The sequence below is a fragment of the Hibiscus syriacus genome, unplaced genomic scaffold (assembly GCF_006381635.1).
Source record: "Hibiscus syriacus cultivar Baekdansim isolate YM2019G1 unplaced genomic scaffold, ASM638163v2 tig00110864_pilon, whole genome shotgun sequence".
Lineage (NCBI taxonomy): Eukaryota > Viridiplantae > Streptophyta > Magnoliopsida > Malvales > Malvaceae > Hibiscus > Hibiscus syriacus.
This window is the reverse complement of record NW_024062893.1, coordinates 2,066,050-2,138,138: the sequence shown is the minus strand read 5'-3', so window position 1 is coordinate 2,138,138 and position 72,089 is coordinate 2,066,050. Positions and strand designations below refer to the sequence as shown.

The window sequence follows — 72,089 nt, the reverse complement described above, 5'->3', positions numbered from 1 at the left end:
AATTATGTAATTCACCTCCCTCTGGCTTCCACCAAGTTTCCACAACTAGGGGTGTAAAAAGATGACTCGATCTGTAAAACAGACTGAAACTAACTCGAGTCAAAACTGTTTTTGACCTGAACTGTAGCGATCCAAAACTGACTTGAGTCGGAACTGGTGTTGACCTGAACCTGAGTTGGACTGGAAATTGTGGATTTGAACCCGACCTGAGAACGACCTAAACCCGAATTGAACCGAGAATATGATACCCGTGCCCGAACTGCATCCGTCTGATATGAACCCGAACCCGAGATTGACCTGGTAAATAACTGGTATTACCCAGCCTGTTTTCAACCTGACCTGTAATTGACTCAACCTATAAATGATCTGACATGTTGTTGAATTGATATGATATTTACCTAACTTATAAGTAATAAGTTACAATTAATATAATTATATAATTATGTTATTTTAAATTTATAATAAACTTTTGATAATTAAATTAATATGATTACTTTTTGAAATTTAGTTTTTATATTAATTATAATTTGTATATTATAAATTTGGTTTTATATTAATTCCAATTCTTTATATTATTTATAATTCTTATATTATAAATTTTATTTATAATCATTAAATTAAATTTAGATATTTTCTTATTGAACATGATTTTATTAGATTATATAAATTGAGTTAAAATGTGAAAATTGATTAATAATTTAAGTATAACTTAACTTAAAATTTTAAAATAAATATATATTAGTTGAAATGATGAACTTATTCAAGATTTGAAACTTGAATAACATAACAAATACTAAAACAAAAAATTTATAAATGAATAAGTTAATTTTATCACACTTGAATACTACATAAATAATACTATATAGTATATATAGTATATATATATATATATATATATATATAATATAGTATATAAATATAAACTATAGTTTATATATACAGTATATACTATATAAATAGTTTATATAGTTCACTAATAAACTATATGTATAGTTCATATGTAAACTATAGTTCATATGTAAATATCAACTATAGTTTATATGTAAACTATAATTCATATATAAACTATATAGTTTAACTCTAGTTTATATATAGTTCATATGTAAATTATAGTTCATATATAAACTATATAGTTTATATAGATTATATATAAATATAAACTATAGTATATAGTTTATATATAAACTATAGTTTATATAGTTTTTATATTTAGTTCATATGTAAATTATACTATACAATATATATAGTTTATATATATAATATATAGTATATAAATATCAACTATAGTATGTAGTATATAAATATAAACTATAGTTTATATATATATATATAATATATTATATAAATAGTTTATATAATTCACTAATAAACTATATATATAGTTCATATGTAAACTATATAGTTTACATAGTTTATATATATAGTTCATATGTAAACTATATAGTTTACATAGTTTATATATATAGTTTATATGTAAACTATATAGTATATATAGTTTACATATAGTATAAGTTAGTATATATTGTTTATATATAGTTTAAATACTACTATCTATAAACTATATAGTTTATATATAATTCCATAAATTAACCCTAAACCTTAACCATATATACTATATGTATATATATAAACTATATAGTTTATATTAATAAACTATATATTTTATGCATAGTATATATAATTTATAATTATACATATTATATAAATATAAATTGTATAGTTTATATGTAATTCATATATAATTTATATATAAACTATATAATTTATATTAATAAACTATGTAGTTTATATATAGTTCAATAGTTCATATATAAACTATAAAGTATTATAGTTTATACATATTGTAAACACCCATTTTCGTCCAGGGCTTATTTAGTATATATATATATATTAATATAGTATAGTTTTTGAAAATATTTTTGAAAAAAAATATAATATATAGTTTTTAGAAAATGATTTTTTATAATATATACTTTAAAAAAACAATTTTTGAAAAAAATATATATAGTTTTGAAAACAATTTTTGAATATATATATAAATTATATAGTTTTGAAAATAATTTTTGAAAATATATATATTATATAGTTTTGAATATATATATATTATATAGTTTTGAAAACAAATTTTTGAAAACATATATAATATATAGTTTTGAAAAACATTTTTGAAAACATTTTGAAAAAGTTCTGAAAAATATATATAATATATAATTTAGAAAACATTTTCGAAAATATATATAATATATGATTTTGAAAACATTTTTAAATATATATAATATGTAATTTTCATTTTCATTTTATTTATTTCTTTTTCATTTCTTTTGTTATTTTTTCTTTTTTAGGGTCCACTAAGTCCAAACAATCCAATGAAGCCTAACCGAGCCATGCCAGCCTGACCCAGCAAAGCAAGCCCAGTTTGGAGGAAAATGGGCCTGAACTAGCCCAACATATTAGGGTTTATGAAACCTAAGCATTAGCATTGCATAGTAGTCAAACCCCAAAAGGTTACAAACATCCTAAAACGCACCGACTGAGATTCTCGGCGTTCGAATAGGGGCATCCCAAGACCGCACCATCCCGAGTTTTCAGCAACAACATCAGCCATCTTGATTTAATCGGGAAACGGGGGCAAACAAACCTCGAAGCAAACGAAGTACAACCCCGACTGGGGACTATAAATGTTTCACCGGGGAGGCTAAAAAAGGGAACGACAACGATCTGAAAGAAACCGAACAATAAGAGCCCAAGAAAAAATCAAGCAGCAAAATACCAAAGTGCAAAATACCATAAAATACCAACACAGAAACCGAGCCAAAGCAAAAGCAAAAGCAAAAATAAAGAAAAATAGTCCAAATCAAGAGTAAAAAAAACAAAGCTCGAAGCTTTGTTACATCACGACCATTCGGAGGCACATAGGAGTATCGTCGGAGAGACAAAGGCATCGGAAAATGAAATGTTCCCCCCCAAAAAAGGTAAAAATTAGAACGTTTCTTCGTAGATCTACGCCGGTGTAGTACCTTTTTGGGCAATCGTGTTTCAGATTGGTATTGAGGGAGTCGAGATGAACGTTTTGGGGAATTTTTTTTCCCGGTCTCCAAAGCAGCAGAGAGCCGCGGTCGATGGACACCGGACAGTGGCGAGCCATCGGGGTTGGATGAGGAGAGGGGAGAGTATTTGGGAGGTTGAGAGTTTTTTTTGGGTTTTGGTTGAAAATGTTATTTTTTTAGTTTTAGGGGTATTTATAACTGAGGGACTAGGTTGTAATTAGGATATTCTTAAATTATTTACATAGTCCCTATACTTTTGATGCGTAATTCATTTTGGTCACTTGTTGCAATTTTGTCTCTGAATTTTCAATTAATTCAATTTAATCCATCATTATATTTATTATATTTTACTATTTAGTCCCCCTAACCTTTTGTTTTTTGGTAGCTCATTTTAAGTATTAATTAGATCCCTAAATTTCAATTTAGCTCAATTTGATCCTTTAATTTTTTTTATCTATCTATTTATTTATTTTTCAATTTTGTATTTTTATTAACATTTTTTCCTTTCTCTTAACATTTTTCCCATTTTCTTTATTCTTTCAAAATTTAACGTTTTTTTCATCTTTCATTTTTTTAATTTTAATATTTTTCTTATTTTATTTTTATATTTTTTCTCTCTTTTCTTTTTTGCTTTTAACATTGTTCTATTTAACTTTTTATTATTATTATTATTATATATATATATATATATATATATATATATTTCACCATTTAATATTTATTTTGACTTTTTAGGGACAACTTTAACCAATCAAAGGTGAGTAATTTGAATCGAATCTTTAAATTTAAATTTTATTTTTTGCAATTAAGGCAACCGATAAATTAAAATGGTACCGAAATGGCAGTTCAAGGGTGCTAATCCATTCTTGATTGTAACCGACTCCCGAATCTGACATATTTATGGTAAAAATGCAGATTAGGTAAGATGGTGTCCGATCAACCTAAATATTTTTTAAATGATCGGTGGTGACTCTAACATGTTCTATTTTAGTTGAAGCCCCATTCCGGGCCCACCCGAAAGACGGTTGCGACAGATTGGCGACTTTGCTGGAGACAAGTAAGTGAGTCAGGTCAGAATTAATTTTTGGTTGTCTTTTTAAGCGAAAATAATAAGTTTAAATTTTAATTTATTTATTCTATACTTATTGTTTATCTTTGATTATTTTTCAAATAAATAGTTGTACTAACGTTTTTCAATGATTTCAGATTTAAAAAAAATCATCTCTAGCTTTATTCCCGAGCTCCAAACCTTTTCTTAAGTGGAGGTGAAAGTGTCGCCTTCATGGAAATTTATTCTCCGTATAGGCCTAGCAAGTAACCTTCGAGATTCATATACCTTATGTCTTCGTGTGAATTTATTCTTCGTATAGACATAATGGAATGTGTCCTCTCGAGTTTAACTTGGTCCACATAAGCTTGTAATGGGCTTAGGACAAAGGGTCTGACAAGTCCAAGAGGGCACCAACAACGAGAACACAGGTACCTTCTTTAGAACTTAAATTGGGAGACTATAGAGAATTAAAGCCTACCCCAAAACTTCGTTTCAAAGCCTAGGTTGTTTTAAGAATATTTCTTGCTTTATTTTGTTCAGAGCATGTGAACTAGAAGTTTATGTGGTTAGGGCTTGTTCAAGATCAACATGCGAGATAGAGATCATGTCCGGGTAGGAATAATAAGTATGTGGGGTAGGACTCTTTTTCATTATTATTCTGATTATTATTTTTTTCCTTTTTATTTTATTTTATTTTTATCATTTACATCATTCAAAAGAGGTGTTGATCCACAAAAATGTGTTCGTTAAATATAAATAATTTTCATTAATGGACAAAGGGGTTGTAATGCAAGAGGTGAAAAACACAGAGTTCCGGCTATGGTCAGAAAAGACTCAAGAGGATCGAGCAGACAAATTAGAAAAAAGAACAAAATGAAGTCTGTTGAGAAAGGGGTATCAAGAAAATATCCTCTGAATACTGGAAAAGTGAAGATTGAAGGACAAGATGAAAAAGAGACCCTGAAAGAACAACTAAAGGTTGTCCAAAGACGTTTGTTAGACAACCAGCACCAGAACAAAAGTCTAAAGACCAAGGTAGCTGATCTGGAGAAGTCTCTTTAAAAATAGCAATAACAGGATGGCAAAACCATAGCTGAGTTTGAGGCCATTGTGGACGGGTTCAAGAAACAAGCAAGTGAGCTTAAGATAGTTCCCTTCGATGGAGGTTTCTAATGGTGTTTTCGTTGGGAGCAGGCTCAGTAGAGAGTGAAAGCCAGAGATGTAATCATTCGAGACTTCTTGGAACAATTAAAAAAATAGCTTGATACTTGTACGATTTAGCCAGAGAAGTCAGAGTGGTTCGACAGAGTATTCAACCGGTGACAGACGAAGGCAGAAGACTAGTCAACCTGTTAGAAACTATTCGGGATCTAAAAGACTTAGTCAGAATGTACCTTTAAGATGTTTTTGTCTCTTAAGAAATGACACTTTTGTCCCAATAAAGATTATTTATAATAACATACGTGTTTTTGGATCAATGCCTCGAACATTTCATGCATCATGCATTTATAAATATTTTTGCATTTTGTTATTTTTTTCTTGAAAATAACAGAAAATGTCTCATCAAAAGGAACAAACACTGGACATACCACCCCAAGCATTGGACACACATTATCCTCATAACACCCATTCAAAGAAGAAGAAAATGGAAGCAAAGATAGCTCAACTCGAATAGAACATGCCAAGATTACAAAAAGAGCTAGAAGAGAAAATAAGGCACAATAACCAAAACATTTTGGACTCGATCCCCAAAAGCAAAGAGTCTTTGGTTGATCAAATTATTGCCAAGTTATCTGGTCTGAATCAGGAAAGTGCACCTGGGGCAGGGACATCTGAAGGGGTAACTATGCCACCTACTTCGCAAATGGTTGTTCCACCTGGAATCTTACCAGGACTTCAAGGGGACTCATCCTCTGCAAAAACAAAGGCCTCATCTGCTATAAAAGTACAGACTTCTATATCCAACCATGAGAATAATCAAGTGATTATCATATACCGTATTTTGATAAAGAAGATAAGAAAAAGAATATGGAATAAAAAAATCAAGCTGCTAGAACACCAAATGTAGGTGGTTAAGGGGGGCCATGATTACTATGGAGTCGATGCCTTGGAACTAAGCCTAGTCCTAGATTTGGTGCTTCCACCAAAATTCAAAGTCCCCAAGTTTGAGAAATTTGATGGGAACAGTTGCCCTTCAGCTCAAATTACCATGTTCTGTCGGAAGATGACATTATATGTAGGAAATGGTCAACTCTTGATTCATTGCTTCCAGGAAAGTCTGTCTGGTTCAGCCATTCGGTGGTACAATCAGCTGAACCGATTGTTGGTGCTAATTTGTCACTTTTAATTCGCTGACAAATTTGGAATTCATTAACTAATTGTTGGACATCTTTTCGCATACTAGCCCAATAAAAATTTCCACTCAACTGCTGAAATATACGGTTGACTCCTACATGCCCTCCTACAGTTGAACTATGAAACTCCCTCAGTAACATCGAATGTAAAGCCGTTTCCTTGGAACCATAATTCATCCTTGGATCAAGATTATCCCTTCATGGTCAAAGTATCTAGGATCAACATCAACGCTCTCTGTTACTCATCTTCTAATTTCACTTATCTACGGGTCTTGTCTATTCGCTGCCCTTATATCCTCTATGACATCAAATAAGGGTCGAGATAAAGCCAAGAACCTTGCTGTAGACACTCATTTTTGTCTGGTTCTCATTTTTTTATTATTATTATTATTATTACTATTTTATTACATTTTGAAGGCTTCACCGAAACCCAATTAGTGACCCAGCACCCCAACATAAATACAAGGCAACCTAGTAGTACAAGACTCGACCCAAGAGGGTTAAATAAACCGACCCAAATTGGCCTAATCAGTAACCCTAAATATTAGAGTTTCATTTATAGCAATAGTAGTTGCCGCTAGTGGTTATTCGACTCCCCACCAGCTCGTGCGCTTCACCGACCATCTCCCCGCGCGCGTCAGCTGCCGCTGAGCCATCCTGACCTACCGTCGTTAGTAATCCGACCTAACAGTGACCAGACCTGCATCAAACAGTCATCAAGTCAGAGAAATAGTGAACCAAATCAAAACCCCAAATTAAAAAATGCCCTATATCTTAAAAATCAGAGATTTCTCCTAAAATCAGAGAAAAATCGAACCCTACTCACTAGACTTTATCATCTCACCCAAAAGAAAAGATTAAATCACACACACAACAACCATTTTGAGGGGGATTTGAAGAGAGAGAAAAAACAGAGGAAATCTTAGAGCAACCAAAAAGAGAAAAATCGAGAGATAAAATAAAACTGAAAAATAAAGAAAAAACCCTTACCTTTGGTACATCAACCACCATCATCGCCTCACCAGTGCTTTAATACCCGTTATCGAAGGTAAATTTCTTACCTTGGGGTGATTTTCGTTTTTAGTTTTGAGGTGATCGGTTAGTTTTGTTTTGGGGTGTTTGAAGGGTTGTGCTTTAGGGGATTTAGACTTGATTTTTGGGTTGAGGCCAAGGAGGGGAAACGTTTGGGGAAGTTTGGGTCCCTCCTGCCACCGTGGGCCACCATAAGCCGCCGTGAAAAGCCACCAAGACGGCGGCCCCTAAGCTTCTCTGATAGGATTTTTGAGAGAGTTTTTAAATTCTCTCTTCATTTGGTTTAAGGAACTGGGCAAATGAGAGGAGTTGGCCAAATTTTGGCCTTGGGTTTGCTATATATACCTTGGGTGAAACGACACCATTTCGATGGGGAGGGTGTCAACATGTTTTGATAAATGGGTAAATAACAACATAGGTCCTACAGCTTTGTAATCTTCTTCCTTGTTTCTTATTTTTTAGGGGATAATTACATTTTAGGTCCCTCAGTCTTTTGTAATGTTTGTAATCTGGTCGTTGTAATAAAAATTCATCATTCCATTTTTAACTCTTATTTTATTTTTGTTGTAATTTAGTCCTTATTTGCTTTTAAATATTTTTGTTGTAATTTAGTCCTTATTTGCTTTTAAATATTTTTGTGTTTATATTTGTTCATGAGCCATCCTACTTTAGTTTATTTATACACATGCAATATATTTTATTTTTTGTTCATTTTAGTCACTAGTTATTGTGTAAAGGAAATGCATGTTATATTTATGTTTGTAATCCCTGTACTTTGGCTATGTATGCATTTTGGCCACTGATTTTAACTTTGTGTTAACTTTGCTTTTATTTCCCGTTTAGTCCTTACTGGGTTGACCACATTAAGTTTTAATTCCTGTAATTATTACATAATAGGGTATACAATTTATATTTCATTATGTTTTAGTCCTTGATGTTGCTATATGTGAAATTTGATATTTTTGTTATTAGCTCTCATTTTTTTCATGTTTATATTTTAGTCACGTATTTAGGTGCACATTGGTATTATTGATTCCATCTTTTTTATATATATTTCATTTTGATTTATAAAATATTTAATTGGAAATTTTCATTATGAGGGAAATCTATGAAAATATCTACCAAATAAAAGGGAAGGTATATTTTCGAGGATTTTTCGCATAAATGTTTTTTATTCAATAATTTTCTTTATTTTATGGTTATTTATTTTGATTTTTTTTACCTCTTTTCATTTTTTTTGTTTTATTTTAGTTTATTTTATTTTTTGTAAAAAAATGTGAAATAACATCTTTTGTGAGGGAAATTTATGGGAACGTCTCCTAATTGCAAAGGAAGTGCATTCTCGAAGATTGTTCATACAAAAGGGCATTCGTTATCCGAAAGTTAACACTTTTTGAATAAAGTCAAATGAATAAAAGGATCGTAATTTAAATATATTTTTGAGTTTGTAATTCCCAATATTTAAACAACATATAATCGTTTAGGTACCAAAATTTGGGCATTGTGGGGGTGCTCATCCTTCCCCACACGTAATCGACTCCCGAACTCTTAAAAACAAATCTTTGGTAAAACACATATCATATTTTTTTGTCGTTTAAGGTTTCCAACCTACCTAACTTAAAGGTTGGTGGCGACTCCAAAATCAAATTATTTTCAAAATTGAATTTCATCACCTTTCCACAAATTAAATAAAATTTTTAAAGTCTAATGGACTTCCACTGGGTGACATTAACAAAATAAATAACTGTAATTTAATAAAATCTATCTAACTTACTTTGTATATAGGAGACACCTAAATAAATTCCCCTCACAAAAGACATTATTTCACATTTTTTACAAAAAAAAAACTAAAATGAAACAAAATAAAAAAGAAAAGAGGTAAAAAATTCAAAATAAATAACCGTAAAGTAAAGAAAACTATTGAATAAAAAACATTTATGCGAAAAATCCTCGAAAATATACCTTCCCTTTTATTTGGTAGATATTTTCATAGATTTCCCTCATAATGAAAATTTCCAATTAAATATTTTATAAATCAAAATGAAATATATATATAAAAAAGATGGAATCAATAATACCAATGTGCACCTAAATACGTGACTAAAATATAAACATGAAAAAAATGAGAGCCAATAACAAAAATATCAAATTTCACATATAACATCACCAAGGACTAAAACAGAATGAAATATAAATTACAGACCCTATTATGTAATAATTACCAGAATTAAAACTTAATGTGGTCAAAACATCAAGGACTAAACGGGAAATAAAAGCAAAGTCAACACAAAGTTAAAATCAGTGGCCAAAATGCATACATAGCCAAAGTACATGGATTACAAACATAAATAGAACATGCATTTCCTTTACACAGTAACTAGTGACTAAAATAAATAAACAAGAAAATATATTGCATGTGTGTAAATAAACTAAAGTAGGATGGCCCATGCACAAATATAAACACAAAAATATTTGAAAGGAAATAAGGTCTAAATTACAACAAAAATAAAATATGAGTTAAAAATGGAATGATGAAATTTTTATTATAATGATCAGATTACAAACATTACAAAATATTGAGGGACCTAAAATGTAATTGTCCCCTAACAAATGAGAAACACGGAGGAAGATTACGAAGCTACGGGGACCTATGCTGCTATTTACCCATTTATCAAAACACGCAGACACCCTCCCCTTCGAAACAGTGTCGTTTCACCCGAGATATATATATATATATATTGCTTGAATAATGGTTGAGAATTTTTTTTATTTATATAAGATAGAGTAAAATTTATTTTCTGAATTATGGTATTTGTTGTGATATTCAATAGAATTTGTGCGAATTACACCGTGATTCTTTTTCATACATATGACAAAAAAATATGATTTTAAATAAATATTATTATTTACATTTGACCACATTTAAAAGTCACCGTGTTATCTTAATAAAATTATATGAATAAGTTTAATTCTTTTGGTAAAAGGGTATTTGAGTTTCTCGTACTTTTTGAAAAAAATTAATGTGGTCCTCGTTATTTTTTTTGTAATTAATGTGACCCTCAAACTTAGAAAATATATCTAATGTAACCCTTTGACTAATAATTTTCGTCGTTGGCCATTAAGATATTGATGTGACACTTCATAATGTTAATGTGACAATTCACAGTGGTAGGTGATATGGTTGATGATGTAGTAAATGGGCTAAATTGATCTTTTAGTCAAGAGTTTGAGGGTTAAATTGATTTTTTTCTCTAAAAGCTAATGGCCTTATTTGATTTTTTAAGTAAAAATATTTCTAATTTAAAATAAAAAATTATTCAAAAAAGTAAATATAAAATAAATTAGTAAAAATTAAAAGTATATCATTATTTTTACGTCTAATTTAACCTAATTTTTATTTATATAAACTTAAACTAGTTCATCCTATATAAATTTTATTTTTATATATTTACATCTAATTATCTTAAAATCTAAACATGAAACCCTAGCCGCTCTTCCGTACTACTTTTTTTTTCTTTACGTTTGTGTCGTTTTTTTATTGATCATATCAATTTTTTCTTCTTTGATTTTGTTTATTTGGAGGCAGTACCTGTTTTGATGCTGGTTGCTGACCGTCAGTTCTCTTTTCTCTTTATTCTTTTTTAGTTTTTTTAATAAGAATAATTATGTCTTTATGACATGTATTTCGTTTTTTTCCTCAGTCGTCTGGCTGTTCTTTTGTTTATGTTTTCTCAGGGTTTGATTTGACGATGTCACGACTGATTGAGATGATGCTTATTTGAGATCTTGTTGATCTTTCCTTCTATTGACCTTTGGATTGAATTTAGATGTACGATTTTGCGCTCATGGATAGTTTCTCACGACTCTCAGTTCTTATTTGCGGTTCTCGGTGGTCTTTCAATAGCTTAATTTCCTTTTGTGATTCATTTGCCAGTGCAATCAAATTTATTCGTATTTATTTTTGTTCGAGTCTTTTGGTTAAGTTTTTAACCTTTTCCATCTTTGATCCTTATATGATCTAAAGTGGCTAGTATCAATGTTATAGGAAAATGTTCAAATTATATATTTAGTTTACAATGATAGAGGTAAACTCTTATTGTAGTTTTAGATATTTTCACTTTTTTAATAATACTAGTAACTTCTATTAAAAAAAACCTCTAAAAGTCTTTCTATTTCATTTCACTAAATTTTTATAAAATTAAATAAATACTATAAAATCTTATAAAAATTAAAATTTTAAAACTACAGAATTAAAATATATGTATAAATTGTCATAAAATATATAATTAAAAATATTCAAAAATTAGTTATACAATTAATAGTGTTTTAGTGAATATAACATGACAAGGGCCTCACACACCGTTGTGTCATTTTTTTAATTTTTCAAGGAATATAAAATTTGTCTCTATAAAATGAAAAAAAAAACTCACATTAAAATTGACATGTACGAACATAACAATACGATTATACTGCTAAAAAAATAAAAAAATCCACATTAGATTTTGTCTTTAAATTGAATGAATCATTTAACAATAACATTTCCAATTAATATATATGTTTTAAAAAAATTAGTAATTTAATTTTTATTTTTAATATTTATATATTTTTTTCATATCTGTATAGTTTAAATTTCAAATTTCAAATAAATTTTCCAAAAAAAAAAATTAAATAGCCCATGAACTTTCAGAAAAAATAAATAAATTTGACCCTCGAACTCGACAAAAAATTAATAATTTAGCCCATCAACTATATCATCAACCACGTCACTTGCCACCGTGAATTACCACATTAACACTATGAAGGGTCAATTCAGTACCTTAACAATCAATGACGTAAATTGTTAGTCAAAAGACCACATTAGTTGTAAAAAAATGATAAGGGTCGTATTGATTTTTTTTAAAATATGAAGGTCTCACGTACCATTTTGTCATTTTTATGTACGTGAATACCTTAAATTGAATAATATAAACTTGTTCTTTTACATAATCCAATTTTAATTTTTTTTAAACAAAACCTATATTTGATTTGATTTAACGCATTACTTTGACAAAATTTTTCAAATAAGGCATCTAAAAAAATTTCTTAAGATAATACACCCAAAAATCATTTGATGAAATGAGGTAAATGCTACAATAATATTAAAAAAAATACACTTATGAAACTCCTTTACTAGTAGCTCTATTTTGCCTTGTCAAAACATCACACTTATGGTTTCGATAACCCCTTGTTAGTTTTGAAACTCTTAGTCTCGCATGAAGTGCAGTGCGTCTTTGGTGTGTCGCCCAAAGCACTATGTGTCTTCGATTATTTACCGTAGCATTCATCCCATTTCAAAAAATAACTTTTGGGCGGCCTATTTTACGATTTTTTTCTAGTCCCATTATCTAAAAAAGTTCACCCATTACTTTATTATTAAAATTGAATTTTTATTAATAAAAATAACGGGAGAAATCAAAATTATAACGCATTCAAAAAGAAACTTATGAACAACAATCACAAAAAAACTCATACATAAAATAAAAATATTAAATTTAAAGATACGAAGAAAAAATGAAATAATCCATTAAGAATGACGTCCAACATCAAAAGAACCCCGTAACTTTCATAAAACTCATTGTCTATATTGAACGAGACGTTTTACGTAGTGATAAAGGAGTGGTAAGCGAACCAAACAATTTGGTAAATTATTTCGCTACACAATTTAGATTATATCAGTAAACAACCTTTTACCAAATAGGGGATTTGATAGTACGTGACTACCGACAAACCTGTCGTGAGGATCTTTGTGCGAGTACCATAATGACCTTAGAAGTATATGAAAAACGTACCTAAAGCCACATGAACAGAGAAAAAGTGTGTTACAAGAATAGAGAAAAACGTGCCAAAAAAACAAAGAAAAATTATGTCACAAGAGCAGAAGACACAATATAAAAAAGAACAAGAAAAATAATAATCACCAACAACCGATAATCAATATTAAAATTAATATTTCTGTCACTTAAACAAAAACCATAAAAAAAGAAAAGGACGATATAAAAATACGAGAAACATTTACTTTATTATTTATATATTACTGAAATGTTAAAAGTATTTTTATATTCAAATCCATATTATTAAATAAAATTTAGAAATATTATTATAATCAAATTTGGGTGGAAAATAACGAGAGTAATAGAAAAATGGATAGAATGTGTAAAAAGATGTAGATCGTTGAGGAAGAGATAAAAACTGTTGACGTATAATGGATAAGGGATGATTGACGATGATTTAAATTATAAAAAAAATAATTAACTAAATAGTTTGTACGAATGAAAATTCACTAAGAAGTTATATTGTTGAAGTATGTTGTAAGTTTTATGGTATGACGGTTTTAATATATAATTAAAAAAAGATGTTATCAATTTTATTAATTTTTTAATAAAATCAGTAAAAGAAATTTATCAAAAATATTATTATTTCTCTCCCAAGGGACAAGTTTTGTTCCCTCTCTTTTTTTCTGGACTAAACGAGGGTTTTCTTTTAGATATGTTTACTGAGTATATATATATATATATATGAAAAGAGTATATGACATCCTTCTTCTGACATATTTTACATTGGTGACGACATTTAATATGATGATGATATGATATTATTTTATTATAAATATATAAAAATTATTATTAATTTTTTATTAATTTAAGATAAATATAAAGTAATAATTGTTCATAGATAATTCTTTATCATTTAATATTGATTGTACAAACTTGTGGTATTCTTGATGTTTGAACTCGATATCTTAAGAAATAACAACAAACTATTTACCATCAAGATCGTTGGTTCGTGTATCATTATTAATTTTTTAATATAAATAATTAAAATATAACTAAAAGTTAGAATATAATTAACTAACTAAAAACTAAAACAGAAATGTACTAATAGATGAGCGACTAAGAATACAGTTTACCCTAAATTATTAATACATACATATGTATTAACTGTTGCAAAGAAGAAGAAGAATAGGAAAAACTACAAGCGTATTGAAGAGGAAAAGAACACAAAGGAATGAGATCCTGGAATTCATCCGCTGTTCTGTTGTTCTTTTCCTTGCCTTTCTTCCTTCTTCTCTCACCCTCGGCTTCTTCAATTGATCATCAAAAGTAATATCCAATTTCCTCCCTTCTGTGTTTTAATTATTATTCTGTATACAATATATAACATATAACTTAATCTGATCTAATTTGACCTTTAAACCCTAGTTTTTGTTTACTTTATGCAGTGAAAGAATCGGACACAGAATTTTTATGAGCTTCAAAGAAATTTCGAAAGAAAGTAATGATACTTTCGATTGCTGTCCCTTTGGTCCGTGTGTTCCTTGCCTTTACTCTGAGAAGGTTCTCTTTCTTTCCAGTTTTTTTTTCTTTCTTTTATCTCATTTTCATTTTTGTCAATTTGTTAACCAATTTTTTGGATTCCATGGCTTCGGTATAAAAGGCTGTAGATTTAGCATTAGTATGAATATATGCCAAAATATTAATTTCTGTTTTGTTTTCTGGGAGTTGGCTTTCTTAAGTTACTTAAAATGGATACTAATTTTCAGTGAAAAAGGTAATAAATGTACCGTTTTTAATCTCTATATTTGCTCTTCCTTTACATTCATGTGAAAGGATGGATTAGATCAGGCATTTTAAAGGTTCTGTTGCAAAGTTTGTGCTACACCCTGCAATCCGCAGATCCTGTCTTGTTTTTGTATTTTTCCATATCATATTTGTGTTTAAGATGTTTAGTTTGTATAAACTTTAATATGCTAATAGTTTGTATTATTATACATTTTGAAACATTTGTGTATTCATGTCATGTTTGTATTATTAATCATGATGGTGTTATAACTCTTCTATGTGTATTCATATCATGTTTGTATTGCTAGGCAGACTTGCTACTAATCAGTGATCTTTTCAATTTTTCTTGTTATTATCTTCTCAAATCTGAAAATAGCTGTTTTATTTCAATTGCATGGTTGCCCCTTAGGATCACAGCCTTTTTAGTTGCTATTAACCTTCGAACTTTTTTCGGTATGCATCTTTTGCCTTGTTTGTTTGGAATATAGCCCTCTGTAATCTTTGTGGCTTATATCTTTATGTTTTTCTTCCTTCATTTGTAAATTGTTTGAGGGTTTCATTAGGGTACTACTTTATCTTCAGAGCGACAAAAAATACCGATGTTGTGAGACCGGATATCGTATCCCTTTCAAATGTGTTGAAACTGATGATGGTTCAAAGGCTGAAAATAAACAAAAAACCTAAAAGGATAGGTCTAATCTTGAAATCTCAGCAATCGGTGAGAATTCAAGAAAACGTAGAAGCTTACTCGATGATTCATCCACATCGGAGAGTAGGGCACAAGCCTACATCATCTATAGAAGCTGTATACCTGTATTTAATGAAGAGAAGTTATCAGTACTCTGTTTTGAGGTATGTAGATTTTGGTCATCATTATCTTTCAATTTTGATTTCTGTAATTCATTGATCAGAAAAGCATCATCTTCTTTATCCTCCTAACACGAATCAGGTTGCATACTTATAGTGTTTATTCTTGAGTTTTGAAATATATGCAACCATTCTGAAACTATATTTGAATTGGATAGCTGACTGCTATGTATCTCTGGCTCTTCATTTTTTAAGTACTCATATCTGGCACCAGTGTCCAACACATGTCTAGATATGGGTATGAGCTATGACCCTTTAATGATCCTCTAATTCTTGTAAAAACTTATAAAGATAGAACATACCCGTATAGGACATCTGCACATATCTAGCACTCACACTCAAGTCTGAGTAACATGGGGTGACTGTCTTTCCTTTTTTGCTTTAGATCTCTTGTTTGTGGCTTTTTGGATCTCAATCTTCTATACACCAACAATATGTGAATTGATTGGCTGCATAAAACATTTGAAACTCAAACTATTTCTCATGAAATAGTAACTCATACCAGGGTTGATCACACTTCTGCATTCTTTTCCATTCCAGCTAGCCCTTTATTAATCTACAACTCTTGGAGGCCATGTATTCTTAGTTTGGTTAAGTAATATCCAAGTTATATTTGTTGTGACCGATTTCTAATTTAGAAATTATAAAACAGCCGAGACAGGATATTTCTCTTGGTGACTATATGTGCAAACAGAAAAACAGGCATAAACGTTTTTGGTTAAGTTAAATCCAGTTATATTTGTTGTGGCTAATGCCTAATTTAGAAGATATAGAACGGCAGAGCCAGACATTTCCTTTGGCGATTATGTGTGCATACCAATAGGGTGCATACTGTTGCGTTATCCACTAAGAAACTAAGTCTATGAGACTTCAAATTCACTGATTGATCGACTCTTAAAAGGAAAATTGGCTTCGATAATTAGAGACGAAGTAGCTTGACTTGGATGATTATATGTCTTTGCTTATGCATAATACTCGGAACTAATTTGTGCAGGGAATTAATTTTGGCTTACTGCTCATTAGTGGTTCAGTTGTATTCTTAAGAAGAAAGCGGGCCATTACCATGCCTGGAGTTTCTACAGGGAGGATCCAATCTAACTCTAGGTTTTAATTTACAAGCCCTTTAATATGAAACCGACTTTGTTGATTATTGAGGCTTTGAAGTAATTTAGCATAAAACAACGTCTACAGGTAAAGCTTTATTTGCTCTTTTTTTTCATTATTTTTTTTTAATTTTTTAAAATCTCGATGTTGCAGTGAAAATTGTTGAAAGTAATTTTCCTTAAATGAATGGCGTAATTGATTTTCCTGCAACCTTTAACTGAAAGCTTACACGTTTTTGTAGTCTCTAGTTGGTAAGCAATGTCACCTGGACTCTTTGATCTCGTGTTCTTGGGAAAGTAGCTGCATTTAACACTTACATCTCTGCACATATATGAACATAGATAGGGAATTGTGATCATATCTTCCACATATATGAAAAAAAGCTTTGAGAAAATAAGTTAGCATATCCATGTCTGAGTTGCTATCGTTTGTTGTCATTTGTCTGCTGTTTGTTTTTTCTTATGTTTCCCAGACACCAGATTTGGATTTTAGATGCAGATGCTTCATACGCTTGTATACAAAATAGTCCCCTCTAATTGTGCCAAAAAGCCAAGTAAGCCCTCGTTTGAGTCATGTATAAAATAAACTCTCATTTCAATAATCACGATCAACTCAGTCCTTTTAATCGCCTTAAACGTTGCGATTTAGCACCAGTTTAGGATTGTTGATGCCACAATTTAAAAAATATTGAAAATTGGTGATATATTTTGAAAGGAATCATGTTACTATTTTTGGGGTAATTCTACCTATCACCACTTAATTATTACCTTTTTTATTTTGACTACCGATCTTTCAATTTTGTCAATTAGATTATCTAAATGTTTAATCATTGTCAGACTATGGGTTAATATTTAACGGAAGAATTGATATAACAGTTAACAAAATCAAAGAAGGTTAAAGCACCCTTTACAATGCTAAAAAATTTGGTACACAAAATTGGATGTTGGTAATATATATTTGATTAATAACTAATAATTAAAAATGAATAATGCCTAAAAAAGTCGAATAAGTAAATTATTTTACATATTAGGATTAAATTACCCAAAAAAGAACTCACATTGACCAAAATGATAACTAATACGAGTAAAATGACTAAATTAAATGAAATTAGAAATTAATTAGGTTAAAATAATAATCAAACCAGAAAAATGATGCAATTATAATAAATAAAAAAAGCAGAAGGAACACACGAGTTATTTACCTAAAGTTCCAAAACACGTGGATCCGGACCTTGGATCTGGGCCAGGTGTAAGCAAACATTAGGTTGGGTATCTAAAACGGTATCGTTTGAGAGGGTTTAAATATCATATTTTTATCCTTTTTCACTTTTCTTATTTACTTGTATGTTTCTTTCTCTAAAGAAAATTCGCTCTCCTTTCTCACTAAGAAGTAAGCCATCCACCGTCGAATGCCACTTATCAATCACCACCGTCGAGCGCCATTCGCGGTTACCGATGGTGGCTAAAGCTCTAAATTATAACGGTTGCTTCGTTTAGATGCCCAGAGTCCAAATTTAACCTCTATTTTATCAAAAATATGTCCGGATAAGTGTAGACGTAGCTTGAGAACGTTCGGCTTCTTTTGGTTTTTCCTTCTTCTCAATCTCAGTCGATAGATTTTTTTTATTCTTCTAATTGCATGGCGAATAACCTAGTGTTAGTGCCCCTGCCTCGCCTACGCATCGCTGTCAGGTAACATGCATGCAAGCAGCATATGAAATCACCAAGCAGTCAATACGTTTTTTTTAAATCGCCGTGAAGACGTGACAAATTCCTAAAATTACTGTAGCAATCATCATATTTTATTCAAATAATTATTTCTTCACAATATTTAAACAATTTTACCATTGAGACTTTGATAGTTGTGATAGAATATGACATTTCCCAACATAAAAATCTGATTACCCCATTTACCTAATTCTTGTTTTATGTAGCTGTACATCCATCTTCAATACTGTCAACCGTGAAATTCGGTTTAACTTTAAATTAAAAAAAAAATAACGAGAACCAAAAACTATATTTTTTACAGCTTTTCTCCAAGTTTAGACTACCAAAAACGACCAATCAAATGTTTGAGTTTTTATTTTGGTGTTGCCTTAGACCTCATGCTAGCTCTCCGAGCAACATCCCATGCCTTTGGTGGAACATACTTACCGAACTGTGAAGCAAAAAATGACTCATAACCTGGAGAATCAAAGGCAAACCCACTGTGTTTCGATACTTCCTTTGGCAACTGAGATATTTCTCTGCTTCTTGCCTCTTCTGGTGTAAGCTGTTGCTTTGATTCCTGTACTTCCGATGGACCTGTACTGTGGATATCGTCCTTGTGCATTTCTTGAACGATCTGATAATCATAGGGGAAGAACCATCTTTGCACACTGGAAAAAGTTTTTTCTTAGAAAAAAAATTTAATATACTAATATTAAAGTATCAGAGAAAATATATTAAGTTGATGTACTTGCAGTCTTCTCATGCTTACCTAAGGTAAAGGAAATCTACCAGAAGTGCAGCAACAGGAACAAGTAGAAGAGTGACGTAGAAATAGGATGTACCCATTAATATATAAATGACCCAATACATGTTATCCTGCAGTAGCCAACAGAATCAAGAAGCTGGCTGCACTTCTTGAACCGAAATGGAGAAAGAAAGAAAGAAAACGAAACCTGATTTCTGACTTACGTTGCGGTCCAATGGAGTCGTAATTCCAGAATATAAGAAAATAAACAGAAACCACACCACTATGCTTCCTCCAACAATAATGCAATGCCATCTCGTGATTGAATTGCACATCATGAGAAGACGTAAATTAACCGTTACTACTATACATGTGTAGGCCATCGTGCTGACATCCCAAAGACCAAACATTTTACCAGATGGATCTAGACTTGTAGAACAGGTAGCAGATATGAAGTAGAAGAAGACTAGAGATTGATATACGGCAAAAAAGGCCCATACTGCAACAACTCTCCACTTGAAAAACATATGTCTTACGCCCTCCTTGTATAATTCGGGGTACTTCTTTGAAAGGGATGGACTGATATCCTGGATAACAAGCAAGGTATTTACATAAATCAAGCATAAAACAGACTGAACAGGATTCCATCGGAAGAAAATTGTAAGGCATGGAGTACCTTATCGAAAAGCCCAACAAAAATCACCGGTAGTGCGGTGAATATGACATTATACAATGACTGGAACCAATCATCATAGAATCTTTGGCCAGAAAATCCGGTATTGAAGGTGAACCAAAATTGAGTCAAAGAGAATGCAAGATTCTTGTAAAAGAAATACATCACAACCTGCAAAACAAGAAGCCATGAGTATGATCAACCATAAATTTTAGAAATACTTCGGACAGAAAAAAGGCAAACCTCGTACGAGCAAAATATAATATGAGGACTCATACATAATGTTGACCAAAAATGTTAAGATGTCCTTGAAGTAAGAAAAAAGTCAAACCTTGCATAATCTAATATAAGCCCAACGTCCATGCACGAGAAGCAAATCTTCAAGGAAGCGAAACTGGGCAATTGAAAAATCGCTAGCCATAACTGCTTGCATCCCCTCAAGCCCGCTGATTCCGATACCAATATGAGCAGCTTGAATCATGCTAACATCATTTGCACCATCACCAATACTAAGTGTTATTTTACTCGCACCTCTCTTCACCAAACTCGTTACCTGCAAACAAAAAAAGTAATTTCGTATGTACCCTCTTCTCTTTCAAATATAATTTTTTTACATTGGAAAACTGATTCTGACTATACATTCTTAAGAACTTCGGCACTCAAAGAAAGCTCGCAAAAATACAGGGAGAAATAGGTTTAGCAAAGGGGTCCTCAACACACCAATCACTATCAAAACATGGTTTAGTTTGATAAGTTTTGAAAAATACATGTAATGACACCAACCTCGAGATCTGTCAACATTGCAAACTTTGACCAAAATAAATACACCCAACCAATTATCATTTAGATAAATTCCTAGTCTTTTAAATTATCATTTATGTACAGCATGTCCTTTTTTTTTGTACAAACCTTTTATTCACACACTGTACTGAAAGCAAAACTAATAAGTTTCAATACAGCTGCCAACAAGAACCTACCTGTGCTTTCTGTAAAGGGGAGACTCGGCAGCAAACAACCGAAGCACAATTCAAGCTCAAAGTGAGGAGCATTACCCTTAAACTTGGGTCTAAAGCATTTAAATTATCATTTATGTACAGCATGTCCTTTTTTTTTGTACAAACCTTTTATTCACACACTGTACTGAAAGCAAAATTAATAAGTTTCAATACAGCTGCCAACAAGAACCTACCTGTGCTTTCTGTAAAGGGGAGACTCGGCAGCAAACAACCGAAACACAATTCAAGCTCAAAGTGAGGAGCATTACCCTTAAACTTGGGTCTAAAGCATACATCAGACACTTTCCATCTATAACAAGCCCTAGTTTTGCTCCAGAGGGTGAGCAAAAATATTGCAGCGCCTCATCAAGGCACTGCTTCAATTGCTTTCTAACTTCCTCCTTGATAAAGCGTGCGGTTTCGACTTGGTCACACTGATAATAGACATTCAATTATGATTAATCATGAATGCAATGAACAGTTTGTATAATAGTAAATTTAAATTACAGGCATCTAAAAACAGTACTAAAATGCTTACCCTTTCTTCAACTTCTCTAATCGCATCTGTTTCAGAGCTAATAACGAATTGTTTCATCTCATTGTTTAGTAAGTTGCAAGCTGTAGAGTTAATGAATTCATAAAGATAATGAATTTATCATGAAAAGCACGAGGAACAGACACAGTTTCCAAGAAAGTTTCACCTAAAGCAGAATCCCTATTAATTACTTACCATAGGCTATATTTATTGCAGTTTCCATCTTGTCACCCGTTAGCACCCAAATCTTAATCCCAGCTCTACAAAGAGTCTGAATGCAACTCGGCACTCCTTCTTGAAGCTTGTCTTCTATCGCAGTTGCACCAATTAAAATGAGATCCTTCTCTATGAGTTCAGCCACCTGCATAAGTTTTTAAAATGTGCATAATTAAATAATCATCTGCCTAAGTTTCGAAAATGTGCACAATTAAATGATCAATTAAAATACCTTCATAAAGAAAGGACTTTCAAATTTCAAATAACCCTAATAATCATCTGCCTAAGTTTCGAAAATGTGCACAATTAAATAATCAATTAAAATACCTTCACAAATAAAGGACTTTCAAATTTCAAATAACCCTAAAGCTGTGATGCTTTCAATATTTCTTTTGTGAGAAAAATATATTATAGATTTGTTCAGATTTGATGTGTTTAGCCAAGTCAGAATTTGGTCATTTGAATGTGCCAGTTCGACCTTCATGCAAGTATGAAATTCCAATTGATTCAGAAGATATCAAATTCTTTTTCAGTTTGCATTTCTAATATATTATTAGGCTCTAAATATCAGGTGCTTGGTACAACTGCAAGTTGTTATAGGGCAGATAAGGAAAGCTAGAATCCAGGTAGACAATCACGTTTTTTGGGCTTTTATAGTAAGTTTTATTCGTATTTCTTTCTCCAAAGGGGGAGAGACGCAATTCAAATCAAGTAGATCATGCAAAATATAAGCTGACAACAACAGCAAAGCATGTCTACGTAGCATACTATGTGCAACAGATTGACACTAAAATTTCATAAAACATCCTTACAACTAGGGATGGGCATGGGTCGGGTTTCGGCCAACCAGACCCGAAAAATATATACCCTCCACCCGACCCGACTTTTTGAGATAAAATCTGAACCCGATCCGACCCGACCCGAAATAATAAAAAATATTATTTTTATTAAATAAAAACGGTGATTTAATTGAAAAAAATAATATATAGAGGGGTATTATTGTAATTATCCCTAAATATATAAGGTAAAATTATTTGTTTTTCGGGTCGGGTCGGATATTTTTCAACCTAAACCGAATCCGACCCAAATATAACATTTAAAAAAATCTAACCCGACCCGATCCCAAAATTAAAAAAACTAACCCGATCAGGTCGGTCAGAACCCGTCGAGTTCGGGTCCTATGTCCATCCCTACTTACAACAGCATTTTTTTTTATAAAAGTAGGATGTCCCATTAAAAACCCTCTCATACTTCTCGGCTAACCGCAAGGTAGCCAATAAGTAGCAGGAGGAAAAGTACTCTTTACAACAGCATTATTCAGACAAAAGCCAATAGCATCGAAGTATGTCCAAAAGTAGAGCATAATGTGAGCAACAGATTAACAATAAAATCTAATTAAACAAAAACATTATTACAACACTATTCCCTAGAATATTTTCTATTGCAGTAAATAAAGAAGGAAGATTATCTCAGTTTGGGGAGTTCAGTTCAGGGGGTTGGATTTGGAACGTTCAGTTGAGGAGAGAGTTGAATGACTGGGAATTTGAGCAATGGGCAAATTTGATGGTTGTTATCTCTGATTTCTCTATTTCTGCTGATGCCACTGATGGACTGTTTTGGAAGGGGAAGGGGGAAGGGGTTTTCACTGTGAAATCATGTGTCAACCTATCTTATTCGGGTTCTCCCGATTCAGAGGAAGCTAAATTTTGGAAGTATAATGTTTGGAGGGGTCGGTTGCCTCCAAGAGTTGAGACTTTTCTTTGGCAAGTTATATTAAAGAAGTTGGCGGTCAAGACAGCTTTGGTTAAGAGAGGTGTTCGGGGCATAAATGATACTTTGTGTTCTTTCTGTAATCTTGAAGAAGAGTCTTCATCGCATTTATTTTTTTCCTGTTCGTTTGTTTGGCCAATTTGGATGAAATTCTTGGGATATTGGAATTTTCAGTCGGTTTTTCATGCAGATGCTAAAAGATTCCTATTGGCTTGGAATGACTTGAAGACCAACTCTCTTATCTGGCCATTTATTCCTGGAGCTGTTCTATGGACAATTTGGAAGACCAGGAATTTTATTGTGTTTGAAGGAGGGAAGCTTGACCGAGCAGAGATTTTCTTTCTAGCTAGGTGCAGGCTTGCTTCATGGTTTCTAGCTAAGGAAACTCAAGTTACTATTTCCAAGGATGATATTATTGCTGACCCGTCCATAGTGGATTCCTACTCATCCCATTCTTATCGGGTTTCAACCGTGTTTCCTTGGTCCCCTCCTCCAAAAGGTTTTGTTAAACTTAATGTGGATGCGGCTACCTCGAGTGATTGGAAGAGGAGTGGCTTAGGTGGTATTTTGAAAGACATGTCTAGTTCGATTCTTGGCTCCTTCAAAGAGCCGGCTGGTCCGGGGCCCCCAACTTTAATGGAATTGAAGGCTATCCTAAAGGGTTTAGATTTTTTTGAATCTATTCGTCATAGGGTTAAAGATAGATTGATTATTGAGAGTGATAGTCAGGTGGCAGTTGGCTGGATTAAGGATGTGGTCTCTTGTCCTGTTGTTTATGTTCAAATAGTTAAAGACATTATTCAAAAGCTTAGTGTTTTTGAAGGTTTTATTAGTTGGGTTAGTAGGACAGCCAATATAGAGGCGGATGTCCTAGCTAAGGCGGGTATTGGTTGAATTATGCTCTGTTAAGGGCTGTTTCTTTTTGGTTTTATATCTCTTGAGGGAGATGGTTTGTATTACTTTGTTATATTTGAGTTTATTGAATCCTAGGGCACTCCTTTCCTCCTTGTGTGGATTAAGGAACTATTTTTAAGTTCCGTTAACCACCAAGGGGGTTTATTGAGGCCTTTTATTCCTATCAAAAAAAAAAAACATTCATGAAAATATCAAATTTCTATAAACAAAACAAGCTAACCATCACATGAGAAAACATACCTCATCCAACTTTTTTTCACGATCTCGTAGAGATGACTTAGCTTTGATGAATTTCTCATTCCAGCCTTCATAGAAGCCAGGAGCTAGATCTCTATAGGCCAGGCAAAGGGTACGTAATCCAGCAGAGCCAAATTGTTCCAAGTGATCCCTGGTCACTTTGTTTAAGTCATCATTTCCAATCCCCAATCTCTCAAAGATAACAGTATCAGCTCCCTGTGAAAGGCATTGTTCTAGCCCAGTGTCATTTTCTATGTCAGAAAAAAACACATAATACATGTTTCTAAAGACGCCTTACCTTACAGTATAGAACCAGCCTGCCATCTGGATAACGGCATACAACAGACTGGCGCTTCCGTGTACTATTTAAAGCAAAAATGAGTAGATATTAATTCCAAGAAAGAACTATAAATGAAGGGATGGAGCGAAGGATGTTAACAAACCTGTTGAACTCGAGAACATTTAAAATCTCATAAGACACATCTTCGGTTTTGCCCATCCTCTCCACATGAGATTCTCGGACATATATCATCGTAGGTGTACGTCTGCAAAGAAAGAAGCACAAATAAAGCTGTAAAGCCATGCAGCAAGAGTAATACTCAACTATCTTGCATTAAAAAGAGAAACATGTTGGAAGCTCCATGGAAAATCGAAAAATGGGAGAAAGAGGAGAAGAAATGGTTGTGGTTTACTATCGGATAGCATAGCTTTCCAAAAGACTAGTGAAAATCATGAGCAGAAAAATTCTCTGGAAGGGTCTCTGTTCAGTAGGGAACAACTAGAGTATCTACACAAGTTTTCCCAACCACCACAGTTTCGGATGAATTCTTCAATTCCCAACTCATCTAATAAGCCTTCTTGCTCCTTTGCCCAATCAAGTGTTGATTCTTCAATTTTTTTTCAATGTCAAGCCTAATAAAACAAGCCTTTGGATCGTTGATTCTGGACCTAGTGGTCACTGGTCACATGATCAGTAATTCTTTTCTTTTCTCAACTACCACACCTTATGCAGGAAACAAAAAAATCAAAGTGGCAAATGGATTGTTCTTGGCAATAGCCGGGAAAGGAACTGTCAAATTTCACCTTCCTTGATGTTATTTGATGTTTTACATGTGTCAAAACTATGACAAACTAGCTTGTAATCTCATATTTGTCAAGAAATTATCCCGGTCCTCAAATTTCATGCTATATTTTACTCCTCTATGTGTAAATATCAGGACATTGTCTCAGGGAGGAAATTTGGAAGTGCTTAAGAATCTGGTGGAATTTAATTTCTTGATGATGACCATCTAAGTTAATTACTCAATGTTTGAACTCTGTTTCTAGTTTTGATAAGGTTATGATTTGGCACTATAGGCTTTGACACCCTAATTTTTAATAATTAAGACATTTGTTACCTGACTTGTTTAAGAATAAAAGTCCTTCATATACACCCAGCTCGAGGGGGAGTGTGCCAGTGTGGAACCAAAATATATTTCTACTAAACAACTTTGATGGACTCAAGTCCAAGTAGGGTTAAAAACAAAAAACAATCAAAATAAGTTATACTAAATGAGAGAGAGAGAAATGGGTGAGAGAAAAGTAGAGAGAGAAAAGTTGAAAGGCAAGATAGATTCCGGGGAGGTTTGGAAGGTGTTTGTTGACAATTTCAGTAGTAGAGTATCTAGACGTGTGCTAAGGGAAATTTTTTCGGCTCAGGGAGCAGTGGAAAGAGTTTTTATCCCAAAAGAAACTAGAAATCTCAAATATAGATTTTCGACTTTTGCATTTGTTCAGTTTGAGCGGGAATCTGGTTTAAAGTGAGCTATAGATATGTTAAATGGATCATTAATAGATGGGAGGAGGATTTCAGTTGGAGTTGCAAAATACAATGATGTTCGTCCAAGGATAGCAGGGAAGATCAGTCCAGTAATTCCGGCCCCAGATTCAACTGCAGCAGGACCTTCAAAGTTGAAAGCGACGGATTTTACCAGCAAGAATATTAGGGATGAAAGATCGTATAAAGATGCTTTACTGTCTGTAAGTATAAGAAATAATGCAATGGGGGTATTCGGAGTTTCATTCTGAAGGGAGTCACAAGGAGAAAGCAAGGAAGATTGTTCTAGAAATGCATATTCCGTCTGAGAGCTCGAGTTGGGTCAAAAGTTCTTTAACGGGGATTGTTAAACTTTCCTTGGATTTTAAGTCAGTAAAGGAGTTCTTTGATAATGAAGGTTATGAAGTTCAAATTGTTGGCTGGGGTTATGCCAGGAATTCTTACGTTATCTCTTTCAAATCCCACGAAGATATGATGGAGGAATGGACAAAGAAGAAAGATGTGATAAGCTTGTGGTTTGAAAGATTGACTCCTTTACTGAATGAGGATGGAGTTCCTATGGCTTTTTGCCAGGTTGAGATATTCGGGATTCCTCTGTTATGCTGGAACGAATCCTTCTTAGAACGAATAGCTGGGAGATGGGGAAATATGGTGGAAATTCATGACTCCACCAAGAACAGGGAAGATCTTACTTTTGCGAGGATTCTTATGAGAGTTGTTAGCCCGTTTGATGTGCCATAATTTATTACTCTTGGATCCTATGGGAGATTGTTCAGAGTTAATATCAAGATTGGATCGGTTTATGAAGATTCAAAACCTTTTTTCAAAATTTCTCCGGTGGTTAGAGCAGTTGGAGGAAACTGCGGTGCACTGAGGTTTGAGGACGAGAAAGATAGGGATATGTCAGAATTTGAGGAAAGTTCAGTCAAATCAGCAGAGAAATGCAGACAAAAGGTTGACTTTTGGATAGATGACGGAGCTTTTTCTGGCTCAGCAGAAACTGATGGGGGAACACATTCTCCAAGATTTACCAAACATGGGAAGAGTATTAGAAAAGGATTGTCAGGTTCACAGAACGTTGGGAATAACAGAGGAGGAGAGTTTGCAGGTTTGGGTATCACGAATTCAAATATTTCGGCTAAGGGATCACAGGCCCAACCGGATGAATATAAGCTGTCTGGACTGGATTTTTATAAAATAATTCCTTCTGGGCCAGCTTACACTTAACAAGTTTGGTAAACTGGTTAAAAATACAAGAATAGTAGTGATATGAAATAGTTAAAAGGGTCCAGTAAGAATTCTGATTCATTTGGCAGTGAAGACAGCGAGGCTACAGAAACTAAGTCTTTGATGTTAGTTTCTAATTCAGAGTTATTAAAAGGCCATTCTAGAGGTCGTTCGTTGTCAGTGCACAGAAGCTCGCCTTCTTCCAAGAGTGTGCCTTTAGAGAAGAGGAGAATGCCATGCTATAGTAGAGTTTATAGAAGAAGTAGGGAGAGGAATTACTGGCATGGGAATGAACAGGATGGAAATATTGTCAACGAGGTTGTTTCAGACTCAAAGATGGTTAAAGATCAGTTTTGCTCATCTGTTCAGTATACTTCTAATACAGCAGAGCTTAATTTACTAGATTGTGAAGATCCAAATTCAATACTGGAACCTGGTGGTGGAGGTTTAGATGGAGAGTCTATAGGATGTGATTTGGATAAACAATCTTTTCTCCCCAATTCCCGCTTGTCCAGTAGAAGAGTTTAAAGATTATTGGTTAGGGAAGCTATAGATCAAGTCATTATTTCTACAGCAGCTTCTTCAGTCTTCTCAGACCTCTTAGATGAACCAGTCGCTACATGGCAAGTTAGTCAGATTTTGGGGGTTTCCTTCAAGCAGGGGAAGGAAGCTTTTTTGGAAAAAATAATTAACCTAGAGAAAGGCTGTAATATGGCTAATTGAGGAGTCACATTGGGGTTTTGAGATTTTCTTTTATTATTCATGAAGGAAAACTTAGCCATAATTACATGGAATTTAAGGGGTTTGGGTAAAAAGGAAAAACAGAGAGCGGTGCAGAGATTAGTTGCAAACTCTCATCCTTCTTTCCTTTGGCTACAATAAACCAAAGCAGAGAAGATACAAAGGTCTTTTCTAAGAAGAAACGGGTTAAATGATTTTCAAGGGGTTGTTGAATCGCCAGCGATTGGTTCTTCAGGGGGGTTATTATGTTGCTGGGATGATAAAGTATTTGAGAGGGAAGATCATTGCATAAACAGAAGATTCATTGCGGTTACAGGAAAATTTTGATTTAATCAGTTCAGAAGCGTTCTCATTAATGTGTATGAGCCTTCCGTGGAGGAGGAAAAAGAAAGTTTCTTTGAAGAACTTAGTGTATTCAATTCTAGACAGAATCTGCCGGTTTGTGTTGGAGGGGATTTCAATGTTTACTTGTGTGAAGATGAGAAGATGGGTAGAGCTCAGAATAGATTCTCAATGAGGATTTTCTCTCATTTTATTCAGTCTGCATGATTAATTAATCCGCCTATAGAGGGGGAGGTTCACTTGGAATAATAACCAAGATGATCCCACTTTTGTTAGATTGGACAGATTCTTGATGGATGGACAATTCTTGGCTTTTTTTCCTGAGATTATTCAGTCTCTTATTCCTAAGTCCATCTCATATCACAATGTCGTAATGTTACAAAACGGAGGATTTAATTGGGGAAATAAGTCTTTTAGACTCTTCAATTATGTGATGGAGGAAGATGGTTTCGAGGAAATAGTATGTCAAACAATTACAGATTGCAAGAAGCGCAGGAGAAAATCGGGAATTCTTAGTATTTTGAAGAACTCTAAATTAGCCATAAAACAGTGGGCAGGGAAGAAAAACAAGTTTTCAGGAGCTGCAATTTCTGATTTAGAAAACAAAATTCAAAAGCTTGAGGTGGCAGCACAGCAAAGGCATGATAGTTCGATTCAGGAGATAGTTGATGAGTTAAATGCGTGTAGAATAGAATTGTGGAGACTTCGTAGAATTGAGGAGCAGATTTGGCATCAAAATTCTAGACAAAGGTGGGTGAATGATGGAGATCGAAACACAAGATACTTTCATACTTGTGCATCGGTGAGGAGAAAACAAAATGCATTGACTGTTTTAAAAGTGAATGGGTATTTTACACGAGACCCAGATGTTATTAAAGCTGCTGTAAAAGATTACTTTTTAAAATTTTCAATGAGAGGTCTACACTGGAGGTTGAAGATATAGGGTTGACTTTTCCTAGAATCTCCTTCGAACAAAGTGGTCTTTTAGAGAAGGATTTTTCCGAGGAAGTGTGGGAGACTTTAAAGTCTTGTGATAGTAACAAAGCTCCGGGACCGGACGGATTGAATTTGGGTTTCTTCAAAAGGTTTTGGCTTGTGCTAAAGGATAACATTATGGATTTTTTTTCACAAATTCTCTCTGGGGAAAGAATGGGAGCATGGTATTAACCATACCTTTATCACCCTTATTCCTAAAGGAACTAACAATGAGAGCCTTGATGATTTTAGACCCATAAGCTTAGTGGGAGGAGTTTACAAAATTTTAACCAAGTGTCTTTCAAGGAGGCTTAGAAGTTGTATAGGAGATATCATAAGCCCGACTCAATTTGTTTTCATACCCGGTCGACAGATTTTGGATTGCTCTCTAATTACAAATGAGGGTATAGATTATTGGAGAAAGAAAGGGCTAAAGGGCTGTGTATTTAAAGTTGATTTCAAGAAGGCTTACGATAATGTTGATTGGCCTATTTTGTTCAAGGTAATGGAAAAAATGGGATTCGGCTCTACTTGGATCAGTTGGATTAGGAGATGTGTTACTACAGCTTCGATTTCGGTGTTGGTTAATGGGGTTCCAACGGAGGAGTTTCCAATTGCAAAGGGGCTAAGACAGGGTTATTCACTCTCTCCCTTATTATTTAATCTAGTAAGGGAATTGCTGAATTTACTAATCCTAAGGGCGGTTTCAGAGGGATTATTTTCTGGTTTGACAGTTGTTAAGGAGGAAGGGTCTTTCAATCTTATATACTTACAATTTGCCGATGATTTAATTATTTTTTGAGGAGCTTCGAAGATGCAGATTATGACTGTGAAGAGAGTGTTTAGAGTGTTTGAGGTTATGTCAGGGCAGCAGCTAAACCTCAAGAAGAGCAGACTGTTCGGAGTAAATATATCTCTAGAGGAGGTTCAAACTTGGGCAGATTCCATTGGTTGTGCAGTGGGTAGTTTTCCCTCTAATTATCTAGGCCTGCCTCTAGGTGCAATAAAGAATTCCTCAGTTATTTGGGAACCGGTAGTGCAGAATTTTCACTCAATTAGCAGGTTGGAAGGCAACGACTTTATCACTAGCTGAAAGAATGGTTTTGATTAAATATGTCTTATGCTCACTGTCCACGTATTTTTTGTCAATGTTTAAGATTCCAGCTTCAATTCTTAAGGCTCTTATTTCTATTATGTCTAATTTTCTATAGGGAGGTGGCAATGGTAAAAAGAAAATTCACTGGGTTAAATGGGCTGAAGTATGTAAACCTAAGAATGAGGGAGGGTTGGGAGTACGTAATCTGAATTACATGAACAGAGCTTTGCTAGGGAAATGGTCCTGGAGATTTGCAAACGAGAGAAATTATGTTTGGAAGAGATTTATTTGTTCTAAATACAGTTTTGATTTTTCTAGGTTATTGTTTGACAGTAAACTTCCAGCTTGTACTTCTTGGCAGTGGAGATCAGTGGTTAATAACTATTTCAAGCAAGACCATTTAGTTCTATTTTTCGTTCCTTATGTATCTTTCAAGTTGGCAATGGTAAACACATTCAATTTTGGCAGGACGTTTGGGCAACAGATTATCCGTTACAGGTCCTTTTTCCAAGATTGTTTTTGATTGCTACTAATAAATCGGGAAAACTATGTGAGTTTGGAGATTTTCATCCATCGGGGTTGGATTTGGGATGTTCAAGTTAGAAGAAATTTAAATGATTGGGAGATGGAACAATGGTGTAACTTGATGAACACTATTTCTTTTGTTTCTCTGTCTAAGGAATTCACTGATGGCTTGATTTTGAAAGGCAGTGGGGATGGTATGTTTATAGTCAATTCTTGTGTTAAGAAGTGTGTTACTGGTTCTGAAGAGGTTCAATTCTGGATGAAGATTGTTTGGAGAGGATTACTACCACCAAGAGTTGAAAAATTATTGTAGCAAATTGTGCAGCAAAAGCTTGCTGTTAAAACAGAATTGGCAAGAAGAGGAGTTCAAGGAATTGATGATGTTTTATGTCCTCTTTATAAAAAGGTTGAAGAGTCTTCCTCGCACTTATTCTTTTCTTGTTCGGTAGTGTGGGCATTATGGAATTAATTTTTACAATTGTGGAGTTTTAGTTATGTTCTTCATGAAGATGCTAAAACTTTCCTCTTAGGCTGGGAAGAGTTGAAGCCAAATTCTGCTATATGGTCATTCATTCCTGGGGTTGTTATTTGGACCATTTGGAAAACCAGAAATTTTATTGTTTTTGAAGGGGGGAAGTTGGACCAGATTGAATTATTCTATTTAGCAAGAGTCAAGCTTGCATCTTGGTTCCTAGCTAAGTATAAGGATATCTCTATTCCTAAAGACTTGTTAATTTTGGACCCTTCAATAAGGGATTCTCATTCGTCCTACAAGTTCCTGAAGTCTTCTATTATTCCCTGGTGTCCTCCTCCTATAGGCTTCATTAAATTGAATTTGGATGCTGCCACTAGTAGTGATTGGAAGAAAAGCGGGTTGGGAGGCATTTTAAGGGATCATTCTGGTGCAATCTTAGGAACTTTTCAGGAGTCAGAGGGTTCGGGTCCTTCAACATTGAAGGAACTCAAAACTATTCAAAGGGGCTTGCTTTCTTCTCATCTATTCAAGGGAAGGAAAAATTTCGATTAATTGTTGAGAGTAACAGCAGGGTTGCAGTGGACTGGATTATCAAAGCTGATTCTTGTCCAGCAGTGTATGCTTTTATTGTTAAAGATATAGTTATAAAACTTAGATTTTGTGGGGGAATTGTTAGATGGGTTGCAAGGGCAGCTAATATGGATGCTGATGCCTTAACAAAGGCTGGTATAGGCTGAATTTTATGTATTTTGATCTTTCGATTGGCTACTTGTAAGGGTTATTGGGTTATCTTTCTCTAGGTTGTAATTCCTACTTTATTTAATAAAGTTCTAAGGCACTCTTTTCCATCTTCCACTGATTAAGGAGTTTACACATAAACTCTATTAATCAAGAAGGTGGTTTTTAATGAGGCCTTCAAATCTTATAAAAAAAAGTCCAAGTAGGGTTTGCACAACATATACACCCAGCTTGAGGGGGAGTGGAAAACTGTCGTGATTAAAAGATACCTAGTTGAACTTTGCATGCTGATTTTTATTTTTTTCATCAAGCAATTCGAACAGAACTTAGTTTCTCTCTAAAGTTAGAATTCTAACTTTTCTATCTTCTTAGAATATTTACATGATTGTTACCAATGGATGTCACTTTTGTTGCAACAACCTTGCTTCAATTCTAATCTTGGGGGGGGGGGGGATTATAGTGAGGAAGATTTCAATTGCTAAATGAAAAGGTGTTAGAAATGTTGTCAAATATCCCGTGTCTAAATTTTTGTCCTACAAAGCTTTGCCTTTAACACTCTCAGCCTTTTTTTTCATGTCTTAATAGTGTGGATACCCAAAAATATGAAAGATGCTTTAAAGGTTCCTGAATGGAAGTAGGCTGTTTTAGAGATGCATGCTCTTGAAAAACAGGAACATAGCAAGAAGTGGAATTACCTAGAGGAAAAAGATGTGGGCTGTAAGTAGGTGTTCACAACCAAATTCAGACCACATGGGTCTTTAGACACATACAAAACTCTGGTAGCTAAAGGGTACACTGAAACACAAGATAAACTATCTTGATACATTTGCTCTAGTAGCTAAGTTAAGTTCTTTAATCCATTGTTGTTTATCTTGATTGGTCTTTACAGCAGCTAGATTTGAAAAACGTTTTCTTAAACGGGAAACTTGAAGAAGTTTATATGGATTCACTTCAAGATTTTGAAGAAAATTTTGGAACTCAAGTATGTAAGATCAGAAAATCTTTTATGTTTTAAAGAAGTCTTCTCAAGCGTAGTTTGAATGGTTCACTCCATTTGAAAAAAAAGAGATTACTCCCAAGGACAAGCTAATCAGTAATCACACAATGTTCTACCGACACTCGCAAAGAGATAGAATAACAGTTCTTAACGTTTATGTTGACGATGTCATTACATGAGATGATGTGGATGAAATAAGGCAACTGAAGGAGCATCTAGCATTAGAGTTTGAGATCAAAGACTTGGGACATTCAAAATGCTTCATTGGAATAGAAGTTTCTCGATTAAAGAAGGGTCTTATGGCCTCTCAAAATAATGTGATTGATCTTTTACAGGAGACCAGGATGAGAGGTTGTCGACCAACTGACAGGCCAGTTGATCCAAGCATAAAATTTGGAAATAAAGAAGGAAGATCAGTTGATAAAGGGCAGTAGTTGGTAAGTTAATCTACTTATCACATACAAGGCCAAACAAGCAATGTTATGAATTCTGAGATACTTGAAGAGTTCACCTGGAAAGGGCTTATACCTCAAGAAATCTGAACGGAACTGAAGTTTATACTAATGCAGACTTGGTAGGCTCATTAACAGATAGAATATCTACTTCACGGTATGTAGATTTGTTTGGGGAAACCTTGAGACTTGGTGAAGCAAAAAAAAAGTGTTGCAGCAAGTAGTAGAGGTTTAGATCAATGGCTCAAGGAATTTGTGCGTGGTTAAAAAGAAGGAAGAGCTAAGGAAACCGGTAACTTCACCGATGAAGTTGCCCTGTGATAGCAAACGTGCATGCCAATTGTTCCTTCAAAACAACATACAAAGGGCTCTTTATGGCAAGTTTTGATTTTCTTGTATGCAAGTTGGGTTATTGATTGTTTGATAGATATGCACCAACTTGAGGGAGGGTGTCAAAATATTTGATAAACTCCCATGTATTTTGGGATAATTTTTAAGCTAGTTAGATAGATAATCTTAGAATAATCAATTGAGATTTTTTAGAAAGATTTGTTTTTATCTTTTAGTTTTTTTTTATTAAGCTAAGGTGATTATAAAGTAATATATGTTCTAAATACTCTCAACCATTTGACAATGAACGCTCAATCACCCTGCTGCAATTGTTGGTGCTTGAACCCGAGACCTCTAGGGAATTTGGTTCGTGCTTGTCTTTTAGTTGCTTACTAGAATAAGGGAACTATTTTCCCAATTATTTTATGAGTCTTTTTCTATTTAAACTCAGTTATTTACCTAATAAAAAACAAAACAATTTTATTGAATATAGCCTTTAAAACTTTCATCCCACAATAATGAAAATAAATTGCAGCTAGTAGCAATGAATTGCCCATGTCTGAACACCCAATATAAAAAACTAGAGGGTCGCAATATCCACATATTTCAGTTGTAACTGGAAAACACGCCACCCAATATCTAAAATAGATATAAATAAAAAGAATAACAGCAACTCGAAATCAAACTGAATCTAAATTATTTATAGTAACTCCATTTTAAACAAGCAAAAGAAAAACATCCTCGCTTCTTTATGAGACCAAGGGCACCACTAACCTGTAAAAGAAGAAGCCAAAGTTTTTTGCAGCCAAAACCAAAGCAGCCTCATCTGGGGATGCAGCTTGATATTTGATTTTCTCAGGTGACTCGTTACCTTCCGGAAGCACAGTGTGACATATGGCAAGGCATCTAAAAAAATTCTGCAAAAAAAGGAACGAGTAAGCCTTAAAGTGCTGCAGTATATAGAACACTTCATTGTTCCTAGGTATAGGTAGTATCCAGCGACAGAATACTACTAGGTTTGAAATCCACACAGATAGATCCTAGTGGAGTGAGTGAAAGAAGGTTAAATGTCGATCATGTTTCTCTGCATTCCTTCTAAACTAAGTGCATTACAAATGATTAAAGCAGGAATATGAAAAGAAATCTGAAAAAAAAACTAAAACAAAACCAATCATACTGATAAGGGACCCAATATTACAAATTAGGCTCAGTAACTCTCTTATCAGTACAAGTTTTGCCTATTCTATTACTAGATCTAAAACACCTTAAAGATAACTGCCAAATACATGGATAGGAAAATATATCCATCCAACAACACTGTATATGGATACATATGAACTACAAACTGTCACAAGAAAGAATTTAGTTGACAACCTAAAAGGAGTAGGGGAAAATGAAGTTCCCAAAAACCATGGAGAGATTCAGCTTTAGTTGGCAATCCAAAAGCAAGACAGCCAGGTGGTCAAGCAAAATTGACAGTAGATATTACATTTTACATTCTTAATTATGGATACATCTATTTTTCCGTTTGACCTTAAAACCTTGCAATGTCAGAACTTGATTTATAATTACTAAGTGCAACAATTATGCTAATCTATTTATGACAGACCGAGATGCCACTTAAAGAAACCACTAACTTGATGAGAGTGGGAAAAGAGATGACTAATAACCACAAAAACCACCACCAGAGAATGGTCCATAAGTGAAAATCAACCTATGATTCTTATGTATACTCTTTCTCCTCATTTAATGATATTCTTGCACTAGAATCAGAGCATTCATTTGCAATGGTCGCTTATGCAAGCTGTAAAACAGTACACAACATTTCACAGTAAAGTTGGTCCCCAGCATCAAAGCAAGAAAAGATCAATTCATATAATAGTTCTCTTATTCCTTCCCCTTCAAACAATACTATAAAAGAAACTCGCAATGAGATGGTAAGCACTAAAAGCCATTTACTAATGAACATTTTGTACTAAATACCAAATTCTATTGCCAAAGAGGCAAAGACCATAAGCTACCTTGCAAGCATCATGATTAGCTCAATTCATATAATAGTTTTCTTATTCGAGAATGGTAAGTACTAAAAGCCATTTACTAACAAATATCATACTAAATACCAAATTCTATTGCCAAATAGGCAAAGACCATAGTGAGCTACCTTACAAGCATCTTGATTAGGTTCATTTCTCCAAGCTCCTCGTATAAGCCTCTCATCATCAAAATTTAAACCCTTTTCCCTAACAGAACCAGTTGATGTTTGCACCTAAAAGATGTTACAAGAACAAGTACTTCATTCCCATGGGACATAGGATAATTTGCTCAAAAAAGTAAAATATTTTTTTCTTCATAGAGATAAATGAAAGGGAATACCTCTTGAAACTTTATGCCTTTTCGTTCAGCAATGACCCTCTCAATTTCGGTCATACCTGTTCCATAAATTTTACCTCCGATTGAACACTTGAAGAACTCCATTAAATTTCTTGTCAAAGTTCCAGTTTTATCAGAAAATATGTATTCCACCTGATGATACCAGCAATTCAAAATGATTTAGAGCTCAATATATAGAGTACAAATATAGGCTGAATCTCATTCAAGTTGGCTAAAATTGCATATACTTACCTGCCCAAGTTCCTCGTTCAAATTAGAAGTCCTAGCTGAAGCCGGTGTGTTGGTTTCAGCATGGTACATATTTAAGTCCTTGTTGATAAACTGAGAGGACTGAATAAACTTGATTGTCTGCAATTGCATGTAAAATCCAGTAAGGCATTTTTGTGCATTGTCAAAGCAATAAATTGAGTAAACAATAAAAAGAAAAGGCCAACCTCAATAGAAACGTATAGAGATATAGGAATAATTGTTGAGTATAAAGTAAGTAGGGTCAACATGGTCAAAATAATAACCTATAAAACCAGAAAACAGAATAGAGTTAAGCTTTTTATATATCTAAGAGAGAGAACATGATAAAATAGCCAAAAACTAGCAACCATATAGTACCATAAATCTTCTATTAGGGTTGAATTGATCTTCCACATTTTCAAGGAGACCTAAGTAGAAGTACTTCCGGTCAATGAATATTCCACTGAAATATTTCAAGCAGAGAACATTATTATAAAAATACGGCAGAACTATAAAATCCCACAACATTACAAATGTAACGTTATTGCAGACTAGCTATTTCACAAACCTGCCTATTGCTCCAAGCAGACACATAGAGAAAAGAGTACAAAAGAGAGCGAGTATAAGTTTGTCAAGTTTCCTCTCTAATGTACTTCTTTTTGAAGGAACGTTCACGGAATTCATCATAACCTGCAAACTCATCCCAGGTGACCACAAAATACACAAGGAAAGATAAATCACAGATTTATTTCTGCCTTGGAGTGCATAAATATGTCCAAAATCTTCGAAGTCCAATCAATTACCAAATAACAACATAGTTGCTAAACTGCTAAGTATCAAAGGTTGCAAATATAGTGCAAAAGCTTTTTCAAATTTACACTATGTTAGTATTAACAGTAGTAAAGAAAAAACGCAAAAGAAAGGAAAGGGAAGCTAAGTAAAAGAGAAGGTGGAGGAAAGGAAAGAAAAGAAAAGGATTACATATTTATATATTGTTTGCATAGTTACATCTTAATGTTTTTTTTTTTACTTTTCTTTCCGTAGCTTCTACCCCAAACTTGGGTAGGTAAAAGTAAAACAATGGAAACTCAATTTCCATTACTTTTTGTACAGAAAAGCCAAATCAATTTCCCACTCATAGTTGGAAACGAGTATATCAGTATTAAAATGCTGGAAACTCAATTTCCATTACTTTTTGTACAGCAAAGCCAAATCAATTTCCCACTCATAGTTGGAAACGAGTAGATCAGTATTAAAATGCTGGAAACTCAATTTCCATTACTTTTTGTATAAAAAAGCCAAATCAAATTTTAGCATGTTATGACTTAGCATACTGCATGTAAGAAATGCTATTAAAATTTCCATAACGAACCTTTGTTTCATGACCAGTAAAAATAACAGCACCAACAATGAAATCGGTGTTTTTCAGACTGCAACCCTGAAATTAAATTGCCAATATCAGCTCCATTTTAATTTCATCAAAAAGAACATCAAGTACAACAATTTTTACCAAAAAAATTATTAGGAACAAAAATTAAGATGCCCATTAATTCAAAACAATGTATCTGTAAAATTAACTGTAAAAGGATTTAGTTTATCTACAAAACGTGCATTCTTTTTGGTTGATCAAACTCAAAATCAAATATATATGGAGAGTTCGGTATCTAGTTATTAAAGGTATTTCACATAAAAAAAGAGAAAAATAAAAGAAACAAATAAAATTTCTGTGAAGCGGGCTTTTTCATGCGTCTTGCCTTAAATAAGGCAGGGCACTCCCAGGCATGTGCCTCACCCGTAATGGCTGAGGTGTTTTCTGGGTTTAGCACTAAGGCACAAGGTGTAGGCACACCTTGACAACATTACTAAAGATGGAAAAAAGATACTCAGAAAATACCCTCAGTAAAATCTGATTTGGAGAGAGAGGCAATGTTTGATTGTCGATTACAATATTGCCAGTAAAAGTGTATAAAGAGTTGTTTGGCTGCTCACACTGCACTTCACCTGCAATTAAAAAAGATTGATGCTATTTAAAAGTTAACAAGAAACAAGAAAATATACAAATTGATTTCGAAAGCATCACTTCAGACGAAGCACATCATCTCACTAAAATTTTAATGGTATTATTGCCTAATGGTTTGTATTGCAACAAGCTTATCTAAAAAAAAGAAGAAAAAGGTTTTAAAAAATGAACAGTTAATATGCAATTTAGAAAAAGCATGTACTTTAAGTGTTTAAAATGGAGAGAGGAAATAACTTTTTAAACAACCCAGAACAGAAAGATATGAACCCAGTTGAATGCATGGAGTCATGGGTAAAAAATAATTACAAGTACATTTGCTAATGCAAGTTAGAATCAGAAAATAAAATTCAATAAAGGATGATTATGTCACAGAGATATGCAACGGAAACTAAGCAGTTAAAACTAAATGGGGAAAATTGTTAAGTTGAGGTGGATATGAAAGCAACAGATACACACTAAAAGCATCAAATAAATCAAGCCTTAGCAAACCTATAGCCTTAGACATGGAAAAAGAAGAATTACAAAAGAACCCAACAGGAATAAACATGGATTCTCCTACACTAACTTATACTCCAAGTTGTTGGTCATGCTTCAAAATATATTCATCGTTGCTGAAAAGTCTAAATCTGAAATTAGGTTGAAGTGTTCTCTATTCACAATTTATCTTTTGTTCTACATTAATATCATTAAAAAGGCATAAATTACAATAGTAACAAGAAACACAAAGAGATGAAGATCAAAGTGAGAAAAATATGATGGAAATAAACATATTATATTACCAGGATATAGAAGAAGATATTTAAGAATGAACAATAACCAATGTCAACAATATTATGCCTTCATAGGAAGAACCGTCTTATTTGGATACAAAATTATTTTTCAAAAAAAGTGGAAGTGAATTTCATTTAAAAGAAATTAAATTTATAAACTAACTAAAAGTTTGAACAAAAATTAAATACTAAAAGTTTGACCTTTGAATTCACATGCTTTATCTGGAGTAAAGTAATCCCAAGTCTTTTCAAGTGCCTTTCTGATTTTCAGATTTGTTTCACCATCTAAATTTGCAGTCTGCAGAAAAAAAAATCTCACTTTAGGAAAAAAACACTCAATGAGACATAACGCAAGAAGCGCTGGAGCAATCAATTTTCATCAACAGAACGAAAGGTAATTACCTCAATGTAGCAAACACCATCAGAATTTGTACTAGCAAGTAAAAGAATATCTGCAGGAAAAAATTCATCTTGCTTAACCTGCAAAAGGGAAAATTTTAACAATATTTTCCTATATTTATTCAGTTGGTGACACAATCTAAATCAACTCAATAAACTTATTATAATATTTTATTGTGACATATATAAAGAAAAGAAAACTTTCTGGAAGCTACAGATATCTTTAAATCGTAAACCTCCAAATGGATAGAAAAAATCATTAGGGAAAAATAAGAAGAAAAAAAATAAGTAAAAAGGCATTGACAGGTCACCGGTTGAACTTGACCAAGTGTACAACTGTACACGAGGGCAATACTGACAATACTTCTTTGTGAGAACTTAGGTGGGGTAAACACAGTCCTCAATGGGAAATGCACTTATTATCCCCATCAGTTAGAATTTATGCAACTACAAACTGGCAATTATGAAGCATCTCTCAATATGTTAACTTCCAATCAAACACAAATTTCATAACATGAAACTGGAAGAGAAGCATACTAAGGGAAAAGAAATATATATTTGAAAATATTTTCTAGATATCCAGAGGAGGGGAGAGAGAAGAAGAAGGAAGTCGTGTGACAAATAAGACAACCATTTCAGTATTTGACTGTACAGGGAAAAAAATTTCAACAACATGCATCTAGAAACTTACCCTGATAATATCTCCAACCTGCAGCTTTTTCCATTGAAGAGTTTCCCACCCTTGCACTTGCAACACGTCGACGGGAGTGTTATTTATGGCTTTATCATTCTGAAGACGTTGCTGTTGCATATGATAAGGGAAAGAACAAACTTCAGCATTCAACTCAAACTTACAAAAAGTCAAAGCTCAAGCTAAACCTTCCAGAACCTTTTTCCCAGGCCCAAAATCCTCCCAAACCCAAACTAAGGATGAGAATAGAAAATCGATCAGGACCCAAGGCAAAGGAAGAAAACGAATCCTACGACAAGCATGCAATGTAGTACTCACCCAGTCCTCAAATGCCTCTTTGATGAGAGAAAATATAAGCACAAGAGTCAGAGGAACCATATTTGTTACAGGATTAACAGGACTGCATCAAGAGAAAACTCTTATTAAAAAGGCATACATTACTATAGAAACAATTACACAAAGCAGTTGGTTAAATCTTCAGTCTTACCAAAGATATTTTTGGGCATAAATTACAATAGTAACAATTACACAAAGCAACTGGTTAAATCTTCAGTCTTACCAAACACTATCACCAAAAGAATTCCACCAGAAGAAATGGGTTCAAAAAGAGGTTTCACATGCAGTACAATAGATCATGAAGAGAATGCAACCAATGAGCACAAGAAAGAAGATTGAAGATGAATAAGGGGAATATATAATAATGTCTATAAGGTGGACTTTCTGGTTTTAATACCAACTGCTAAATCAGCTGTATGAAGATTTTTTTCTTTAAATGATAATAGATTAGATTCTTAATAATCTAAATGAGGAAACACGCATAACTGTTACATTCTGACGAATGGAACAAGTGATGAACAGGAAACTGAAAGAAAATACTACAGATGGTCATGTCAGTTTCTGCAGGGACAACACTTACAGTTTCAACATCTATTTAAAAAAAACGAAGTACATCAAACAATAAAATATTAATGACATTTCACTCAAAGATGAAGATTTTTAGAGCATAGAAATAACTCTCTTCTGTTCATGAAAGAACTTAATCGAGCCCCAAGCCACATTCCTTATGTCAAGTGAACACCACTAAGTGGATGAACAAATTAAAGTAATAATTCCATCACCCCACAAATTCTTCTCTTTGTAATTAATACCATAAGAAGAACTTACCTATATGGAGTTGTTGACAGAATAGACACCATAAGAAAGTACAAGTTAGCTACCCGCCTGAACTGTCAGAGTAAAACAGAACATTGTCAGGATCAGAAGTAGCCAAACATCCTTGGACTCTAACGAAAGCCAAAAAAAATTATCAAGCAAGATTTCTAGAATCTAAAATATATTCAGACCCGAAAAAACAATGGTTTATAAAGTGAGACAGTCACTGTATAACAGTTATGGCCAGGGATAAAAGAAGTTGAAGCGCCATCCAGAATAGAAAGAAATAAAAAATTTCATTTCATTATGATTATGCTGATTCGAACGTCCTCAAGTTTTTCAAGCGGAACTAACAGAAGAACTAGCCCCTGAAGAAGAAATGGTAAACATGGAGCACTTTCTTGGAACTAAACCTGATAACAGTTTTCCTCTTAAACAAACAAATAACAATTTAACTGTTGCACTTGCTATTTCTCATTAAGATGGTACGACCCAACAAACAACATTCAAAATAAATTAAGCAAATTATCAGTATACTAGTATAAAGAATGATTAAAAGTAAAACGACTAAAGTCACAAACAAAAAGATCATACATGCTCTTAAAATGTAATTGCTGGGTTTAAAGTGTTTCTAGGACTGGTTGTAGGATATGGTTATGGAATAGGAGAGTCTTTGATGGATGACTGTGGTAGCTAAAAACTGGTATATCTTTTCACTTATTATTTTTCTTGAAGAAAAAGAGTAAACCTCTACTCTTCACAAAAAGCATGATTTAGTCAAGAAAAGAAACAATACCATGTCTTCCATTGTGTTCCCAACCTCTTTAGCACAAACTCCCCAGCCAATAGTTAGTTAGAAATGCAAGGTTATTAGGACAATCGTCAGCATTAGCCAACAACATAATCATAACAGTGACTCTTGCATTATGGACATGAATAATACCATAACCATATCCATAGAAGTAACAGCATCAAAGTGAAGTTATATGATACAGGTATATCGTATGAGGACCCAAAAAAAAACTACCCATTTAATTACTAGTTCAATAACAATTTTCTTTAATATCCTTTTTCAAGGCTTTGTCCTGTTATGATCTTTTTTTCAGTTTTTCCATCTATTTGCAATCTTCCTTGAGGGTCTTATACCCATAATCCTGTCTGGATATGCATCAGACATGGATACTTTAAGAAAAATAATATGCCAAAGCCACATAACTACCAGGGACGAAACTAGGATCAAACATTGGGAGGGGCAAAATTGCTTAACTTCAAAATAATAAGGGCCAATTAAGTATTTAAACCTAAAAATTGGGGGCAAGGCCTAATTTGACCAATATTTAAAGAGGGACTTAAAGTGTCATTATACCAAAAAGTTGGCTCCACTACATGGTTAAGTCGGAGACCAAAATGCAAAGGTCAACCAATAAAGTTTTCAACAGAAACGCCTAAAGTACCACACAGCCATGTACCTGTTTCAATCCAGTAGAAGTCCAATAGAGTTACCTGTTCATACAGCCCCTTTGGTAAGAAGGTAAACATGTTATACTTGGTAGTTGATATGGAATTACCCTGGAACAATAGATACCACACTAATGAGATCAACATCATAAGAATCAGATGCAAGCAGCAAAGTATGAATACGAATAAAACTTCTAGAACTCAAAAGCAATCTTACATGAATAATGTAAATCCAATCGCAGTCTAAAATATATATATATATATATATTATATTATGAATATATGGAATAAGCATTTAGAACTTGCATCTGCAACTGCATTTAGCAACGGCAAGAATACACGTCTAAATCTACTCATGCAACATTAATTGAACTACCAAATATTAGTAAGAAGCCCCGACCCCTTCCATATGGAAATAGCATGTGAACAAGATCAAACGCTTGCAGCTAGTAGTAGGTCAATCTTAAAAGATCATAGTCTATGGTGACATCTGGAACCTCGTCAAACAACTATAGTAAACTACTTTTTTTCTAACTTCAATAAAATGAAATCATTTATGCAGACACATTAATTACAATCACACTATTTGAAACTAGCACTGTAGCACATGTCACGCTATTTGAAGCTAGCGCATGTCACATGAGTTTTTTTTTTAAAAAAAAATATGACATTGGTCTGGCAAGACACTACAGTAAAAAATATTTATTATATGATAGTATACAATATAAATGTAAAATTTACACTTGTCAATTAAATATCAACATGCAAGTAGATTTTGAATTTAAAAACATAAAACTGGACACTGTCAAAACATTAACAATATATGGCTGAACATGTTGGGATACGGCTAGACAAATGTACACATTATGAAAGTTTTTCTTTCTTTTTTCCGCTTCCAAATACAGAATTGACAATGAATAGTTTTGTTCTATTTTTTTTTTTGAAAGAGAGAAAAAAAACCTTAATCTTCAAGAGGACACGCCTCGGAAATGATTAGAAGGTTTAAAGAAGCAGCTTAAACACATCTTCAGAAGCATCTTAAATGATATCAAACACACTTAGTGCTTTTGCACTCTCATAGAGACTACCAGCAGAACTATATTTTGGAGAAGATATAACATGAAGACCATGTTATTAAGGCATTTGCCTACCCATAGCCCCTCGGGGCTAAAGAACAAGAGCACCTCAAATATTTGCGCACAGCACATTTGATCAGATATATGCGTAGTGCATTTAAGTGCAGATTTTTGAAAGTTGGAAGATGTAAATAAAACCTGCTTAATTAAAGTTCTCTTTAATTTCTTTTTTCATACAATGGTACCTTTAGCAGAAAAAATAGGGGATGGCGTCAAACTCTTCTTGGCTCTTTTGTATTCGAGAAAAAAAATTGAAATTAGGAAACCATGCATTTTGGCCAAACAAAACAAAAAATTGAAAGTTTAACATGTTTTGTACTGGATTGCTTTTTAGAGTTTATTATCATTAATTAATTATATACCTTACGTCTCAAGTAATAAAAAAGTTATAGAGCGCCTAAATCGCAAGATTGCACCCTTAACAATAAAGCCAACAAAGGTGAAGAAAAATAATTTTAAAAATTAGAAACCTAAATCATGCAACTTGTAATGGTAGCATTAATTTGGTTAACAAATAAAAATGACTCAAGTTCACTGAATTTCCTATTTTCATCGAAACGTAAAAAAAAAAAGCTACTATAAAAGTCCCAATAAAATCAGGATTTAAAATATAAATACCCTGTATCGATGAGCGATATTGGCATCGCGATCATTGCAGAAGATAGTACGGAGGGCGGGCGCCTGGGGTTGAACCCGTCCAAGAGTGACGGTTCGAGCCGGCGTTTTCCGACTACTACTACTACCACTACCCAGTTGCGATTTCGGTGAATTAACCGCATCCCATTCACTCATCTTCCTTCTATTTATTCACGTTTCTTGCACTCTTTTCGTCTCCCGGGCCCAAGAAAAGGAAAATAAATAAAAAAAATTGAGGATGTGCAAATGTAGATTCTGAAAATGAATACGCAATGGGGTTTTGATGTTTGAATCTGGATTTGTTGAAGTTGGTTTTAAAGGCGATGTTTCATTTCCATGGACGATGAAACGGAAGAAGATACTGAATTCAATTTTTTTTCTTTTTATTTTTTCCGGTTATTTTTCATGGTAATAATTGATTTTCTTTCTTTAATTTTTTTCTCAAAAATTTCCAAATTTGTGAGCAGTTTTAAATTTAAAGCACGAACAATCGAACCGCGTTTGTTTTGCCTTCCATTTCTCCGCGTGGCTCCATTCTCCGTTCACCGCGACGCGAATCAAAAGAAAATGGAATTTGGAATTTGGATTTAGACTAACAAAAAATAAGGAATAATCGTAGTTTATTCATGCCATGCTGCAGCTTGAGAGTTACAGTCGTAAGGTTCGTAATACTCTATTTTAGCGTGAATATTTAGAAAATAGTAAATTACATTAGATATCATTTAGTTTTATTAACTGAATCACTCATATCATTAAATTTTAAATTTGTATTTAATTATGTTTTTTTGTTGTTGTTGTTAAGTTAATATTGTTAACGTAACCTATCACACTAAAACAGCGTCGTTTTAAGAATTAAAATTTGAGAGAATATCGATTGTTGCTGAAATTTTAAATATTTTACTCTTTTTTAGTATTGCACTTTTCGCTCGTTGTGAGTAGTCAATCATTATATCTCATCAATCATCTTTTGTGATAATATCGATATCAAAACGTTTACATTTCACTCTACTTTCTTCTCATATAATTGATTTTTCACGAAATTCATTCAAAATCTACTTTCTTCTCGTATTAGTATTTCGATCTCTTTTTGTTATGCTCAAATCGATCAACCGAAAAACGTCAAGAGGGGGTGAATTAACCTTAAAAAAATTGGTGTGAAAGTAATAAAAGATAGACAATTTGCACAATGATTTATAGCGATTTAACTTCTTTAATGAAATTTACATCCACTACATTAGCTTTACACTAAGGTGACGTTTAGTTCGTTGGAATGTTTCTGAGGGAATTGAAATTTGTGAAGGAATTGGAATCTGTCAGGAATTGGAATCCAATTACATATTCTGTTTGGTTAGCAGACATGTCAGATGAATTTGATTTCAATAATGTAAAATGACAGAATTGCCCTTCTTATTTTTTTGCTTTATTTTAGTTTGTTTTACAACTTACATGAAGTAATATATTATAAAAAATTAAAAAATATTAAATTTTCATTTTATTGATTGATTATTCATTTCAATAAATTATAAAAATCATGCTAATAAACATAATAAGTTAAAATGATCGCAATTAAAATATGTTAATAAGTTACCAAAAGATATATCAATATTTCGATAAATTCCAATCGGAGTATGTTAATTAGTTACCAAAAAATATACCAAACACTATTTTTATTCAATATATGAATTAGAAACCCGACCCGACACGACACGAAATAATAAAAAAATATTTTTATTCAATAAAAACATTGACTTAATTGAAAAAATATTATATAGAGAGGGGTATTATTATAATTATTCCTAAATATATAAGATAAAATTACTTTTTTTTTCGGGTCATGTAACAACCCGAATATTTACAAAATAATATTAATTGAAATTGGAGGTAAATTGTGAAAATGGGTGAAATTAAGTGACTAAATTAAAATTTATGGAAACTTGTATGCCATTTTCGAAGTAAAGAAAATTCAGGGACCAAGCCTTGAATTTCCCCTAAAACTGTCGGTAGGCTTGATGATTTAAGCGTGATTTCTGATTTACAATCAGAAATCACAAATGCTATTCCTTCAATTTTCTTCCTCTCACACCTCCACTTTCAAGTCCGATCCAAACGCCGTCCGAATTCCGATCGTTGTTTTGAAACCACCGTTGTGTTCATCATCGAGCGAGGAACAAACCCTTCAAATTAATTGAAGCGAAACGCGGCCAAACGTCGGGAATTTCCAGTCAAAGTAACGACGGTTTTGTTAGCTCTATCGCCGAGAAAATCTTAAATTCACCGTTGATCGTTGCTCCGTTTACGACACCTCCCGCACCATCGTGTTCCTTGTGTCGTTCCGAGTTCACCGGTGTCAACCTTGTCCGCCGTAGACGGCGGCGCATGAGGAGGAGGTGCAGTCAAAGGTTCGACCGATTTGAAATCGAGCTCTCCGCCATTCAAAAATTTGAACCGATCGTTGTAAGTATCTCGAAATCGCTCAAAATAATTTTTAGAAATTTTTCCGGGATTTTTAGGACCCCGGAGGACGCCTCACGCGCCACACGCGCCGCCGCAGGGCGAGTGGCTGCTGGAAACCGGTTTAACCGGTTTTCAACCGGTTCTGACCGGTTCGACCGGTTTAAAACCGGTTCGAACCGGTTTGAACGGTCTGAATCGGTTTGACCGTTCTGACCCGACCCGACCGTTGACCCGACCCGACCCGACCGTTGACCCGACCCGTTGACCGTTGACCATTGACCGTTGACTTTCTTTGACCAAAACTTAAAATGGCTTTGACCGAGCATTAAACGACCGTTAATCTTTTCCGAGTATACCTATCCTGATAGTTTTCGACGTGCCAAATCCGTTTCCGCTGTCCGTTTCGTCAAATTCGAACCCTAAGGACTCCAAATCGACGGTCAAAGTGGTTGACTTTGACTTTGACCAAGAATTTGAATTTTCGAAAAATCATACTTTATATTTGTCGACGTCCTGATTCCGTTTCCGCAATTCGTTTGGCCAAATTCAGTCTCGAAATACCCCAAATTGATAGTCAAACCTAAAAAATGCTTATATACTTAAGAAGTCTAGTTTTAAACAATTAAATAGGATTTGGGACTGATAGATTATTATTTTTTGAAGGTACAAGAGACTCTCCGGATCGTTCGAAAACTCGACCCAGCTCTTCTAGATCAGTTAAACCACGTGTGCCATTATTCACGCGTTCGAAAACTGTAGCAGAGCGTGGTGAAACCAGCAATCAGTAGATTTACTATTTGAACCTATTGTCGAGGTGTGTTCCCTACTTATTACTGAACTGTTTTATTGGTTTTAATATGTGGTACATCGAATTCATTGGTTATTATTTTATGGATGCACCAATTTAATGTGACAATTTATGGAATATGACTGCTATCTAATTTTTGTTTGAAATGGTATATGATTACCATGTTTTTGGATTTATGGAATTTATGTCACGGTGCAATTGAATTTTGGAATTGAATTACGATGGAATAGCTCTGATCAAGCTAAATGGGCCTAATGTGACTCTTGAGGGCCCCAAGATGTTTCATTAGGTCGGTTTTCCTTTGTTGTGTGCTTTGGGTAAGCTATATGGACTTATTGACTTGGGCTTAAGGATACAAGCTTCAGAGCCTATCCTTAAGTCGGCTTTCTTTTTGCTATATGCATAAAGTAAGCTATATGGAAAATAATTTTGAGAACTACTGATGGTGTACCAGAAAAGGGTTTAAACTATGATTTTCAAAAGTTAAACTCTTTTACGAATTTGTGAGATTACTGGACTATGATTTGTACCTATTGACATTTTATGGAAATGTTGGGACACACTGAGCCTAGCTCACCTTTTGAAAATATTTTCCCCCTTTCAGATACTGTTGGTTAGATACCTCGGTTCGAGCACTTGGAGGATCAACATATCTCTTGAAGTAAATCATATTGTAATGTTTTTATCTTGCAAGTTGACTTTATTTTGGTGACATGGACCTTATTTTAAATATCGGATTTTATAATGATGACTCTTTTGCTAGTACTGCTCAGTTTATTGTGATTTTGAATTTGAAGACATGTTTTAAATTAAATTATTATTTATTGGTACTATATTTATGAGTTGGATTTTGATAGTATAATTTGTTTATAATTTCATGTTATTTATAATGTGATTTTATATTGATAGAATAACGATTTCGGAAAATGTCTTTAATAATTATAATGTGATCCACTAGACTTAGTCGAAACGCATAGGTCGGGTCTAGGGGGTGACATTTATTGGTATCAGAGCTTTTGGTTTTTAACCCTCGGACTGTGTATGAGTCCACATTAAAAATACGGTTTTGAAATATTTTACAAAACGAGTTACTAAGGCCATGTCACAAAGTTATTAAGATTTTAACTATGTTTGAGACTCCAAGTGCTTATCTAACCCTAAGTTTTATCTTCTGTAGTAAACTTGAGATCCATCAAAATGAGTGCTAGACGTGGCCGTCGAACTAGCCGTGGACGAGGTCGAGTGGCTAATTCGCAGATCCGATCGATGAGATACGGGTAGATCCCTCACATTCGATAGGTGATCATGCTCCTACGACCCCAACGGATCTGCCTCCTGCCGTTGGTATTGGCATGACTACACCGATGATAGGAGCGACCGATATTGAGTCAGAGTCTACCGGAGTTGCTTTGGATGAGAATTTTGGTAGACAATTTCTACAGTTAATACAGGGAGCAGTCAGAGCTACTGGTGTTGTATCTGAGGTTCCTATTTCGCAGACTTTGATTACCAATGGAGTTAGAACTTTTGGGGGACAGATAGGTGGAGCTCCTACTGAAGCTGAGGATTGGCTCCAGGATACAGAGAGACGCATGGATCAGTTGGGTTTGGACTCAACTAAGAGATATCAGGGTGCTGTGGCGATGTTAGATGGCAATGCCTACACTTGGTGGGAGTCAGTGACCAGTAGTATTCCTATCGATCGTTTGACCTGGAATTTCTTTAAGGATCGCTTTCGGAGCCGTTTTCTGGGAGAGCGCTACTTAGCTCAGAGACGACAACAGTTTCAAGACCTGGTTCAGGGAGACATGACTGTTTCTGAATATGAGATCGAGTTCCTGAAGTTACTGAAGTATGGATTCAGTATGGTACCTATGGAGAGAGATCGATGTCGTAAATTTGCCCTTGGACTCAGATACGAGCTGCGTAGGCAAGTTGTAACCCATCAGGATGAGATATTTGATGTGCTGGTGGGCAGAGCCAAAGATGCGGAAGAGGTGAAGGTTTTAGCTTCTGGTAGAGAGCGTGTTGATCAAGATCGATCTAAGAAATTTTCAGGCCCGATGGAGTCATCAGCACAGTCCGGGAAGAGGACTCGTACTTCAGCCCCTCAGAGAAGCAATACACGTTTGAGGCCTGCAGCATCCTCACCTTTAGCTGTCAGTCGAGGCGGTTCCTCGTCGTATTATAATGGGCCCCTTTGTGAGTATTGTGGTAAACAGCACTCAGGAGAGTGTCGTAAGAAGATGGGTCTTTGCTATCAGTATGGATCTAGTGGTCATTATCGGAGGGATTGTCCTCAGTTAGTTTCGTTTGAGCAGACCACTACCCAAACTCCTGTGCGTTCGCAAACTACAGTACATACCCCAATTAAAGATCATAGTCAAGGAAAGACTCGAGGATCAGGTCCAGGACAGACAGTAGAGCCCGACCTCAGCAAAATAGAGGGCCAACAGCTTCTGAGGCTAGACAGCCAGTTTAGTTTATGCAACTAGACGTCGTGATGACAGAGATGAGCCTGAGGTTATTGCAGGTACATTTACTATTTATTCTACCCCATACTTTGCATTATTGGACAATGGCTCCACTCACTCCTATGTATCGAGCTCAGTATCTCGAAACCTTCAGATTCCGATCGAGAACACTGAAAATACTGTTACAGTTACAAGTCCTGTAGGACAAGCGGTATTAGTGAATAAAATATTCCGGCGTTGTCCTCTCGAGGTTCAGGGAGAAATTTTTCTCGCTGATCTTATGGAACTTCCTTTAGGGGAGTTCGATCTAATTCTTGGAATGGATTGGTTGAATAAACACAAGGTAAAGCTGGATTGCAAATACAAGCGGGCTACTCTGAAGACTTCAGATGGTCGGACTGTTGTGTTAATTGGTGAACGGCGTGGTTATCTCTCCAATATAGTTTCAGCGATGGAAATTGATCATATGATCCGGAAGGGATATGAGACCTTCATTGCTTGTATTTTGAACACCAAAGGTGCATTGTACACGATCGAGGAGATTCATACAGTTAGCGAGTTTCCTGATGTTTTTCCGGAGGAGTTGCCTGGTTACCTCCTGATAGAGAGGTAGAGTTCGAGATTGAGATTGAGACTTATCCGGGATCTTCACCTATTTCTATGGCACCTTATCGTTTGGCTCCAAAGGAACTTAAGGAGTTGAAAGTCCAATTGCAAGAATTATTCGATCGAGGATTTATCCGACATAGTACTTCACCATGGGGAGCTCCAGTTCTATTCGTGAAAAAGAAGGATGGGTCGCTAAGATTATGTATTGACTATCGGAAATTGAACAAGATGACGGTCAAGAATAAATACCCATTACCCAGGATTGATGACTTATTTGATCAATTGCGAGGAGCTACTGTATTCTCTAAGATTGATCTTCGTTCGGGGTATTATCAATTGAAAGTTAAAGGATCTGATGTTGCAAAAACGGCCATTCGCACTAGATATGATCATTATGATTTTTTAGTGATGCCTTTTGGTTTGACGAACGCTCCTGCAGCTTTCATGGATTTGATGAATCGGGTGTTCCGACCATATTTGGATCAATTTGTGGTGGTCTTCATTGACGATATTCTGATCTATTATTGTACTGAGGCAGAGCATGACGAGCATTTGAAGATCGTTCTGCGGACTTTGAGAGAGCATCGTCTATATGCCAAACTAAGCAAGTGTGAGTTTTGGCTTCAAGAAGTGTCATTTCTGGGGCATATTATTTCTGCGCGAGGTGTTCAGGTTGATCCCAGCAAGATAGAGGCTATTATGAATTGGAAACGACCTAAGAACGTATCTGAAATCCGCAGTTTCTTGGGCTTGGCTGGTTATTATCGACGTTTTGTTGAGGGCTTCTCGATCATTGCTTCTCCTTTGACAAAGTTGTTAAGGAAGAATGTGTTGTTTGACTGGGGCGAGGCACAACAGGAGAGCTTTGAGAAATTAAAGGCGGTTTTGACTCAAGCACCGGTGTTGATTCAACCAGAGTCCGGGAAGGATTTTATAGTGTATAGTGATGCTTCACATTCAGGACTTGGTTGTGTTTTAATGCAGGAAAGTAAGGTGGTGGCTTATGCATCCCGTCAGCTACGGCCGTATGAGAGTAACTATCCTACTCACGATTTAGAGTTGGCAGCAGTAATTTTTGCCTTGAAGATTTGGAGACACTATCTTTATGGAGAGAAGTGTTACATTTTCACAGATCATAAGAGCTTAAAGTATCTTCTGACCCAGAAGGAACTTAATTTGAGACAGCGTCGCTGGTTAGAGCTTCTAAAGGATTATGATTGCGTGATTGATTACCACCCTGGTAAAGCTAACATTGTAGCAGATGCTTTGAGTCGAAAGACGGTATCGGAGTTGAGGTCTTTAATGGCCAAGATGAATTTATATGACGATGGCACTTTGTTAGTAGAATTGCAAGTTAAGCCGACCTTGGTTGATGAGATCAAAACTAAGCAGCCCCTTGATAGCTCCTTGCTTTCCATCTTTGAGCAAGTAGAGCAGGGGACAAACTCAGATTACGCAATTGATCAGGATGAAGTTTTATGCTTTAAAGGTAGATATTGTGTGCCTGATGATGCTGAGTTGAGGCAGACTATCCTTACTGAGGCTCATAGTAGTCCATATGCTATGCACCCCGGAGGAGATAAGATGTACCGGAATTTGAGAGAGAGGTATTATTGGATTGGTATGAAGAAAGACATATCTGAATTTGTGGCTAGGTGTTTGACTTGTCAGCAAGTTAAGGTAGAACATCAACATCCATCAGGTTTGTTACAGCCTATCAAGATTCCTGAATGGAAATGGGAGCGTATTACTATGGATTTTGTTACTGGCTTGCCTATGACTCCTTCGAAAAAAGATTCAGTTTGAGTGATTATTGACAGACTTACAAAGTCAGCTCACTTCATTCCTGTGCGAGTAAATTATACTTTGGATAAGCTGGCAAGATTGTATATTTCAGAGATTGTCAGATTGCATGGTGTTCCATTGTCTATTATTTCTGATCGAGATCCGAGATTTACTTTGAGATTTTGGAAGGCGTTACATACGGCTTTGGGAACAAGATTAGATTATAGTACATCCTTTCATCCACAAACTGATGGTCAATCTGAGAGAGTAATTCAGATTCTGGAGGATATGTTACGGGGTTGCGTAATCGATTTTCATGGTAGTTGGGAGAACTTTTTGCCGTTGGCTGAATTTGCTTACAATAACAGTTATTAGACCAGCATTCGTATGGCACCCTATGAAGCGCTCTATGGGCGTAAATGTCGCACTCCGATCTGTTGGACTGAGTTGCGTGATAGGAAAACGTTGGGACCTGAGTTAGTGTGAGAGACGGAGGACACAGTCAGATTAATCCGTGACCGTCTGAAAGAGGCATTTGATAGGCAGAAATCTTATGCAGATCAAAGAAGGAAGGATATACAGTTTGAAGTGGGAGATCAGGTCTTTTTGAAAGTTTCACCCTGGAAGAAAGTATTGAGATTCGGGCGTAAGGGTAAATTGAGTCCAAGATTTATTGGACCATTTCGTATCTTGAAGAGGGTAGGACCTGTTGCATATCAGCTTGAGTTGCCTTCTGAGCTAAGTCATATTCATGATGTCTTTCATGTATCAATGTTGAGGAGATACCGTCCAGATCCAGGTCACATTATTCAGGTTGAAGAAGTAGAGCTGAGACCGGATTTGTCATATGAAGAGGAGCCAATTCAGATTTTAGAGAGAGATGAACGAGTTCTTCAGAATAGGCGAATTCCAATGGTCAAAGTTCAATGGAGTAATCGAGGCCCCTCAGAAGCTACTTGGGAGACATTGGAGTCAATGGAGGCTTAGTTTCCTCAACTATTCTCATAAGGTAAATTTCGAGGACGAAATTTCTTGTAGAGGGGGAGAATTGTAACAACCCGAATATTTACAAAATAATATTAATTGAAATTGGAGGTAAATTGTGAAAATGGGTGAAATTAAGTGACTAAATTAAAATTTATGGAAACTTGTATGCCATTTTTGAAGTAAAGGAAATTCAGGGACCAAGCCTTGAATTTCCCCTAAAACTGTCGGTAGGCTTGATGATTTAAGCGTGATTTCTGATTTACAATCAGAAATCACAAATGCTATTCCTTCAATTTTCTTCCTCTCACACCTCCACTTTCAAGTCCGATCCAAACGCCGTCCGAATTCTGATCGTTGTTTTGAAACCACCGTTGTGTTCATCATCGAGCGAGGAACAAACCCTTCAAATTAATTGAAGCGAAACGCGGCCAAACGTCGGGAATTTCCAGTCAAAGTAGCGACGGTTTTGTTAGCTCTATCGCCGAGAAAATCTTAAATTCACCGCTGATCGTTGCTCCGTTTACGACACCTCCCGCACCATCGTGTTCCTTGTGCTGTTCCGAGTTCACCGGTGTCAACCTTGTCCGCCGTAGACGGCGGCGCGTGAGGAGGTGGTGCAGTCAAAGATTCGGCCGATTTGAAATCGAGCTCTCCGCCGTTCAAAAATTTGAACCGATCATTGTAAGTATCTCGAAATCGCTCAAAATAATTTTTAGAAATTTTTCCGGGATTTTTAGGGCCCCGGAGGACGCCTCATGCGCCACCGCAGGGCGAGTGGCTGTTGGAAACCGGTTTAACCGGTTTTTAACCGGTTCTGACCGGTTTCAATTGGTTCGAACCGGTTTGACCGGTCTGAACCGGTTTGACCGGTCTGACCCGACCGTTGACCCGAACCGACTCGACCGTTGACCCGACCCGACCGTTGACCGTTGATCGTTGATCGTTGACCGTTGACTTTCTTTGACCAAAACTTAAAATGGCTTTGACCGAGCATTAAACGACCGTTAATCTTTTTCGAGTATACCTATCCTGATAGTTTTTGACGTGCCAAATCCGTTTCCGCTGTCTGTTTTGTCAAATTCGAACCTGAAGGACTCCAAATCGACGGTCAAAGTGGTTGACTTTGACTTTGACCAAGAATTTGAATTTTCGAAAAATCATACTTTATATTTTTCGACGTCCTGATTCCGTTTTCGCAATTAGTTTTGCCAAATTCAGTCTCGAAATACCCCAAATTGATAGTCAAACCCGAAAAATGCTTATATACTTAAGAAGTCTAGTTTTAAACAATTAAATAGGATTTGGGACTGATAGATTATTATTGTTTGAAGGTACAAGAGACTCTCCGGATCGTTCGACAACTCGACCCAGCTCTTCTAGATCAGTTAAACCACGTGTGCCATTATTCACGCGTTCGAAAACTGTAGCAGAGCGTGGTGAAACCAGCAATCAGTAGATTTACTATTTGAACCTATTGTCGAGGTGTGTTCCCTACTTATTACTGAACTGTTTTATTGGTTTTAATATGTGGTACACCGAATTCATTGGTTATTGTTTTATGGATGCACCAATTTAATGTGACAATTTATGGAATATGGCTGCTATCTAATTTTTGTTTTGAAATGGTATATGATTACCATGTTTTTGGATTTATGGAATTTATGTCACGGTGCAATTGAATTTTGGAATTGAATTACGATGGAATAGCTCTGATCAAGCTAAATGGGCCTAATGTGACTCTTGAGGGCCCCAAGATGTTTCATTAGGTCGGCTTTCCTTTGCTGTGTGCTTTGGGTAAGCTATATGGACTTATTGACTTGGGCTTAAGGATACAAGCTTCAGAGCCTATCCTTAAGTCGGCTTTCTTTTTGCTATGTGCATAAAGTAAGCTATATGGAAAATAATTTTGAGGACTACTGATGGTGTACCAGAAAAGGGTTTAAACTATGATTTTCAAAAGTTAAACTCTTTTACGAATTTTTGAGATTACTGGACTATGATTTGTACCTATTGACATTTTATGGAAATGTTGGGACACACTGAGCCTAGCTCACCTTTTGAAAATGTTTTCCCCCTTTCAGATACTGTTGGTTAGATACATCGGTTCGAGCACTTGGAGGATCAACATATCTCTTGAAGTAAATCATATTGTAATGTTTTTATCTTGCAAGTTGACTTTATTTTGGTGACGTGGACCTTATTTTAAATATCGGATTTTATAATGATGACTCTTTTGCTAGTACTACTCGGTTTATTGTGATTTTGAATTTGAAGACATGTTTTAAATTAAATTATTATTTATTGGTACTATATTTATGAGTTGGATTTTGATAGTATAATTTGTTTATAATTTCATGTTATTTATAATGTGATTTTATATTGATAGAATAACGATTTCGGAAAATGTTTTTAATAATCATAATGTGATCCACTAGACTTAGTCGAAACGCATAGGCCGGGTCTAGGGGGTGACAGGTCAGGTCCATTTTTTTCACCCTAAACACGAACCTGACCCGACCCGAATATCATACTTAAAAAAACCCGACCCGAATATCACACTTAAAAAGCCCGACCGACTCGACCCGAATATCACACTTAAAAAACCCGACCCGACCCGAACAAAATAAAGTTTCACCCGACCCGAATATATGAATTAGAAATTCGACCCGACCCGACCCAAAATAATAAAAAAATATTTTTATTCAATATAAACAGTGACTTAATTAAAAAAAAATTATATATAGAGGGTATTATTGTAATTATTCCTAAATATATAAGGTAAAATTATATATTTTCGGGTCGGGTATTTTTCACCCTAAACCCGAACTCGACCCGACCCGAATATCGCACTTAAAAAAACCGACCCGACCCGACCAAAATAAAGTTTCACCCGACCCGAATATATGAATTAGAAACACGACCCGACCCGAATATATGAATTAGAAACCCGACCCGAAATAATAAAAAAATATTTTTATTCAAAATATAAATAAGTTACCAACATATTGATGAGAGTAGTATGGTCAAATCTCAATTCCCTTCAACAAGGGAATTGAATTCCATCCATTCTTGGATGGAATCCACTTTCCCTCATTTGATGGAAAGTTGAAGTCATGAGGGATTCCAATTCCCCTGGAAAACTTGAACCAAACATAAGAAAGTGATGGAATTGGATTCCAATTCCCATCAATTCCAAGGGATTCCAGCGAACCAAACGCCACCTAAGGATTTTCAATAAATCCATTAGTTTATTCTTTCTTTATTTTTTTGACATTTACAATTATATAGTTTTTCAAGGTTAAACTAGAACAATTCTTCCTTTCAACAAAGGGTAACTTGTCTAAAGAAGAAAATCTCTCTAAGCAGGTGTTTACAATTATTAAGCTCACAAAAATAAAAACAAAAAATATATAATTAAGTTCTATACATTTATGTACAAGAGAAAAATGAATAAAATAAGAATGAAAACTATTTTATCTTGATTTCTAAGTTTGAATAGGTGCAATAACCCTTTTCAAGTGCCATTAGGTTATTTTTATATGATGGAATGAACTTGTGACCGTTTCTAACCGTTGGGATGTTTTTAGAATCTTTGGAAGCCTTTAATTCTCTCAATTTTAGCTTTTCAACATGGTGGTTTCGAGACCACTAGAGAAGGTTTCGAAACCCTCTTGAAAAAATGTGATCATTGAAACAGGGGATTTAAAAATCAAACAGGGGTTAGAAACCAATCATGTGGGTTTCGAAACCAGTCAAGATGTTTCGAAACCAATCAAGAGGTTTCAAAACCATAAAAAAATTGATCATTTTAGCATTCTGCCTCAGAGTTTCGGAACCTTATTCCAAAAATTCAATATTTTTGACTTATTTTGAGTTTTTAAACTTACTTTAAGGTCTAGATCAAGTAAAAAAATACTTGGAAAAACATTTTTCTAGTTTTGTAGAATTTTGAATCATTTCAACAAATTCAATTAAGTCCAAAAATATTTTACCCTTATTTATTATATCAAAATATAGGTTTAACACTTTCAATGTTAAATCGTAAGGCTAATTTTAAGGTATACTATTTGTCTTCTTAAAATAATGCTTCTCATCATTCAAATTTTTGAACAAAACACCTTAAAATCCTACAAATCTAAGAAAACCTCTAAACATCTAAAATATTGTAGATTTTTATGTTTAATTTCATCGATTTTGAGAGAATTTCGTGAAAAACTAATATTATGAGAGAAAAGATGAATAAAATATGAATATTTTGATATTGATTTTACTATAAAAGACAATCGATAATAGACGATGAATGATAGTCGACGATAACAAAAATGTATGAACAATTTAAAAGTTTAATGAGAAAATTAATACACATCTAAAATTTAATTTCTAAATTGATTCCACTTAAATTCACGTCAATCCGTCCCTTATTAAAGTGATTATGTTGATTATTATTCAATCACACAATATTACTCGTATAAAAAAAATATAATCAATCACATAGAACGATATAAATTTACATGTGCGCCTTAAGACTATATTTTCAAAACATACTTTGTCATTGTTTAACGCTAACAGTAAATACTTTTATCTATTTGAATATATTAATAACATTATAAAATTAAAATATTGTCAAAAAAATTAAAGGGTCAAAATATGTTAAATTAAAGTAAAACGAATAACTATCAAATTGTAGAATAAAAGAGGGACTAAAATCAGAATTGGACCTATTAAATAATGTTAAATGGCGGGAAATTCTAGGGCGAGTAGAAACAGCGACATTTCATGCTTCAATCTCGATCAATAAAGGGCAGTTAAATGGAGAGTTAGGAATGAAAATGGAATTGCTCAAGTTGTCCAAATTCAGCCTCCAGCTTCGAACTCTCGTCACAGAATCTCGCGATCTCAGAGTAACCATTTATTTTCTCAGTTCTCCATGGCCGATCGCGCTTCACTCGTTCTCTCTGACTCAGTTAATTAACATTGTTTAACAGGAGAGGAATCGTTCCGCAACCAATCAAATTCATACCTTAATCCAGGTTATGTCCATTTTTTCATTTTCTTTTTTTTCTCTTTTTTCCTATTTTGAAAAAAATTTCGGATTCTTGATGCAGAAACAAAATCAAGCCGAAGAGGAATACAATAGAAAGTTACAAGAACTGCAAGCGGAGTTAGCTTCATGTAGCGAATCACAGCAAAGGCTTGAAAGGAAGGTCTATGAATTTCTCTTTCGTGCCCTCGTCTACATGCTCGCTAATTAGAAGTTGATAATATAACTGCTTTTGTTGCAGGTGGGTTACCTTCAAAACGATAACGCTTTGCTTGAAAACAAGAAAAAAGAGTTACAAGGAACGATCCAGAGCCTACTTCAGTCCAGGGATAGCTTTATAAGTGCATATCAGGTGCGTGTTTGTTAATTCCTTTATTCTTTTTTTTTGTGTGAAGTAAATTTAAACTGCAACGAGAAAATTCATGGATGAGTCGAAGGCAGGGGATGCATATGTCTGGTAATTACTCAGGTTTTGCTTGGAAAAAAATTGGTTAGGGCATTGTCGGCTTGAGCTCAAGCAGTGCAAATTCAATGAGTTAGATTCGGGTATCTTAATACTTCAATGAATATCTCGTAAGCCTAGTTGAGTTTTTTTTAGTATTGAAAAACATCAATTTGAACTTGAATTCAAGCTCGAATATAAATAGTTGAGTTTGAATTCGAGTATAGGATTAGAGCTTTCTTTTACTATATAAAGGAGTGCACTGAACATGTTGATATATTTTTTAAACCAAGTTTGAGTTTTAAAAATGAAACTCCATTGACCTTGAGTTAAGCTCTATTTCAAGCTTATTGCAACTTGGGATTGGCTCGTCTTAGTTACACCAATCAGCTGGCTTTTGAATTTAGGATTTCTTTGACAAAACAGATTGATTTCATAGTGTTAAGTATTTTAACTATATATAGATAAAATTCATTGTTGTAACAATGATAAGTATTTTTTAACATGTGCTTCATGTTATTGAAATGCACAAACTAGAAATCACCATGCTATGTAGAAGCCAATGTATTAAATGAAAGGTTGTGCATATTAATGAAATTTATGTGATAATATATAAAGAAATCTGGTGAAAAGTAAAATAATCTAATATCTATGGGAAAAATCTGTTTGAAGTGCGGTAAAGATCGAGTAAATAGAATGAAAAAGTTAAACCTGAATTAGGGACCTGGAGAAAGTTGAAGAGTGTCAAGACCTGACAGTTCTTGCATTTGTGTCATAAAGGTGTTAAGGCACCTTATATAACTTTTGACATGTTAGTAGTTTATTTTATATAGGTTATATATATATATATATATATATATATATGCTTTTCTTGTATTTCATTTTCATGTTGTGTCATGTTTATTATTTTTCTCGTCAAGTTCAACATTGTGAAACAAATAAAAAAGATGAACTTAGGGTAAGCTCCAGATTTGAAAAAGCTAAGGGCAATGGCCCCCCTTACCCTCTCCTGGCTCCATGAGTTAAACCAAGGCAAATCAAAGAAGTCGATGAATTGATACTCTGTAATGCCTTATTTGCTTATTCTATAACTCATTTCAGAAATCAGCTTATTGTGTTTATTTCTGCTTAATGATTGAGCTATTGTTTTTCTTATGTAGTCTCGTGTTCTGAAGACTTGAATCATTTTATGACAGTATATTCAACTTATTATCATTCATTGGCCTGATGTTTACGTGCAGGAATCTACATGTGAAATGAAACGTTCAATTGAAGCTAGAGATAGAAAACTTGCTGTCCTATCTGAGAAATTGAACTCTCATTTATCACTATTTGATTCAATTGAAAAGGAGGCATTCTCTGTCAAGCAGGTTGTGGATAAGTTGGAAAGAATTGTGAGTGAAAAAGAGGAAGTAGGCATGTAACCGTTTAATCTATTACCTTTTTCATGTCTATCACCATTTTGTGCATGTGACAGGCTCAAGTGATTGATGTTATGTGCAGTATTTACATTCCTCTAATAGTGTTTTATTTGGTGTTTTCAGTTGCTGGATTAAGGAGAGAAATAGATCAAGTCTTTGCATTTGAAAAATCATTTGTTGGTAACTTCGAGTTCTTATTTACCTGGTTTAGACTATGAAAATTTATGTTGCTTTGACTTTTCATGTTTTATGAAGTATAGTGTTGAGCACATATCAAACACTTTAAGCTATGTTGTTCAATTTATTTTTTATTTTTTTGAAGTACCCAAGTCTGGTGCATTTTTGGCCATTGGTCTTTGGAAATTATTCTTCAAGAACTCTCCAAATACATGAGAAGATTTTGGAAAAAAATCGAACATACCTATGTTTCACTTGTATCAGTATCTAACACTCATTATCGAGTTCAAGTATCATAATCTAAGAAAAAAATAGTGTACATCTGTATTGGATTCTGACACACTCAAACTACATTAATAGATGTATCACTACTAATTGATCAATTATATCTTTGTTGACCACTTCCAAGGAAGTGGGGAGAAGGTTGCATTGTTTACAAATTCCTTAGACATTTTCTCTTAAATGATATCTTTTCACAACCCTTCATTTCTGATACACCACACAAGTCAAATATGTTTACAAACAAAAATCATCATTTTCTTTATTGTCCACTAGAACTTGATTTACTTTGTTTTTGTAGAGAAGATCAATGACCTGGAAAATAGGCTGAACAATGATGAATATGAGTTTCAAAGAAAGAATAAAATAATTTCAGAGTTAGAAACACAGTTGGCGGCAGCAAAACTCAGTGATTGCAGCCGAGCACAAATTGAAGAGATATCCACCCATGTGTTCACAATAAATGAAACATACTTTTATTTCAGAAGAACAAACTGCAAGTTCAGCAAAAGAAATTTCTCATCATTGTGTTTCCTTAGTCAATAACACCTTCAGAAAACTATATCAGCAAAGGATACTGTCATACGGAATCTAGTGTCTGAGAAAGAGGTACCCATTCCAAACTGTTGATTTTTCATTTGACATCCTTTTCCCTGTAGTTTTGTTCCAAACTACACCAAATGTTTTTGTTACCAGGCATTGCATTTTGAGGTGAGAAGTTTAGCAAATATATTACAGAAAATTCAGCATGCTGTTGCACATATGAATGAAGAGGTTAGGAGACTTAAATTTGCTTTTACATATCATTTTCAAATTCAAGCAAGGAATGGGATTTATTTTTATGTCTTAAATGAAATTGTTTAAGAAGCTTTCAAACATCATAGCTAGGTAAGGAGACTCAAATTTGCCTTTACATATCATTCTCAAAATTCAAACAAGGAATGGGATTTACTTTTAAGTCTTAAAAGAAATTGTTTAAGAAGCTTTCTAGCTTCATAAGCTAGTCCTTTAAAGAAATACTTTAGTGATGAAATCTATCTGATTTGATTAAGGATTTTTCATTCTGTGTAATAACCTTAGAAGGAGCATTATATGTATTGGTGGTTTTCATAAAATTCTCTTGGTAGCTAATATCAAAATTACCTTTTTAAACTTGTAATCTTTAAGACATGGTTTTGGGATTCTTCAAGTGAACTAACCGATTGGACAATAGCCAACACCTAGACCATTTTGATCCTCTTTACCCTTCTAGCAGCTTTTTTCTTCCAGTTCTTTGTGTGGTTTTATGTTGCTTTTATTCTTCATTTCCTTTCAAATAAATGAAAAATAGGACATACCTTTATCTGGCACTCGCACTCTAGTCCGAATAACATGGTGTGAAATACTTATGTTTTCTCCTTGCAAAAAAGGAAAAAAGATTTAAACTTTTAAATAGCTTGATCTATTGCCCATTTGCCTTTTGTTGTCAAAGATGCTATTGATTTACATGGCAGGATAGAAGGGTCATCTTCTCAAAGTTGGAAAGTGAAGAACATTGCAAAATGAATACGTCAGACGAAGATAATCGGTAAAATGAAATTACATGTAGTGGATATCTTTACTGAAATTAAGCATACTTCTCCTAATTTGAATATTTGATCACGTGATTATAGATGCTTGAAAGGTAGGAAATTTGACATGCGCATTATGTGTCTTGTGACTCTTGATAGTATCAGAAATTCTTTACAGGTTTATACTCTAAAATTTGCATGAATGCATGTGCTTTATGTATGAATGTTGTTATCTTGATTTTGATGAGTTTTAGATCTGCTTAGTTGGGTGAAAAGTAAAATAGTAGAAATAGAGGAGGATGAAAAAGTGAAAAGAAAATGAATATTGGATGTGCTAGGTAAAAAGTGAAGAAAAAAAAGAAAAGAAAATGACCAATGAAAACAATTAATATGAGTCGCATATGTATATTTATAATTTTCTTTCATTTTTAACTTACTAAAGGTATAACGATTAGAATGAGTTTTATTTTCTTTGATACCTCTTTCTTAATTGTTCACTTTTGAATTGGTCGACCAGGATTCAGGATACAACTAAACAAAGTGCTGAACAATCTCCAATTATGACTTGTAGAATGGATGCTGCAGAGAATAGAGGTATTGAGGTTTGTTTTCACTTACGTAGAACTTCTCAGTAAAACAACTGATTATATTGTTAGATATATTGAGGTTTGTTTCATTTATGTAATATTTCTCAACTAAACAACTGATTATACTGTTAGATATTTCATTTATGTTGCTTCAATTCTTAATCTTTCAATTGTTGCTTGAAAACCCGTGTTTGGTGCATATAAAAATTTGGATATGGGGCTATGACCCCTCCAGGACCCTTTGAATATATGGAAAAGCTTGAAGAGCAATTAACATACTTGTGTTGGATATATATCCATTCTAGAAACACCTGAATCTGAGTAACATTGATCTCATCTCTTTTTTATCTGTAAGAGTGGTTTTTTGAAACACAACTAAACATGTCTGAATATAACTTGTTAGTCACAATGTAGGGAAATCGGATACTACATCAAACAGTCTTTGTTTCATTGCATTATTATTTACAGGTTTGTAACCACCTTCTGGGTGTTTAACTTAAATGTAATGTAACCAAGGAATCTTTTTTTTTTCTTGTTTCTCATCAGTAGCCATTGTTAATCTATCTGTGAATGCAAAAAAATTGTAACTTCATGCTTCCAACTCTTAGTTGTTAAATTTGAAAATTCAATTATAATTGAGTGCTCCATAACCCTTTATTGTTTTATATAGTATTTACAGCCTTAAAATGTGTGCACAACCACGCTTGGTTATTTCATGCTAAGTGTTAACAAGAGATCCGGGAGATGATTCTTGTATTGCATTATCTATTCACCATTTTAATGTATGTTAATCCAACTTCATTGTTCTGAATTACTCATGTTTGAGGCATATTCAGACATGAATATGGGGGATATAATCTTCCAAAACGATGAAAAAAACGAGAATATTACTCTTCAAGATTCTCCAAGGATATGAAATAACTTTTTAAAAGTTAACTTGAGTCCATAAACCTTTTAAGGGCAAAAAGGCATTCATGCATGTACTTTTTTTCTTCTCTTGTCTATGGAGAACAAGCATGATTTCATTATTTGTTGAAGCAACCGTTTTTTTTCCTGGGATCTTTAATTCAGCTTCACAGCAGCTATCGCTTGGGTATACTTCAGCCAGCAATCACTTGCAAGCAAACAATAATTTCAGTTCATGTGTTTCAGAGGTAAGTTATTTATTTTCATCATTACCAAAACTGAACACTCAGAAAATATGATTCATTTTGCTATGATATGTTCAGTCTGTCTGTTCTCCACTCTCAGCTTGTTCTGAACCTCAACCACCTACTAATGTAATGATCATCTCTGTGAACGAACGAATGGTATGTACAATTTTCTTTGGGCCAAAGTATTTTTTTAATTAAGAATTTTTTTTAAATCGTTGGATGGCACTTCTTAATAGTGATTGCAGGAACATACATGACCTTTTTAATTAAGAAAAAGTAACTTAAATTGTTCTAAAGTATTCAAGTCTGAAGCATTTTGAACTAGTACAAAGATGAAACATGACCTTTCAAAAATATAAAAAAGACAAAAGAAATTGAACAAACTTGTGTTCAGACTGGGCAATTCATGAATTCATGTCATGTTTGTGTATTTTCTTGTGTTGTAATCGGGTTTAGGTTATGTTTGTGTATTTCCTTGTGTTGTAATCGGATTGAAGTTATTTTATATTTAAATGTAAATGATCCAGTTCTCTTGGAATCACGAAAAGTTGAAAATTTCCAGAATACCTAATGCTGGTGCTTTTGTTTTCTTTCATACATATAGGATTCCTGTGGAATACCAGTACACCAACTTGATTCAGAGTGCTCATCCACCCAAGCAGAAACATCCAAATATCCAGGTTAAATTCCAGTTATGAACAGTATTCGATCACCTATATATTTTTTTAGTTCATTCAGAAACAGATGCATGATCATATATGGATTGTGTGGCATCACATCTAATAGTTATTTTGTTTTCGATATTATATGCACTCATTATCTAAATTTTAGGTCTCTGGTTGTATCACTTTCAATGGGTCCATTTTTTCTTAAAACTATTTTGTATCAGTTATAGTTAAACTTTTTTTAGAGGCAGTTATAGTTAAATTTAAATATGGTTTAACGACATATAATTTTATATAAAAAATAAAAAAATTGACACCACTTTAAGAGTATTGATACTTCTTTAAATTATGATATCATAATTAAATTTTTTGGCCCCGCCACTGCATAGCATGATTTGGTAAATGTTGACCTCCCTATCCAAGTTCGATCCATCTTACACTCGATTTATATTTTCCTTAATTTTCATCAATAAGACAATGACATGTGTATCATCTTATTTTATGAATCTTTTGTAATTAAAATCAGAACTAAATTGATGGAATATATAGATAATGAGGATTACATATGTTATTATCTCAAGTAAAAATGAGTTATGTCATTAATTCCATCGGTGACTAATGAAAACTTAACGATGGATGATTTGGTTGACACCAAAATTACACTTCAATGACTTAATTGATAATTTTTTTATTTAGTGACTAGAATAGAACTGACCTTATAGTTTACTTATCATTTTGATAATTTAGCATTTATTTTATTGAAAGTTGGCAAGCAATTTCAACACTATAAAACGATTGTCTATATTTATTTCCAAATTCAACTGTAACCCCTTCTCTTTCTTTGCATATGCGACGGATAATTTCAAATAGATACTTTAGATATTCGTTAAAAAAATTGTTACATGATAGTAAAATTAGAAAAAGATATTCATTAATGAAGATTTGTAAATTTTAAAAATAAAATCAAAATAGTAACATTCATTGGTTATATGATAGTATTTCGAATAATTTTGTTGATTTAAAAATATTGTAATTTGACATGAATCAAATCATGTTAGTGATTTAAAGAGTGATTATTATTTTTAGATGTCCTAGATAGCATCACAGGCTATAGAGTATTTTGAGTGTCCATCGTCAAATGGCAGTCTTTAAAATATATGTTGGAACGATCTTTATGCTTTTTAGGGTTATGGCGGGTAGTAATCCAACTTAATCTTGGAAAAAAGGTTGGGTGTCAAAATAAAATAAATAAATATTTTCGGGGTCGCCATCGACCTTTAGGTTAGGTAGGTCGAATAGCTAAAAATACATTTTAAAATAATTTTAAGAAAAATAATTTTAAAAGATAAAAAATGATTTGTGTTTAACCAGAATTTCATTTTGAAAAAGTGTTCGAGAGTCGATTATGTGTGGGGAAGGATTAGCACCCCACAACGTCCGAAATCGGTATCTAAGCGATTATACATCATTCAAAAGTTGAAATTGACAAACTTGAATATACATTTAAATTGTGATTTTTTTTAGAAAAATTAAAAGAGATTACTTGGTACGAACAATTCTTGAGAATACTCTCCTAGTCAGTTAAAGGGGTATTTTTATGGATTCCTTGTACAAAATTATATTACCCTAAATTTTAAATAAAACAAATGCATAAAATAGATAAAAACAAATTCATTTAAAACATAAAAGGTATTATTTTATTCGATCAATTCTTAGAAACATACTCCTTGTCAGTTAAGAGGCATTTCTTTAAATTCCTCGTATAAAATAATATATAAAAGTATTTCGATTAGCAAAAATTGACAAACATGTAAATAAAGGATTAAAACAATTAATATAATAACTTTAAGGATTAAATTATAAAACTAAAAAGATATCAAGGCAACCAATATAAATATTTTATACATTAGGTAATTCAATCATAAATAAACCAATAACATTATTCAAAATTAAAAATATTAACTTTAAGGATTAAACTGTAAAACAATCGAAAGTCATAGCCATAAACGAGAATAACACGGTACTGGAAAAGTAATTTAACCACTACCAAATTTCATGATTAAGATGGAATTCAATAAGATCTAATGACTGAATTAAATATTTACCCAAAATACGTATGACTAAAGACAATGATTAAAATGGAAACAAATAAAACTTGAGATACAAATTAAAATAAACGAAAAGTCATTACAATGACTAAATTGAAAGGTTACAACAAACAAGGGACGTGGGATGAATTTACCCATGCGCCCAAAACTCAGAATCCCTCCCCCTAAACGACGCCATATGGGGAGGGTATAAATACCCAATAACCGACCTTTAATGGCCTTAAACCCCTCATTTCTCTCTTTTCACTCTCTCTCTAAGAAGATGAAACAAAAAATTCTCTGCCTTATCTCTTTGCTCTCTCGTCGAGGAGAGGCCGACAACCTCCGACCATCGTCGCCGTATACGGTGGCCAGCGACATAAAAACTCCCCAAAATGACCCTCGAACTTTCCTTTACCCGAATCTGAACACCACTCCCCTTAAAACTAACCCTGTTGTCCTATATCTAAAAGAAACAAAGTGTTACTTTCGATTTTTTAAAAAACTTTTCTTCTCTCTCCTACGACGAGTAGTAGATTCGGTAAGTTTCCTTTTCCCTATTTTTTTCTCTTTTTTTCTTCTTTTAAAAAATGAGCTCTCATTTTTTTTTTCTTTTCTCCTGGTTATGTGTTATTGTGGTTTTTGTTGTGGTTGTTTTTTTTCTCTATGTTGAAGGTATGGGTTCCTTTTATAGGACCCCCAATGCTTCGTTCAGACCGGTCGGAGAGAGGAGCCCTTAGAGTCACCGACGCTATGGCGGTGGCCAATTAGGGGTGGCGTCGGTTTTAGGTAGATGTGTGTATTAAATATCATTTAATTCCCCAGATCTTTCAGATTTGGCCAGTGATATCCGAAAATGACAGCGGGGGTGGCTGAAATCTGAAGATTTGGGTGCCTGCAACACACGCGCGGCAGGTGGACGGTCTAGATGGACTAGCGATGGCGGTGAGCTGTTGAGGGTTTAAGAAACCCTAAATATGATCTCATCTGGGCCATTGGATTGGCCACAGATCCAACAGTTCTATACGGGGTGGCACCTGATATTTTCAACAGAAACCCTAACGGGTTTCCCTACTTTGGGTTGCAACATTGGATCTGACCCAGATTTTGATTAATTGGACCTGCTGCACTTCACTCGTTGACCGGACCTCTGAATTTGGGCTTGAACTACCTAAATTGGACTTGGAATATAATAATAATAATAATAATAATAATAACAATAATAAGCAAGCATATATTTATTCATATTTCATAATCATAAATTATTTATATATTAACTTTCAAAACCATAAATTATATTATATATCTATATATTTTTAATACTATATATTTATTTTCAAACTATATTTTTTCTAAAACTATATTATATATATATATATATTTCAAAACTATACTATATATATATATTTCAAAATTATATATATATAATCAAAATAAAACAAAACAAAAATAAACTAAACAAAAGGAAACTCTAGGATGAAAACACATGTCTACAGCTGCCCCTCTTTGTCCTTTATTGTACAACAAAAATAGGACAAAGATAAAGACACCAGTTTTCATACAGAGACGACTTATCCTTTAATGGGAAATTCGCTCCACTGTAATTTCAGGGTAGATCAGACTTGATCTGTTCATCTTTTTCGGGTAGTCAGATCTGAAATTTTTTTATTCACTTCACTGATCTTCAGGGAAGATTGAATCTAACTTGATTTGCTTCACTGCTCTTGAGGAAGACCAAATCAGAAAGAATCTGCTCCGCTACTCTTTTAGGGGAGATCAGACTCGAGAAAAACTTGATCCACTTCGTTGTTCTTAAGGGAAGATTGAATCGAACTTGATTTGTTTCACTTCTATTTTGGCAGACCAAATCTGAAATATTGACTCCTCTTCACGAGAAATTCAAGAAGGACAATACTAAAAGATTGACTCATCTTCACGAGAAAGTCAAGGAAGACAACACTGAAATATTGACTCCTCTGCACGATAAAGTCGAGAATAACAATACCGAGAGATTGACTTCTCTTTATGAGGAAGTCAAGAATAACAAAGATTGACTTCTCTTCAAGAGGAAGTCAAGAATAACAAAGATTGACTTCTCTTCACGAGGAAGTCAATAATAACAAAGATTGACTTCTCTTCATGAAGAATTCAAGAATAAGAAAGATTCACTAATAATAAGGATTGACTTCTCTTCACGAGGAAGTCAATAATAACAAAGATTGATTTCTCTTCACGAGGAAGTCAAGAATAACAAAGATTGACTTCTCTTCACGAGGAAGTCAAGAATAACAAAGATTGACTTCTCTTCACGAGGAAGTCAAGAAATAAAAAAAGATTGACTCCTCTTCACGAGGGAGTCAAGAATAACAAAGATTGACTTCTCTTCACGAGGAAGTAAAGAATAACAAAGACTTACCCCTCTTCACGGGGAAGTCAAGTTGAAGTTTCAAGGAAAAATGATTTTTAGTAAGACAAGATTAAGTTTCTTAGGAGACATGTTCTAAGAAAGCCACGATTGAAGTTTCTAGGGAAACCAACTTAAGATAGACAAAAATTTCTCAAAACAAATTTTAACAGATATCCTCATGAGGGATATCAAAATTTATCATGTATTTATGAAATGATGTATGGTGCAATGACACAAATTCATGCATCATTTATAAATGCATGTTTTCTTAATCTGTGGTGGGGACGGCTGCAAAAGAGATCTTCATCCTCTTTCTGGTTAAGTTATCTCCACTTTTGTTTGCACCAGTGTGCATTCTTGCAATTCTTGAGTTGTGTCAATTTCTTCTTACCCCCAATAAATTTTTGCCCTTGATAAGATTGGCTTTCTTCGCCTGATCTTGTGTAGAAATCCAATAGAGCTCTCATCTTTGAAAGGAGGATCTATCATTTTTGGATATTGTGTATATGACTATGTCAAACTCGGCAAAGATTAATGGGAGAGCAACGTTTGACTCTTAAACACATCAAAGGGAGGGTATATCCTAATTTATTTCATGTCTCCACATTTAATCGGATCTCGAACAAGGCTATTTGTACCACATCGTATCGATAGGTTTAACAACAGCCCATCGTTCAATCTTAGTTAGCTCTACTAATTTCTTGTTGTTAAATTTCATCGCCCATTCTAAAGAAATCTTCACTATTCCTCACTTTTAACCTTGGGGGTTGTAGAAGACAACCTTTATCTTGGAAAAATATGGAAACACCATATGATTGCAACATTGGTTCAACACCATAGTTACTGGTTCGTAAAACATTCAAAAACACATTCATATTTTTCTGTGGCATCTGCCTAGATTTTTCAACCAGGGGAGCTCTTTGCATAGTGTTTAGAGCTTTTGTATAGCATTACAAGGACACCAAAACTCATTGGGAATATAAGTGGGACGCTTCGACTCACCAACATTAATGCATGTGAAATTAGTAGAATAATGCAACTTTATGATGGACAAAACGATCATATATGGTAATCTCCACTATTTCTGTTTCACCATTTTCATTCTTCACACCCTTATGTCTCAATAAATGTATGCTATAAAATCAATGATCTTGTATTCCCGGATGATATGGGCCTTAAAAAATGTCCCACCATTTATTATTTCTTGTTGATATGGGCCTTAAAAATGCCCCAAAATTAATACTTATGGATGATACGGACCTTCAAAAGTTCCCCAACATTCATCATTTCTTGCTCCAGCACTAAATCTAAACATAAGCTTTGTGTCTGAGACGTGTGTTAACTACCAAGATCTACTCTAGAGAGATTGTCTTGTTCGAAAATGTTTTTCTTCTTCATTTTATTTTCAAAATTTGAAAAAGTTCAAAAATTTAAAATATTGCACTTTTCTAGGTTTCACAATTGAAGCAAATCATTAACATGAGTTCATAAAATATCAAAAGAATCAACAACTCTTTTAATATTTTCAAAGTTTATAGCTCTTTGACAAGTGTTAAAATTGATAGGTTGGCTTTCCTATTTTCTTAAGTTTTAGTAATCAAAGATTTCATTTCTTCATTGGTCCTTGTGAACAGTACAATATGCCCCTATTTCTTGGCTTGGTATTTTAACTGGATGCGGAAAAAATGACGCAACTAGCATATTCAATTACTAGACTTT

The 72,089-nt window shown here is 34.0% G+C and overlaps 3 protein-coding genes and 1 long non-coding RNA gene across 4 annotated transcripts in view; 3 read left to right on the top strand and 1 right to left on the bottom strand.

Annotated features, from left to right (window-relative positions):
- LOC120143801 overlaps window positions 1–7,413 on the top strand; it is an 11,470-nt gene extending 4,057 nt beyond the window's left edge. The window contains exons 2-3 of the long non-coding RNA XR_005517975.1: window positions 3,165–3,170; window positions 7,404–7,413. This is a non-coding gene — a long non-coding RNA (uncharacterized LOC120143801). The remainder of the gene's footprint in view (window positions 1–3,164; window positions 3,171–7,403) is intronic.
- Window positions 7,414–14,491: 7,078 nt separating this feature from the next.
- Window positions 14,492–17,296, top strand: LOC120143817. The gene is made up of 4 exons (XM_039158048.1): window positions 14,492–14,623; window positions 14,743–14,857; window positions 15,665–15,934; window positions 16,944–17,296. The coding sequence occupies exons 2-4, from the start codon at window positions 14,799–14,801 to the stop codon at window positions 16,990–16,992; spliced, it is 378 nt and encodes a 125-aa protein (XP_039013979.1). The 5' UTR covers window positions 14,492–14,623; window positions 14,743–14,798; the 3' UTR covers window positions 16,993–17,296.
- A 1,776-nt stretch (window positions 17,297–19,072) lies between these two features.
- LOC120143886 (phospholipid-transporting ATPase 3-like) lies at window positions 19,073–45,599 on the bottom strand. Its single transcript, XM_039158095.1, has 27 exons — window positions 45,426–45,599; window positions 43,717–43,782; window positions 42,226–42,287; window positions 41,380–41,461; window positions 41,062–41,172; window positions 40,374–40,451; window positions 40,173–40,269; window positions 39,076–39,182; window positions 38,554–38,619; window positions 37,750–37,871; window positions 37,560–37,644; window positions 37,388–37,465; window positions 37,185–37,301; window positions 36,936–37,085; window positions 36,724–36,828; window positions 35,337–35,479; window positions 25,292–25,393; window positions 25,147–25,210; window positions 24,852–25,064; window positions 21,906–22,071; window positions 21,714–21,793; window positions 21,370–21,609; window positions 20,512–20,733; window positions 20,184–20,351; window positions 19,732–20,094; window positions 19,532–19,638; window positions 19,073–19,430 (listed from the first exon to the last, which is right to left on the bottom strand). The coding sequence occupies exons 1-27, from the start codon at window positions 45,597–45,599 to the stop codon at window positions 19,133–19,135; spliced, it is 3,666 nt and encodes a 1,221-aa protein (XP_039014026.1). The 3' UTR covers window positions 19,073–19,132.
- Window positions 45,600–59,298: 13,699 nt separating this feature from the next.
- LOC120143885 (hyaluronan mediated motility receptor) lies at window positions 59,299–66,012 on the top strand. The gene is made up of 14 exons (XM_039158094.1): window positions 59,299–59,461; window positions 59,546–59,590; window positions 59,666–59,764; window positions 59,843–59,953; window positions 61,285–61,459; window positions 61,588–61,644; window positions 62,222–62,370; window positions 62,467–62,529; window positions 62,617–62,694; window positions 63,414–63,487; window positions 63,988–64,064; window positions 65,129–65,211; window positions 65,287–65,367; window positions 65,816–66,012. The coding sequence occupies exons 1-14, from the start codon at window positions 59,384–59,386 to the stop codon at window positions 65,894–65,896; spliced, it is 1,251 nt and encodes a 416-aa protein (XP_039014025.1). The 5' UTR covers window positions 59,299–59,383; the 3' UTR covers window positions 65,897–66,012.
- The last annotated feature ends 6,077 nt before the right edge of the window (window positions 66,013–72,089 follow it).

Bases quoted from the DNA above. Each gene is read 5' to 3' on its own strand.
- LOC120143817 (XM_039158048.1), top strand. From the start codon at position 14,799: ATGATACTTTCGATTGCTGTCCCTTTGGTCCGTGTGTTCCTTGCCTTT. The intron at 14,858-15,664 runs GTTCTCTTTCTT...CTTTATCTTCAG, and splicing joins CTTGCCTTTACTCTGAGAAG to AGCGACAAAAAATACCGATG. The intron at 15,935-16,943 runs GTATGTAGATTT...TAATTTGTGCAG, and splicing joins TATCAGTACTCTGTTTTGAG to GGAATTAATTTTGGCTTACT.
- LOC120143886 (XM_039158095.1), bottom strand. From the start codon at position 45,599: ATGAGTGAATGGGATGCGGTTAATTCACCGAAATCGCAACTGGGTAGT. The intron at 37,302-37,387 runs GTTGGCCTTTTC...ATGCAATTGCAG, and splicing joins CTCTATACGTTTCTATTGAG to ACAATCAAGTTTATTCAGTC. The intron at 25,211-25,291 runs GTTTGTTAACAT...TGCTTTAAATAG, and splicing joins AATGTTCTCGAGTTCAACAG to TACACGGAAGCGCCAGTCTG.
- LOC120143885 (XM_039158094.1), top strand. From the start codon at position 59,384: ATGAAAATGGAATTGCTCAAGTTGTCCAAATTCAGCCTCCAGCTTCGA. The intron at 61,645-62,221 runs GTAACTTCGAGT...TTGTTTTTGTAG, and splicing joins ATTTGAAAAATCATTTGTTG to AGAAGATCAATGACCTGGAA. The intron at 62,371-62,466 runs GTGTTCACAATA...CTTAGTCAATAA, and splicing joins TTGAAGAGATATCCACCCAT to CACCTTCAGAAAACTATATC.